This window comes from Arachis hypogaea, chromosome 5, assembly GCF_003086295.3.
Source record: "Arachis hypogaea cultivar Tifrunner chromosome 5, arahy.Tifrunner.gnm2.J5K5, whole genome shotgun sequence".
Classification (NCBI taxonomy): domain Eukaryota; kingdom Viridiplantae; phylum Streptophyta; class Magnoliopsida; order Fabales; family Fabaceae; genus Arachis; species Arachis hypogaea.
The window spans coordinates 35626811-35698899 of NC_092040.1; the positions used below are offsets into that span (position 1 = coordinate 35626811).

Consider the following 72089-nt stretch of genomic DNA (forward strand, 5'->3'; position numbering starts at 1 on the left):
ACTCGTGACAGTGGCGGCGACGGTTGGACAAAACTCCCATTCCTCGCGCAGCTCTCTCTCTCTACGTCACCTCCCTCTCGCGCGAACTCTCCTCTCGATGGAACTGACGGCGATGGCGACCCAATAGTGACGTTGACGGCTCGATGGCCCCAGTGGCGACGACGAGGCTCGGCGGCCCCAGTGGCAACGGCGACGAGGCTCGGCGGCGGTGACGCGTGATGGCGGTGTGGACAGCTCCTCCCCCAACGCTCTCTTCCTCTCTCTCGGATCCCCCTCTGCTCTCATCCCTTTGCTTATTTCCATTTCTCCTTTTTTTTCTATTTCAATGTGTGTGTGTGTGTGTGTGTGTGTGTGTGTGTGTGTGTGTGTGTTGTGCTGCTGAAGGGGAAATGTGAGGGTAGTGTTGAGGTGTGGGGGGAGGTTGCAAGGCGGTTAGCGTTAGGTTAAAGGGGTTAGGATTTGTTTGTTTAAAAATGATTTAGGAGTTTAGGTAAAATCAAATTGGGAATTAGGGTTAGGGTTAGTTTAATTATTTTTATAATATCATTTATTATTAATTTATACATTATTTTTAAATAAACACTAATTAAAATAAAATTAGAGATACTTCAATTAATTTTTTTCATAAAATTTAAAGTATTGAATTTAAAAATTTTAAATATTTAAATCAAATCATATAAATTTTTTATATTTTTTAACTACTAAAACTTTAAATTATAACTAAAAAAATATTTTGTTTAAATGACTTATTATTTAATTTTTAAAAGAATTTTAAACTCAAAATATCATTAATTTGACTTAAATATTTTTAGTAAAATAAATTTTTGAATATAAAATCTTAAATAATATAATAAATCATAAATAACTCATTATGTTAGTTTTCAAAAATTCAAAGTCTTACATTTAATATGTTAAAATAAAATTTTTTATTAGTCGCAAAAAAATCTTTGAATTTTGTGACAAATTAATAACTTGTTACAAAAATATTGTATTTTGTGACAAATTAATTTTTTGTTACAAAATATTTAGACCTTTTGAAATAAATAGATATTTTGTTACAAAATATTTTAAATTTTTGCAACAATATAATCTTTTGTTACAAAACATTATAATATTTTGCAACAAAATAACAGTTCGATACGAAAGCCAACATAATTTGTAACAAAAGAAATTACGTTGTTACAAAATATTGAAATGTTTTGTAACAAATTTTCTTGTTGTTACAAAATATTCTTATTTTGTAACAATAACTAATTATTGTTACCAAAAAATCATAATTTGTAACAATTTTAAATTTGATACAATTTTTTTGTTACAAATATTCCATTTTCTTGTAGTGCCGGAGAAGGGAAGCTGGCAGCAAACTGGAAAGGACCCTATCGAGTCATAGAAGCACTTGGGAAGGGCTACTACAGACTGTCCGAGCTTGAGGGACGAGAGCTTCCCCGATCGTGGCACGCCTGCAACCTAAGAAGGTACTACAGTTAGAAAAGGTCAAGGATCTCACTAAATGGATGCGCTCTTTTTTCTGAAAAGGTTTTTTAATGAGGCACCATGTTGAGATCTAGATCATGCCCGACTTAAAGGATAAGAAAATTTCCACATCTATATATTTGCATTTTTTCTTTGAATAAAGTTTATTTAGATATTCCACAAGAGTCCAAGACGCATTAATCTGAAGTATTCATCGTCCGATTATAAAGCAACAGGTCGGCAGAAAGTGAAAAACAAATTCACTGCCCGACCACGATAAAGATAATCGTCCGATAAAGGTGAAAACGCGATTCACCCAAAGGACGATCTAAAGATGGCAACCATTTTCTACAAATCGGCAAAGATGAACACAGAATAATGTAAGAAGTTATCGAAAGCAATCCAAAAAAGAACCTGACGAGGTCTTACGGATAGCTAATATAATAACTTAAAGACTGGCCGACGTGCGGAAGTCAGACCAAGTCAACCCAAGTTATAAGTAAACCCTGGAAAGAGGTCTGGCCAACCCTATTAAAGAGGATTACTTTAACTTAGAAGGGCCCGACATAATAAAGTCTGCCCAAAACAAAAAGTTATACAAGTAGTCCCTAAAAGAGATCTGACAAAGATCCAAGAAAGAGGACTACGAAAAATAACTTAAAGGAGACCGATATAACCAAGTCGGACTCCTATCACTAAAAAAGTTATACAAGTAGTCCCTGAAAGAGATCTGACAAAGATCCAAGAAAGAGGACTACGAAAAATAACTTAAAGGAGACCAACACAACCAAGTCGGACTCCTATCATTAAAAAAGTTATACAAGTAGTCCCTGAAAGAGATCTGACAAAGATCCAAGAAAGGAGACTACGAAAAATAACTTAAAGGAGACCAACACAACCAAGTCGGACTCCTATCACTAAACAAGTTGTAAAAGTAATCCCTGAAAGAGACCTAACAAAGGTCCAAGAAAGAGGATTACAAAAACAACTTAGAAGAGATCGACCTAACGAAGTCGGTCTCCTACAAAACAAGTTGTAAAAGTAATCCCTGAAAGAGACCTAACAAAGGTCCAAGAAAGAGGATTACAAAAACAACTTAGTAGAGATCAACCTAACGAAGTCGGTCCCCTACGGAACAAGTTGTAAAAGTAATCCCTGAAAGAGACCTAATAAAAGGTCCAAGAAAGAGGATTACAAAAACAACTCAGAAAAGATCGACCTAACGAAGTTGGTCTCCCACAAAAATAAGTTATGAAAGTAATCCCTGACAAAAGGTCCGGGAACGAGGATTACAAAAATAACTTAGAAGAGGACCAACATAAAGAAATCGGTTATGAGGTACTAAAAATACAAACAAGAGCAAGGAAACCGAGAAACAAGTCGGACCCCCCACAGGCACGGCCTCAAAAGGATCCAAGCTACAAACGATAAGCACGAAACCAACCTAAAGAGGCCAGACAGCAAAATTTCAACAGATATCATGAATAATACGATAAAGCTTCAAGAGGTCACCACAAACCAACCTCGGAAGCTACTTTTGTTTTTCAAAAAAAGTTGCAAGGCATACAACTAGAAGCGTCAAGAAGAACAAACAAAACAAAGTTCAAAAGCCCACAAACCGGGCTATTTACACAAAATATCCAGAAAAAGACCAGCTAAAGATCGGGAGCTTTCCCGGCAGCATCAGTATGGGGAGAAGGAGGACGAGTCTGAAGGGGCACAGCATCTACGGTCCCTTCCTCCCGGTTCAGAATCTGGCATTCCGGATCAGATGTAACAGGGGGAACAGAGGAGGTCGACACCTTAAGAGAAGGCACGGGGGGAGGATCAGTCTCATCATCATCCTGGTCATTAGGGACAATCTTACCATCTCTCACGACATTGTCCAGGCTGATAAGAGTCAAGTCGGCATCAGGAGCAACAACCCGGAACTGCTCCATCAGGTTCTCGGAGGCAGCAGTTACGCTACCCACAAGGTGACCCTGAAGCTCACCATAATTAACCCGAGCTGTTTCCAAATCCTCCCGAAGATGCATCAATTTTCTATAAGCCGAGACATAGCTATCCTTATGTTTCAATGCCATGTTTTCGGCCCGCTTCAAAGAAGCAGCAAGGGCAATAGAGCTGGCCTTCTCACCCTCCAGCTCCTTCTCCACCTTCGCCAACTTCACCTCCAACTCCTCCTTCAGACCCTTGATTCGATCAAATTCCGACTTGGCCTCTTCCATAAAGGATTTTGTGGCATGAATCGGAATCCCCTGAACTGTCCGAAATATAGCCGCACCCATATGAGCCATCTTCACACTATTTTTAGTGATAAAATCCAAATGCCGAAGAAGAGACACGTCGTCCATGGAAAGCTCACCATAGGGGGCAATTTGCTGGTCAACAAACTCAATGGCATCAAAGTCTGGGGCATCCAAGTTAAAAGGCTCGGATGTTTTTTGCTTTTTCAAAGGTGGGGCACCAGAAGCAGCAGCAGAAGTCTGAGGAGGATCGACCTGATAAAACTGGGGAGTAGGAATTACTTTCCTCGGCCGAAGGGAACTCGGCACAGGGGGCTTCACGGGGACCTGTGAAGATCCCTCGCCGGCCACCTTGGCCGAGATGTTCAGAGCAGCAGTTGCCTTCTTTGCCCTTTTGAAGGCCTTCATAGAGTCATTGGTATGAAGGAAGCTATGGTCACCTTGTAAATCTCAGTTAAGCGGATAATAAATGGTTATGGAGTTTTCGAATAATAATAATAAATAAACAGAAAATAAAGATAGAAATACTTATGTAAATCATTGGTGAGAATTTCAGATAAGTGTATGGAGATGCTTTGTCCCTGTTAGATCTCTGCTTTCCTACTGCCTTCCTTCAATCCTTCTTACTCCTTTTCCATGGCAAGCTGTATGTAGGGCATCACCGTTGTCAATGGCTACATCCCATCCTCTCAGTGAAAATATTCCAAATGCTCTGTCGTAGCACGGCTAATCATCTGTCGGTTTCGATCATGTCGGAATAGAATCCATTGATTCTTTTGCGCTTGTCATCATGCCCAACAATCGCGAGTTTAAAGCTCGTCACAGTCATTCAATTCCTGAATCCTACTCGGAATACCACAGACAAGGTTTAGACTTTCCGGATTCTCATGAATGCCACCATCAATTCTAGCTTATACCACGAAGATTCTGATTAAGGAATCCAAGAGATATGCGTTCGGTCTAAGGTAGAACGGAAGTGGTTGTCAGTCACGTGTTCATAGGTGAGAATGATGATGAATGTCACAGATCATCACATTCATCATGGTGAAGTGCAACGAATATATTTGAATAGGAATAAACTGAATTGAATAGAAAATAGTAGTAATTGCATTAAAACTCGAGGTACAGCAGAACTCCACACCCTTAATCTATGGTGTGTAGAAACTCCACCGTTGAAAATATATAAGTGATGGTCCAGGCATGGCTGAATGGCCAGCCCCCATGAACGTGATCAATAGTCTCCTAAGATGAATAAGAGATTAAAACTGAGACCAAAGATGTGGTCAAAAGACTATACTGTCAAAGACACCTAGTATAATAGTAAAAAGTTCTATTTATACTAAACTAGTTACTAGGGTTTACAGAAATAAGTAATTGATGCAGAAATCCACTTCCGGGGCCCACTTGGTGTGTGCTTGGGCTGAGCTTGAGCTTTACACGTGCAGAGGCTTCTCTTGGAGTTAAATGCCAAGTTGAAACGTATTTTTGGCGTTTAACTCTGGTTTATGACGTGTTTCTGGCGTTTGACTCGAGAATGCAGCATAGAACTGGCGTTGAGAGCCAGTTTGCATCCTCTAATCTCGAACAAAGTAAGGACTATTATATATTGCTGGAAAGCTCTGGATGTCTACTTTCCAACGCCATTGAGAGCGCACCATTTGGAGTTATATAGCTCCAGAAAACTCATCTCGAATGCAGGGAGGTCAGAATCCAATAGCATCAGCAGTCCTTTGTCAGCCTTTTATCAGAGTTTTGCTCAGGTCCCTCAATTTCAGCCAGAAAATACCTGAAATCACAGAAAAGCACACAAACTCTTAGTAAATTCCAGAAATGTGAATTTTACATAAAAATTAATGAAAACATCCCTAAAAGTAGCTAGATCCTTCTAAAAACTACCTAAAAATAATGCCAAAAAGCGTATAAATTATCCGCTCATCACAACACCAAACTTAAATTGTTGCTTGTCCCCAAGCAACTAAAAATAAAATAGGATAAAAAGAAGAGAATATACTATAAATCCCAAAATATCAATGAATATTAGTTCTAATTAGATGAGCGGGACTTATAGCTTTTTGCTTCTGAATAGTTTTGGCATCTCACTTTTTCCTTTGAAGTTCAGAATGATTGGCTTCTATTCACTGCTTTTTTTTGCTTCAAGAATCAGATTTTTGATTTTTTAGATTATTAGTAACATTTCTCTTTGTTCATAATTCTTTCAAGAGCCAACAATTTTAACATTCATAAACAACAAGATCAAAAATATGCACTGTTCAAGTATTCATTCAGAAAACAAAAAGTATTGTCCCCACATCAATATAATTAAAATAAATTCAAGGATGAATTCGAAACTCATGTACTTCTTGTTCTTTTGTATTAAAAACATTTTTCATTTAAGAGAGGTGAAGGATTCATGGAATTATTCATAGCCTTAAGACATAGTTACTAAATACTAATGATTATGTAGTAAAGACACAAAACATAGATAAACATATAGCATAAAAATCGAAAAACAGAGAAATAAGAACAAGGAATGAGTCCACCTTAGTGATGGTGGCGTCTTCTTCTTGAAGGACTAATGATGTCCTTGAGCTCTTCTATGTCTCTTCCTTGCCTCTGTTGCTTGATCCCTAGTGATTTTGGTGCTCCTGTCCTTAGTTGTTCTCAATAATTGTGGAGGAAAATGTATCCCCTGAGGTATCTCATGGATTTCTTGATGAGGGAATTCCTCATGCTCTTGTTGAGGTCCATGAGTGGGCTCTCTTGATGTGCAGTCAAATGCTCTACTATTGGGCTATGGACCCTTGAGATGAATTTCTCCATCTCCCATGACTCGGAAATGGAAGCGTTTGTCTTCCCTTTCCTCTTTTTAGAGGTTTCTCCGGCCTTAGGTGCCATAAATGGTCATGAAAAAACAAAAAAAAAGCTATGCTTTTACCACACCAAACTTAGAATGTTGCTCGCCCTCGAGCAAAAGAAGAAAGAATAAAAGAAGAAGAAGAAGATATGGAGGAGAGGGAGAGATGTTTGTGTTTCGGCCATGTAGGGTGGGTTTGGGTGGGAAGGATGGATGGATGTGAGTGGTGAAGAGGTGATGGGGAAGAGAGACTGAGGTGATTGGTGAAGAAGAGAGAAGATGAGTTGGGGTAGGTAGGGATCATGTGGGGTCCACAGATCCTGAGGTGTCAAGGATTTACATCCCTGCACCAATGAGGCGTGTAAAATGCCCTCCGCATGCAATCCTGGCGTTTAACGCCAGATTGATGCTTGTTTCTAGCGTTGAACGCCAGCTTCATGCTTGTTTTGGGCGTTCAACGCCCATTTGCAGCATGTTCCTGGCGTTGAACGCCAGTTCCATGCTTGTTTCTGGCGTTCAGTGCCAGCTCTCATCAGGGTGTATTCCTGGCATTTAAACGCCAGAATGCTTCTTGTTTCTGGCGTTCAACGCCAGATCCATGCTCTGTTCTGGCATTGAACACCAGCCAGATGCTCCTTACTGGCGTTTAAACGCCAGTAAGCTCTTCCTCCAGGGTGTGCTTTTTCTTCTGCTATTTTTTATTCTGTTTTTAATTTTAGTAATTATTTTGTGACTCCACATGATCATGAACCTAATAAAACATAAAAGAAAAATAAAATAAAAATAAAATTAGATAAATAAAAATTGGGTTGCCTCCCAATAAGCGCTCCTTTAATGTCACTAGCTTGACAGTGGGCTCTCATAGAGCCTCACAGGTGATCAGGTCAATGTTGTAGACTCCCAACACCAAACTTAGAGTTTGGATGTGGGGATTCAACACCAAACTTAGAGTTTGGTTGTGGCCTCCCAACACCAAACTTAGAGTTTGATTGTGGAGGCTCTGTTTGACTCTGTACTAAGAGAAGCTTTTCATTCTTCTTCTCCATGGTTGCAGAGGAACACCTTTGGGTTTTAACCACAAGGTAGTCCCCATTCAATTGAAGGACTAATTCTCCTCTGTTAACATCTATCACAGCTCCTGCTGTGGCTAGGAAAGGTCTTCCAAGGATGATGCATTCATCCTCATCCTTCCTAGTATCTAAGATCATGAAATCAGCAGGGATGTAAAGGCCTTCAACCTTTACTAACACGTCCTCTACTAATCCATAAACTTGTCTTATTGACTTGTCTGCCATCTGTAGTGAGAATATGGTAGGTTGTACCTCAATGATCCCCATTTTCTCCATTACAGAGAGTGGCATAAGATTTATGCCTGACCCCAGGTCACACAGAGCCTTTTCAAAGGTCATGGTGCCTATGGTACAGGGTATTAAGAATTTGCCAGGATCTTGTCTCTTTTGAGGTAAGGTTTGCTGAACCCATGTATCTAATTCACTAATGAGCAAGGGAGGTTCACCTTCCCAAGTCTCATTACTAAACAATTTGGCATTCAGCTTTATGATGACTCCTAGATTATTGAGCAACTTGCTCTCCAGTTACATTTTCATCCTCTTCAGAGGAAGAATAGTCTTCAGAGCTCATGAATAGTAGAAGGAGATTTAATGGGATCTCTATGGTCTCTATATGACCTTCAGATCCCTTTGGGTCCTCAATAGGGAGGCCTTCTTGCTTGAGAGACGTCTCATGAGGTCTTCCTCATTGGGATTCACATCCTCTCCTTCCTCCCTAGGTTCGGCCATGTTGATTATGTCTATGGCCTTGCACTCTCTTTTTGGATTCTCTTCAATATTGCTTGGGAGAGTACTAGGAGGAGTTTCAGTGACTTTCTTATTTAGCTGGCCCACTTGTGCCTCCAAATTTCTAATGGAGGACCTTGTTTCACTCATGAAACTTAAAGTGGCCTTAGACAGATCAGAGACTAAGTTTGCTAAATTAGAAGTGCTCTGCTCAGAATTCTCTGTCTATTGCTGAGAAGATGATGGATAAGGCTTGCTATTGCTGAGCCTATTTCTTCCACCATTATTAAAGCCTTGTTGAGGCTTTTGTTGATCCTTCCATGAGGTATTTGGATGATTTCTCTATGATGAATTATAGGTGTTTCCATAAGGTTCACCCATGTAATTTACCTCTGCTATTGCAGGGTTCTCAGGATCATAAGCTTCTTCTTCAGAAGATGCCTCTTTAGTACTGTTGGATGCATTTTGCCATCCATTCAGACTTTTAGAAATCATGTTGACTTGTTGAGTCAACATTTTGTTCTGAGCCAATGTGGCATTCAGAGCATCAATTTCAAGAACTCCCTTCTTTTGAGGCGTCCCATTATTCACGGAATTTCTCTCAGAAGTGTACATGAACTGGTTATTTGTAACCATGTCAATAAGTTCTTGAGCTTCTGCAGGTATTTTCTTTAGGTGAATGGATCCACCTGCAGAATGGTCCAATGACATCTTGGAGAACTTAGATAGACCATAATAGAATATATCCAAAATGGTCCACTCTGAAAGCATGTCAGAAGGACACCTTTTGGTCATTTGATTGTATCTTTCCTAAGCTTCATAGAGGGATTCACCATCTTTTTGTTTGAAAGTCTGAACATCCACTCTAAGCTTGCTCAGCTTTTGAGGAGGAAAGAACTTAGCCAAGAAGGCCGCGACCAGCTTATCCCAGGAGTCCAGGATATCTTTAGGTTGTGAATTCAACCATATTCTAGCTCTGTCTCTTACAGCAAATGGGAAAAGCATGAGCCTGTAGACTTCAGGATCTACTCCATTAGTCTTAACAGTCTCACAGATCTGCAAGAACTCAGTTAAAAACTGGTAGGGATCTTCTGATGGAAGTCCATAGAACTTGCAATTTTGTTGTAGTAGAGCAATTAGTTAAGGTTTCAGCTCAAAATTATTTGCTCCAATGGCAGGGATTGAGATGCTTCTTCCATCAAATTTGGAAGTAGGTGTAGTATAGTCACCAAGCATCCTCCTTGCATTATTATTTTCGGCTGCCATCTCCTCTTCCTTTTCGAAAATTTCTATAAGGTTGTCTCTGGATTGTTGTAATTTAGCTTCTCTTAGTTTCCTCTTCAGAGTCCTTTCAGGTTCAGGATCTGCTTCAACAAGAATATTCTTGTCCTTGCTCCTGCTCATATGAAAAAGAAGGAAACAGAAAATAATAATAGGGATCCTCTTTACCACAGTAGAAAGATTCCTTTATGTTAGTAGAAGAAGAAAGGAATAGAAGAAGGAAAATGTAAGAATCCAAACACAAGGATGAAGATAGGTTCAGATTCTTGAGATGAAGAGAAGTGTTAGTAAATAAATAAATAAATAGAAGAAGATGAGAGGGAGAGAATTCGAAAATTAATTTTGAAAAAGGGTTAGTGATTTTCGAAAATTAAAAGAAGAATTAAAATTAAAATTAAAATTTAAAACAAGTAGTTAACTAAAAGAATTTTGAAAAAGAGGGAGGTAATTTTCGAAAATTAGAGAGCTAAAATTAGTTAGGTGGTTTTGAAAAAGATAAAAAATAAACAAAAGTTAATTGGTTAGTTGAGAAAGATTTGAAAATCAATTTTGAAAAGATAAGAAGTTGGAAGATATTTTGAAATCAAATTTTTGAAAAAGATAAAATTTTGAAAAAGATATGATAGAAAAGATATTTTGAAAAAAATTGATTTTTAAAATTAAAATTTGATTACTTGACTAACAAGAAACTAAAAGATATGATTTTAGAATTTAAAGATTGAACATTTCTTAACAAGAAAGTAACAAACTTCAAATTTTTGAATCAATCGCATTAATTGTTAGTAAAGTTTTCGAAATTTTGAAATAAAGATAAGAAAAAGATTTTGAAAAAATATTTTTAAATATTTTCAAAAATTAATAAGAAAATGAAAAAGATTTGATTTTCGAAAAAGATTTTGAAAAGATAAGATTTTTAAATTTGAAAATTTGACTTGACTTGTAAGAAATAGCTAAGTTTTTAAAATTTTTGATTAAGTCAACTCAAATTTTCGAGATTTTGGGAAAAATAAGAAAAAGATATTTTTATTTTTGAATTTTTAATGATGAGAGAGAAAAACATAAAAATGACCAAAAACATGAAAATTTTTGGATCAAAACCTATGATGCATGCAAGAACACTATGAATGTCAAGATGAACACCAAGAACACTTTGAAGATCATGATGAACATCAAAAACATATTTTTGAAAAATTTTTGATGCAAAGAAAACATGCAAGACACCAAACTTAGAAATTTTCAATGCCTAGACCCTATGAATGCAAAAATGCATATGAAAAACAACAAAAAAAACACAAAACAAGAAATTTTAAAGATCAAACAAGAAGACTTGTCAAGAACAACTTGAAGATCCTGAAGAACACATGCATGAATTTTCGAAAAATGCAAAAAAAAATTTTAAAACATGCAATTGACACCAAACTTAAAAATTGACTCAAAACTCAAACAAGAAAAACAAAATATTTTTGAATTTTTTATGATTTTAATAAATTTTTTTGGATTTTTGTAATAAATTTTTTGAAAACATATTTTTGAAAAAGGAAGTAATGAATCCAAAGTCCTCAATCAGAATTCCAGGAATCATGTAATGTTAGTCAAAAGCTCTGGTTTAGGAATTAGCCATGGTTTTACAGCCAACCAAGCTTCAACATATTACATGAAACTCTAGAATTCATTTTTAAAAACTCTGAAAATTTTCGAAAACAGGTGATAAATTTTTGAAAGATTTTTGAAATTTTTTTTTGAAAATAAAACAAAAAGAAAATTACCTAATCTGAGCAACAAGATGAACCGTCAGTTGTCCAAACTCGAACAATCCCCGGCAACGGCGCCAAAAACTTGGTGCACGAAATTGTGATCTCTAACAATGGCGCTCAACTTGGTATGCGCGTTTATAACTCAGCACTTTCTTCACAACTTCGCATAACTAACCAGCAAGAGCACTGGGTCGTCCAAGTAATAAACCTTACGTGAGTAAGAGTCGATCCCACGGAGATTGTTGGTATGAAGCAAGCTATGGTCATCTTGTAAATCTCAGTTAGGCGGATAATAAATGGTTATGGAGTTTTCGAATAATAATAATAAATAAACAGAAAATAAAGATAGAAATACTTATGTAAATCATTGGTGAGAATTTCAAATAAGTGTATGGAGATGCTTTGTCCCTGTTGGATCTCTGCTTTCCTACTGCCTTCCTTCAATCCTTCTTACTCCTTTCCATGGCAAGCTGTATGTAGGGCATCACCGTTGTCAATGGCTACATCCCATCCTCTAAGTGAAAATGGTCCAAATGCTCTGTCACAGCATGGCTAATCATCTGTCGGTTCTCGATCATGTCGGAATAGAATCCATTGATTCTTTTGCGCTTGTCATCACACCCAACAATCGCGAGTTTGAAGCTCGTCACAGTCATTCAATCCCTGAATCCTACTCGAAATACCACAGACAAGGTTTAGACTTTCCGGATTCTCATGAATGCCGCCATCAATTCTAGCTTATACCACGAAGATTCTGATTAAGGAATCCAAGAGATATGCGTTCGGTCTAAGGTAGAACGGAAGTGGTTGTCAGTCACGCGTTCATAGGTGAGAATGATGATGAGTGTCACGGATCATCACATTCATCATGGTGAAGTGCAACGAATATCTTAGAATAGGAATAAACTGAATTGAATAGAAAATAGTAGTAATTGTATTAAAACTCGAGGTACAGCAGAGCTCCACACCCTTAATCTATGGTGTGTAGAAACTCCACCGTTGAAAATACATAAGTGATGGTCCAGGCATGGCCGAATGGCCAGCCCCCATGAATGTGATCAATAGTCTCCTAAGATGAATAAGAGATTAAAACTGAGACCAAAGATGTGGTCAAAAGACTATACTGTCAAAGACACCTAGTACAATAATAAAAAGTTCTATTTATACTAAACTAGTTACTAGGGTTTACAGAAATAAGTAATTGATGCAGAAATCCACTTTCGGGGCCCACTTGGTGTGTGCTTGGGCTGAGCTTGAGCTTTACACGTGCAGAGGCTTCTCTTGGAGTTAAACGCCAAGTTATAACGTGTTTTTGGCATTTTACTCTGGTTTATGACGTGTTTCTGGCTTTTGACTCTAGAATGCAGCATGGAACTGGCATTGAGTGCCAGTTTGCGTCGTCTAATCTCGAATAAAGTATGAACTATTATATATTGCTGGAAAGCTTGGATGTCTACTTTCCAACGCTGTTGAGAGCGGGCCATTTGGAGTTCAGTAGCTCCAGAAAATCCATTTCGAGTGCAGGGAGGTCAGAATCCAACAGGATCAGCAGTCCTTTGTCAGCCTTTTATCAGAGTTTTGCTCAGATCCCTTAATTTCAGCCAGAAAATACCTGAAATTACAGAAAAATACACAAACTCGTAGTAAAGTCCAGAAATGTGAATTTTACATAAAAACTAATGAAAACATCCCTAAAAGTAGATAGATCCTACTAAAAACTACCTAAAAACAATGCCAAAAAGCGTATAAATTATCCGCTCATCAAGCTACTTGCTTTATATGTTCCCTCTATTTATGTATTCTTTGTATTATTTTGTATGTGTTTGGACAATTGAGAAATCTATTATACTGGCGATGGTGATGTTGAGGGTTCTTCTAAATGATTTGTTAGTGATTGGATGATAGAAATGAGTTTGATTGATATTTGAGTTGCTTGGATAGATGCAAGAGTTGTGGCCTTGTCCTACTTACTTCGGGTTAAGAGTAAACATTGAGAATAAATTGATACTATTGGGACTGAGTTTTGATATAAAATTATAGAGAGAGATAATGACTTTATTGGGAAGAATTGAGATTTTGATATCACTAGTATGATTGAGACTTAGTCTGATTTTTCCAGTTTGAATTTAGAAAGGACTCTAGACTTGAATATGGTGCATTTTGGAGTTTAGGAGTGAACCATTCGGAAGCGCATTTAGAAATCTATATGTAATCCGCCCAATCTCCTTGGTACCTATTCCTCCCATATTACTCAGCATGACCATCTTTAGCGTATATAGGGTATCAACTCGGTTAGTGCGCAACATGACAATCTTATCCGACTCAAAAATTACTCCTTCATCATTGTGTTTGACTATCCCATTGGGATAAACCACAATAAAAAAGAATTAATTATTCTCCATCAGAACGAAATGGAAAGAAGAAAAAGAAAAGATTAGTTTGTGAATTGTGTAATGGGTTGTATTGAGATGAATTCTATAAATAGAGTTATTTTCCAACATATCTTGAGTGCAGAGACACCTAAATCATAATAAACATATCTCGAGTGTTGAGACCCAAATTACATCCTTGACTATATCTTAGATGCTGGGATTTGAATTAGGGAATTGTATTTATTTCGGGTACTAAGATCCCATTCTCAATTTTCGCATATCTTAGGTGCTCAGTATTCGATCTCTATTCTAATACATATCCAGGATGCACTCAGGATATGACTCAGCATCACCCAGTTACAGCTGGAGATCTCAAACGTCGAGATATGTTTATTTTTAGGTTAAACCCTCAATATCCTAAATGTATTTTATAGTAAATTTTTATAAATATATCACTATTTATGTATTTTTGGAATTTATATATTTATTTAATTTAAATAAAAAATTCCTAAAATCAACATCAAATAATGAAACTAAATACTGAAATGCTTCAAAAATAAATTTAACTAAAAACGGCGTATAAGTGAAAGATGAAGATGGTATAATTCAATCTTCATTTCCCTTGGAGGTTTGAAATTTTTTCTGGTCATAAGAGAAAGTAGACAACGGAAGTCTTATTTGAATTTAACCACAACATAAAAGAGAATAAATTTAATGAAAAAAGTTAAATAATTGAGGATAGATATCACTGCAAATACTATAAATACAGTACATTAGTATCATACTATTATTATATTAGGTTGTGTTTGGTTGTGAGAATATGATAAAATAAGACATTAAATTTATATTAAGAATAAGACATAAAGAATAAATATACAAAAATTTGTATTTTATTTCGTGATAAATTAAAATAAATTATAAAAATTTAATTTATTTTCATTTATTTTTACTCAAAAAATTTTAAAAAATATAATATTAAAAAATATAATTATAAAAAATTAATAAAAATAATAAAAAATAAAAAATAAATTGTATATTTTTTGTTAATATATTTTTTGTCAATATCTCATCTGTAAAACATAATTTTTTAGTACTATATTATGTGTACATCAAAATTGGCTATTAAAATCAGTGACAATATAAAATACATATTAGAATACAAAAACACATTAAAAATAAATTAAATAACATATATATTTATACACAAATATATTAATAATTAATCTTAGTATATGAATAATATTTTTAAATTTTTTATTTCTGTATTCCTATCTGTCATGTAACAAACTTACAAACCCACCCTATATATTTGACTTCAGTCACACCAATCTCGTGAGAACAATCAGAACATGTATGCAAGGGTAGGAATAGGATACCCTTTCAATGACAATGGGTTCCGGAGAAAACTGATAATTTTGGAAGTAACGAAAAGAATCGAACTTGCGATTGATGGAGAGCAACAACGAAAACGGAATCTGTAACGAGAAAAAGCCCATTCATGTTGTTTAATAGCCCTGTCCTAATTCATGGAGGAAAGGAAGGAGAAGGGGAAAAGAAAGTGTGATCAATAAGGCTTTGGTAAAACCGATCTATTCTTTTTCATTTGTGTTTCTTAGTGGATCATTTTTATTCTAGTGAACCAACAAATTTGGATGTGTTTATTTCACTTTACGGATGATATCATAAGTAGACTTGTTTATTTTCTTTTTTGTTTCCCTTATTTGGTTTTTGCCCTTCAGGTAAGTGCACAAAAGGATCGGAAGAAAAAAAAAAGAGACAGAGGATCTTCAAGCTAAGTATGCTGCTGATTTGAGCACGAACATGTGCATAACATTAACACCTTTTAAGATGAATAGTTAAATACATTTAACATATAGAATCTATTGTAAAAGAATAATGTTAGAGAGATAATAATTTAAAGTTATTTATTTAATTTAATATTTATAATTTTATATATACAATATTATAATGATATATTTATTATATTTAATATTATGTATTTATTCTGGTGATAATTAAAGAATACAAAAATTATGACTATTTTTTATTCTCAAACTTTTGTTACAACATTTTCGTTGTAAATGTTGAAATGCTATTTCAACAGACATTGCTTGATTGCCAAGGGGATTCTCATAGGTAGACTTTAATTTGGTAAGCATTAAGGTAATTATTAGTAAGTTGTGATATTTCATAACTGATATATATATATATATATAATTAAAAATGATTAAAATAAATTAGAGTAAAGTATCGTTTTTCTTTCTAATGTTTGGGATAAGTTTGAAAGTTATCCCTAACATTTTAAAATTGGTTCAATGTTGTCCCGCTATTAGAGATCCGTTAACAGAATTAACGGCAGGACAAAATTGAGACGATTTTGAAACATTAGAGATTTAAATAGAACGAAGACATTGGGGACAAAAACGATACATAGAAATAAATTTTAATTTTATCCTTTAATAATATCAATTTTTTACTATATATAATATTTAATTATTTTTTAATCACATCTCAATAAATTATACTTAATCAGACTACTTTTATTCTAAATAATTTTTTTTATATTTTTATATTAACTTATAACTTTAAGTGTAAAATTATAAAAAAAAATTATTTAGAATGACAGTAATGTGATTAAGTGTAATTTACTTAGATGATGTGATTAAAAAATAATCGAATACTATGTATAGTAAAAAAATTGATATTATTGAATGATAAAACTAAAATTTATTTCTATGTATCATTTTTGTCCCCAACGTTTTCATCCTATTTAAGTCCCTAACATTTCAAAATCGTCTCAATTTTGTCCCGCCGTCAATTCTATTAACGGATCCTTAACTGCAGGACAATAACATTGAGTCAATTTTAAAAGGTCAGAAACAACTTTAAAACTCACTCAAATATTGAGGACAAAAATAATAATTTACTTAATAAAATAAATATTTATGTATAATTATTTTCATATAAAATTAATAATTAAAAAATATTTAATAATAATTTAATCAAACATGTCAAATTATCTAACAAAATAAGCATTGCAAACGTGAATCCAAATTAAACACACTGAATGCATTCAAGTAGGATGAGTGTTAATATAAGGGAAGAACTCGAACTAAAAATAAAAGACAGTTACGTTTTAAGTTGAAGTAGGGAATTGATAGAAGTGCGTGTGCACGTGCAGACATGTGTTTGAATATGTGGAAGCCCGCATATGAATATTATGCACACGTGCTCACATGCTCTTGTGAATCCTAATCCAGATAGTAGAGTAAATTCTTGAAAAGGAGAGAAGGAAGAAGGTGATTGCATGTGGACACTCATTCATAAAATCCCAGTCAAGTCACAGTGCACTGCGCCCCAAAAAATTTTTTACAGTAGTAGTGTATGTCCATTATTATTGTTGTAATTCTGGCAAAAGCTAAGGCAATTGTGATTTGTATTTTAATTATTTCCCTATGCATGCATAGTTATAGAATCTCTTGGTGGTGGTTTGTATTAGATTCGGAGGATGAGACTACTGAGTACTGACAGAAAAAAACAAGCGGCACATTTTGAATGAATGGCAGTAGAAAACATAAAGGATGGAGAGGGATATGTTTGCAGTAGAGAAAGCATTAATTAAATATTGTTTAATGGTGACACATGATGGGCATAAGGGGAAGGACAACTGGGGTTCCTGGACAATATAATTCCTTTCCCCATTGGAACGACGACATTAAATCACGTACATTTACTACTCTCTCTTCTTGAAGAACAACCTCCCACATACACCCCACCACCCCGGGCCCCTTGCACATTGCAAATGAATGGAAACAAGACAGCAAGTAATGCTAATCTCCAAGTAGTAATGTAATAATATTAATGATAAGTTGTTTTAAGTTAATAGTAGCTACTAATGGCAATAATAGATGGTGCAGTGTGTGTAGTCGGTTTTGTTAAGAAGAGGGTACTACACTACACACTACACACTACACACTACATAGTACAGAGTGCCTGGCTGTCCAGCATGTGATGTGATGAAATAAAAGGGGATGCACTCACTCACTCAGAACATTGCTATATTTAAGTGTAACCCACCCCCAACTGGCACTCACTTAGCTTCATTCATTTCATTCTTCGAATGGGAGTGAGGACAAAAGCAGTTTTCTCTCTTGGTTTTGAGCTACACTAGTCTCTCCAACTTGCTGCTTCAGCTCTCTTAATCTTATGCTATATATATAAACATTACATAACATGCACCCTTTCACCACTTGTTTTGTCTTTCCATCATATATATAATATAGTACACATACACCACGCACCCCACTACGCTAGCTGAGATGATGAATGCACTGCCGTCAGAATGCAGCAGCGGTTGCGAATCCGGTTGGACTCTATACCTGGAGGAGCCCTCTTTCCTCAATGCTTCCACTTCCACTCCCTTTCTGCCTCAAGAGCACCACAAGATGAAACCCAAAACTAGTGTGCCACAAGAAGAAGATGACTTGTCCATGCTTTCTGATGCTTCCTCTGGGCCTCCACCTCCGGCGGCCCATCAGAGAACTATAAAGAGGCAGAAACTAGTTGTTAAAGAGAAGCGACACCACCTCCCTTCTTTTCTCGACGATGACGACGAAGACACTGCCAGCTCTCCTCTCTGTGACTTCTCCATCGTCAGTACTAGCTAGCTCATTCTCCCTTTTCATTCCTTTAACTGCAAAAATTAATACTCATTTTGTTTTCCAGAACAATGTTACTACTTTCACCAACCAACAAACTTCCCAAGACAGTGTGCTAGAGCTAGATTACTCACACGGTTTCTCCGCAACTTATTTTGAGGTACGTACTTGCCCGCTTCCCATCTCCTTAATTAACGAATTGTTTCTCTTCTTCACTAGCTGCTAATATGTTTTGTTCTTGCAATAATAATGCAGGGGAGAATAAGAATGACATCTTCCTTGCAAACAGTCTCTATCAGGAAATGAAGTCAGGCTAAATGAAAGCGCTATTCAACTGCATTCTCTCTGTATCTTGACCACATACATGGAGAGAATCATGCACGGATCAGATGGAGCTAGCGTGTACAAGGAATTATATTTCATCACAAAACATATCCTGTTATTTCCTTTTTATTTTTTATTTTTTAACAAGCCAAAGAGAATCAAAGGGAATTTTAGAAATAAACCTTTTTTTCTTACTTTTGTGGTCTTTGGTAATTTAATTCTCGTGAATGAATAGTGATTAGTGAATAGTGCGTGCGTGTGCACATACACAAGCTAAGATGACTAAGTATGGCAGGCTCATGTGCTGAAGCCTCGTACCAAATTTATATCACCAAATAAAATTAAATTAAAGCAAAGCAGCGGCACTTACCCAACAAAAAAGATATTTAATTCCTCAAAGAATTAACCTTACAGTGAAATAGAACTCTTTCCACATGAAGCGCTACAGCTGCAACTTGCAAACGCCTAGCTAGTTAGGTTTGAGTAAAGTGCTGTGTATCTTGTGTCCGTATTCAGAATTCATGTGAGCATAGATACCCGCTTTTACTCAATGCTTTGGAAATGTTAAATAAATTTCTATATATGCAACCTCGGCCTTTGCGACCTCTGAGGTGCTCCACTTCCACAGTTCCTATCTATAATTCTATACTGTGTCCTAAAGTATTGGCTCTGTAGGACACCACAGAATTGTGATCAAATGCACATCTAAAACTACTTAATGCAGTCGCTAATGCACAAAACCACATACATGGTGTAGCATTTGGTTTTTTTTCTAAGATTAAAGAAAAAATACATTCAAATAGTAGGAGGAGGCTATATGGCTTCGAAGAGAGACTTGAGATCAAATTAAATTTTTGTATTGTGTTTGACATAAAATGTAATGAAGTAAGTTATGTTTTAATATCATGTTCTGTTTAAAAAAATTTAGATAACTAGTACTTTTATTAAAATCTAGCTAGCACTTAACTAGTAAAAGAAAAATGAGTATTCTTACACTATTAAATGTAGTTTCACACCATTAAAAATATTAATGATAACTAATTGATGACTACAAATCACAAAACCTGCTAACTCCTAACACTCCTCTATTATTAAAGTTTCGATTTTCGTCTCTAAAATTTCCATGGCCTGAGTCCCCATTTTGTCATTTTATAGAAGTAAAAACTGATATTTTAGTTTTAATGTATCTGATCACTAAATACAATACTCAATCTTAAGTCTCAAAATACAAACGCAGCCTATCGAACAAGTAAAAGGCTTAACCGATATTAACCGCCATGCAGTCTTCTGAAAGTTAGAAAGAGAATGCGAATGCAGGTGTTGGCATTACTACCAAGTCTCTTCACAATGCCCCGTTTTGTTCAGCATGTCAACTTTTTCTCGTTTGGAAGGATCCCCCATTTGCTCGTTCCAACTCTGTCTGCTGTCATCCCACAATTGCGTATCCTGCTTTCATTCTTTTTTATATTCCCCTTCATTTCCTCCTCATATTAAAATATGCGTGTGGGAGCCTAGTATCATTAATGGGAAGAACATTTCTCGCCTTCAAACAGAGAAGAGGCAAGGGGCTTTGGTTGCTCCACAAAACACGCTTCGTGTTTGATCTCATCTTATATTTCTGTGGCAACACTCCCTGCATCTCTGCCGCTTCTAACTTGTCTTCCTATGCTATACTTTAATTTAAAAAAAAAAGTGAGAAACTATGCAAATCTAAAGCAACAATTCATGTTTTTCCTTATTCTGACGCATGGCATGGACCATGGAGACAACCTTCCATCCCAGGCTAAATACTGCTCAGTGCTCACCAAGTTAGTCGATTTCTCTCTCTGCACAATGAGTCTTTCTTCGTGTGGTCTTATGTAAGATTTTCACATTAATTAAAAAAATAGAACTCGTATGATATATAAAAATGTAGTATTTCATTTCCTTGTATTGAAATTAAGTGACATTATAAAACAATTTACAATAGAAATCCAATGAAGTTGAGTGACAAATTATCCACAATAACTAGTCGATAACAACTATCCACTATAATTTTTCACTTACCCGAATTTTTATTCCCTAAGATTATCAAATTACTTTACCCTATTGGCGTACAGAAATTATTTCCTAAAATGTAAACAATTACATATAAACTATATCATTAAGAATAAATTTAATTTTGATGCATAAATAACATAAAAACATTTATATTATCATACAATCAGATTTTAAATTATCATTTAAATAATAAAATATAAGTCTAAATTCTAAATAAAAACCGTTTCGAAGATTCAATTGTATCAATTACTTCTTTAAGATTGGTAAATTGTATCAATTACTTCTTTAAGATCGGTAAAAGTGTAAGATGTTAATCTCCGACTCGTCTTCTGATAATAGCGCATTGACATGACACGATGATGTAGATCTTTAGTGACATGTTAATGTGAATATTTATGTCACATGTCACAGTACTATTTAATCACGTATTGACTTGTACTACATGTCACAATATTATTTAATCACATATCATCTGTTATGTCATCATTGTAGATACATTAAATTAGTCCCATATTTAATAACTCATTTCAATCTCTGAAATTGAATGTAGTACACCAAATTAGTCTTTCATCAATTTTTCTCATTTTTTTATACATTCAAAACTCTTAATAAATTTAAATGCACTAATTTTAATTCTATTTTTTTATATTGTTTAAATACTAGTTCTTTAATAAATTTTCACATGTTTATTCGACTCATAATCATATCATTAAACGTTTGTCAAACTATAATATTAACACGTATTACTAAAGGTTCATGTCAGCCACATCAGTGTGCCGTTAACAAAAAATAGAATAGAGACTAACATAGTGTATTTTTATCAATCTTTAGAACATATTTGATACAATTGAAATTTCAAAGACGATTTTGGTATACCACATAAATCAATTTCAAATATCACTTTATAGATTTATCCGCACCAAACTTTTATATATAAAACTTCTTTACATTAATATGTTTTTATTATATAAAAATTGATGCCAAAGTCTTTTGTACATTAGATTTAAGCCATTTTTATTTTTCTAATGATGTCATGTAGTACATTTGCTTACTCGGTAAAATTTAGAAATCAACCAATTAAACGTTAGAAAATTAAAAATTAAAACCATAACTCCCACAGTTAATTAATTTATTATGTATTATTATTCAATAGAAATATAAAGTATTAATTAAATACAATAAATATTTATATTAAAAGTATCATAATAATATTATCATAACAAATTTTAAATTATAAACTATTCAATTTTCATACTATTTAACATACTTATATATCATACATAAGATTTTTACCGCACTTACTTCATTTTACATTTCGTAATTTGCCTACAAAACATATTTGGACCAACAAATGAATAGAGCCTATTTATTTAAAAATGATTCTATTAGATGATTAGGTACAAAATAAAAATATTTATTATATTTTTAAAACAAATTTATAAAAAAATACTGTTATTACTTTTATTATTTATACCTTTTTCATTATTTTGTAATACTTTACATATAATTATATTTTAAGATATTTATAATTGCGCTTATTTAAATATGTTATTTAAATCAAAGAATCAATTTTGATCATTTTTCAGCACTATTTTAAATTTGTATCACTTAAGACATTGTGTGACAGAGTGAGTTAGAAAAATACTAATAAATATTTTTACTTTATGTTATTTAAATTATTTTTATTAAAAATAACTTATTCAATATGCACAGTTGCACACACATAAAAATACATATTCTAAAATTTTGTAATCTTACTATTATAGATATTATTGAAAAACTGAATGCACTAAGGCAGTGTTTGGTTGTTGTCTCAAAAAAATAGAGACATAGACACAAAGATACAAATATACATGAACACAAAGATATACAAATTTTATAACATGTTTGGTGATAATACACAAGATGCATGTATTTAATTCAAAAGTCCATTTTATCTTCAAACTAAAACAACTCAAGTGTTAATGATAAAGGACAGTGATTGAAATTTTAAAGAATAATTAGAGATAGAATTGGAAAAATTTGTGTCTTATGGATTATGTCTTAGTGTCACAGTTTGAAAAAGATACACTAAATACATGTCTTTTATGTGCATTTGTATGTCACCATGTCTTTAAAATTTTATGTTTTAACAAACAAACGGTGTACACATACCACCGTGTCCATGTTTCTGATGGACATAGATATTAACCAAACGGAGCCTAAGAGAAGAAGAATAAGTAGATGTCAAAAGAAAATCCACAAAAAATAAAGTTTTTGTGCTACAATATAAAATATTATTAACAGGTATTTTTACCTTATACTATTTAAATTATTCTTACTAAAAATAATTTATTCAATATATTTTATATACACAAAATAAGTATTCTAAAAAATTTTATTTACTATTATAGATGTCATTAAAAAACAGTATATATTTTGAGAAGAGAAAAAAGTATATGTAAAAAAAATTCACAAAAAATACAAAAAATAAAATTTTTGTGTTACAACATAAAAAATATTACATATTCAAATTATAAAAAATTTTATCAAATTCTATCAAATTATACCTATCATAAAAAATTCCATCAAATTATAAATTGCTACCTCAATAATTATTATAAATTCAAAATTAAATTAAAAATTTTAGATCAAAGTATTACAAAAACTTTTGTGCTATTTGATAGAGAAGCAAAAAAATTATTGGACACAACTACCTTAAATCTAATTACACTCCAAGATAGCAATAGCACTCAAGCATCGTCCCAATTGAAAAATTTATATAACTTCACACTTATATTTGAAATCAAAGTAAATAATTTTTAACTATGCTCTCAATAATACATTATTACCAAAATATTTGTTCCAACAAAAATACCGAAACTCAACTCCTATTATAATGAACCAATTTCACCAACACTAATATCATCATACCTAAATGACATACAAACCAAGAGATTAAGAAAAAAGAAAAGTAAATAAATCTAAGATACATCAAATGAAAAATATATATACGAAGATGAAAAAAAAAAGATAATAGATGAAAAAATATATACAAATCAACGTTCAGAAAAAATATATCTCCACAAGATCATATGATAGGAAGAAGAAAAAAATAACTCCAACAACTGAAAATTAAAAAAGACAAACACCATATAAAAAAACTAAGTCCGTCGTTAAAACAAATTCGAAAATAAAAACAACAAATGAAAATATAACTCTGTATAACTTTAATAAAATAACTTTTATATTACAAAATATTTTAAATAAAAAATACATCAAATTTAATATTAATTTGTATATATCTATTTTAATTTCTAAATAATATAATACTTTTTAAAATATACTATATATTATCATTAATTTACCATTAATTTACCATCTGGACATCGGTAAGTCTCACTCTAGTTAATAGAAAGTGAATACACAAAATTTACTCTATTTCGACCTAGGGTAAGGCTGTCAACACAAATACACGAATAATGTTGAAAAAATTGGAAATAAAATGACCCTGCCGAGAGTGATTTCATATTATTGCGTCCACAGAATATTGCGCAAAACGAACAAAATAGTTGAAGATCACAGGTAAGTAGCAGCCGGTAATGTGGTAATGTAGCAATGTTGCATTGTATTATTAGAATTTCAGGTGAATAAAAAAGGAGGAATTTTTGTATTGCATAACATTTCTTCTAGATGTGCACATAAACAGGGCGTGCAGCTACTCGAGCAAGCGTTTGTACTTGCACCAGGAAACGGCAACCACATACAAGAAAATGGTTCCGGCAGTGCTGCCCCCAACAGTCCAGAAGAACTCTCGATTCCCGGCAACATTTGAATCAAATAGCTCAATATGAATATTCATGCCAAAAATACCAGCGACAACGACAAAGGAACTCACTACCAGAGTTGCTGTGGTCAACATGACTCCCATTTGGAGCAGATGATTCTGTTTGTCATCCAGCATTATGTTGATGTAGTCTTCTGTGTCGTCCACGTATTCCCTTAGCTTTACAGGATCACCACAACAAAACAACATCAAAACCAATTTTATCATTTAGGTAACATGTAAATCACAAGAAGCTCACCAGACCAGAGATGTTAGTTAAAATTCATTTTAAACATTTTCTTTGAAAAGACCATAGCCTAAAACTACCGAGGCACAATATTTGCCTCTATTACCCAAAAGAAGGAGAGGTTGTCACTAAGATTTTGAATCTCTAACATGTTTAGATCTTTTGCAAGCAATAACAAGCCAAATCCTCAATTAGAAACCAGAAGAGCCTCACAATAATTCTTAGAAACGAGAATTAGTTGGTTATGTTGTTGGTTATAATTATAAAACACAAGAAGATTAAAACTACAAATGGTAGTAATAGGCAAGGGAAAAGGGCATGACAAAGAAATGAAAAGGCATACCGTAGAGAGCTTGTTGAGTGTGCCATCGATTTGCACAAAATATGCTTCTAGGAGCATCTCAAGCTCCTCCACGTCAAGATGCTTAGTTGTGGTACTGTAGGTAGTGCTAGCACGGCTGTCCCGGCTAACTCCCACTAATAACCTGTCATCATCATGTTGATTATCGTCATCGCTTGCAGCAGCTCCACCCTCTTCCAGTGATATTTCAGGAGGAATGCTGCTAAATGGAGGATTAGAATCAGTAAAGCAATACTCACTAATAAGAATCAAGGCAACAGAAAAGATTTACATGTACACGTGCCTGTCATCGACATCAAACTGATTATGGTGGTCATTGTCTACAGCATCATCATTTATAGACGAGGCAGAAGAACTGCGGAGCTGTTGTAACTTGTCGGTGAGATACATCTCAGCCATATCGTCGTCGTCATCGAGCAAGTGTTCTAACTCATCCCTTACCTTCTGAACACGACCAGTGATGGCAACAAGGCGACTCTTAATTTGACGAACACGTTCCAAATTGAGAGTACTGATCTTGGAAGTGAGCTTGTCCAAGGCAGGGTGGGCCTCTTGTTCCAAGGTTTTTGCCTCGTTCTCTAACACACTGCACGCAGCCTCCAGGCAGGCCTCCAGTGCCACAAACTCGAACGGCAGGATCTTCATGCCATCGCCGTTCTGGATACCATTCTGCTTCGATTGGGCTTTCACTTGCTCACCAACGGGATCGGGATCTTCATCTTCATCCTGTCCCTCTCTTGATTGCCCTTCTTCCGAGTCATACATTTTGCTCGGCTTGGAATCATCCGAAGCCGCAGCGGCCACAGCAGCTCCCTGGGCTTGGTGGTGCCGGAGGATCCTCGAGTGGAGCTCCTCCACGAAAGGGGTCACGGAGGGGTCGCGGGAGTTGAGGAGGAGGACCTCGTGGGCGGTGATGATGGCCTTGATGTGCTCGAGGTTGATCACGATGGCCCTCTCACGGCCCAACACAGTCGAGGGGTAGGACAGGAGGGGGTCGAGGATACGAAGGTCACGGGCGGGGAGACCGGTGCGCCGCATGATGGCGTGCTTGCCGGCCTCCACAACCTGCTTCTGACCACTGGAATCGAGAAGCAGCCACGCCCTAACCCCGGTCCCCTTCTTCCTGCTTATCGGATTCGGAGCAACAGGAACCCCAATCCCATCCATCATCCCTGCCGCCGCTGCCGGACCCGGAGGCGGACCCTGACCCTGACCCCGAATATTCATCGCTTCGATTCCCTCCCGCGCTTAATCATTATTCAACTCTTGCCTTGTATTAATCGTATTCTATGCCTTTTAGATTTTGGCATCTATGTGTTCGCTCTTCGCATACACAGAACGCTTCCCTCACCCTTACCCTTACACCTCTTTCCACTTCCCTCTAACTTTCTTTATCTCTGTTTATTTTTTTTTTTTTTTAGTTTCTTAAATTGGAGAGTTTTAACCATAATAATTTAATTATTATTTGATCTTAATACAATTTTGTAACACAAAGTTAGAGCAATACTGCTCATGCAAAGGTTGCAAAAATATTTTTTTTCTTATTTATTTGATTACAGTTAAAAAAGTATTTTAACAATATAAATTAATAATAAAAGTATAAATTCAATTGAAGATTTAATAGAAGAAATAATTATATTAATGATTTTAATTGATATTTAATTTAAATGATATTGAATTTTTTAAATTAATATAAAATATTTTTAAAATTTTAATTTTACAATTATTAAAAAATAAAAAAAGAATTATTAGACTAAAAATAGAATAATTAGCCATAAAAATTAGTTAATTAAAATACAAATCTTCAAAATTCAGAAAAAAGAAAAAAATTGTTAAAAAATTATAAAAATTATAAATAAAAATTTAATTCGAAAAAAATTATTAAATTCGTAAAATAAAAAATATAAAAATGATAATGAAATGAAAGCAGAAAAATAATTTCATAACATTTATGAAAAATAAAAGTAAAATAAAAAATCTCTTAATAAAATTTTTGTTAAAAATTTAAAATTTAAACAAATTAAAAAATTAGTATCAGAATCAAATTAATAATTTCAAGAATATAAAGCAATATTTTTTATTAAAAGAACACTTTTAATCTATATTATTTAATGAACGAGATCAAACATGTTTATTTAAAGACATTTTAAATGTTTTTACTGAATATCCAATATCAACCTAATTTTAATTAAAAAATTTCATTATATGTATTAGTCATGTAGTCATCAGTCATCACTTTTAGGACTTTAATTTAAATTGATGTTACATTTTAAAAAAAAAACTTACGTGTTATTTTCACCAATTTTGAAATATAAAATTATTATAAAATTTGAGGTCTAGACATTTTATCTGACTACTATTTGTTTGGAATTGATAATGAAATTTTATATTAATAGTTATAAAGACTAAAATAAAACATAATGAGTAGTTTGATCATGATATTAAAAAAAAGCATGTAGTAGTGCCAGGCTTGGAAACCTTGTGAGAGTAGTTCATAATTGATCATGATATACATTAGTTGAGGTGGTTTTATTCATCCAGTGAGTTGGACTTATTAAATTGAAAAGTTGTCCTTCAAAGACTGACAAGGGGGCAATCCATCATGCTAGTGAAAAAGTAAACATCTGAATAGTATTAAGACAGCAGCTAAAGATAGTAATAAGAAAGCCACCTGCTAATCATGCTAAAGCTTTCCTTGGGCTTGTACTCTGCTGCTGTGTGACCTCCTCCCTACACAATTCAATCACACTTCACTCAAACCAAATACTATCGCAATATTTATTTACATGTATTAGGGACAGTGTGGTGGACTATTTTCTTGCCTTGACAGTAGCAAGTGTCATCACGTACTTATTCTTTGTGTATATCTCCGTGTAACTGCAAGGCAACACAAATATCACAATTGATGAATTGAATCCTATATATGTGTCCTTGAGAAATCAATTAAGGCGGAAGCATAATAAACAGCAGACCCTGCAACTTGTCCATCCTGAAACCATGGCCTCCACACATCATCGGAAGAAACAGTCAAATTCAGAGATTGTATCCATTCCTCAGTGCCCACATATGGAACAATCAGATCATGATCTCCGCTGTGCCATAATGCAATCATGTTTCACGTATGTCATACTGTTGCCGGAAATAAAAAATAAGCTAAATTACCAATATACAAGATAGAGAAGATAATGATACCTGTAAATGATGGCTCTAAGGTCTTCGCTGGTAAAGTTAAGGTGATATTCAACACTACTTGTTATGTCATGCACATAAGCTAAGTTTTTACTACACATCTCCCACGTTTTTATAGTTCCCTGATTAATTAAATTTCATTATATGTTAGATAAAAATATGTTGATTTTTATGGATGTTTCGTTTCAATTCATTTACTTACGTTTCTAACATGCAGAGCTTCTTGAACTTCTCCATCATTAGCCCAGATGTTTACTAACAAGTAGTCATAGTCCTACCGAAAACAAGTATGTAGTTGACGAAATTTAACAAAAGCAAAGGCATTTCAAATGTGTGGTAGGTAGCTGATTCGATGCTTGTTTTCTGTAAGAGTAATGCTACATGTACATCAAAATTAGCCACTAAAGTCAGCTATCAGTATAAAATACATGTTGAAATACAAATACATATTGAAAATAAATTAAACCACACATGTATTTATACACAAATATATTAGTGGCTGATTTTAATGGCTGATTTTGGTGTTCAAATAGTATTTTTGTTTCTGTAATTACTTACCCTGCAGCGTCGAAGTTCTAAAAGAAGTGTATCTGAAGATGGGGTTGTGGTTGAACCCCACTTAAGAATGTTGTTCGGCTTTGCTGATGAGAACGGGCTACACTTTCTCTCCAATATCATCGGAGTGAATATGTCTTTCAAGCACTACAAATAAATGTGAATATATCAATAATGCTCTACGTTTTTGTTTTCATTCTTATTTGTAATTTAATCAGAATCGTTTATCTCACCAGATCCATTATCTCAAGATTGCTGATGCATGCACCTTCACTTTTATTTGGGCGAACATACTCTCCTTTACAAGAAAGCTCCAGTGCCTTCAAAATATATACTTGTACTTACCATGAATGAAGAGCTAACGCACGTAAAACTTGGAAGCGAATTAACAAGGGTTCCTTATAAATAAAATAAAAAGAAAGAAAAGCTACCAGATAGAGTTCATCAGATAGAAGTCCAACTCTGTGGGAAAACTTAACCCTCGAGTTTATATCATATCCGATATCAGTTAATGGGTTTCCTAGAATGTAACCCTGAATGAGCATCAAAATTCACAAGCCATTTTACCATTTAATTTGCAGCAGAGTAAATAACACAAAAATACTAGAAGAAATTGGATAAGGAAGCAGTATATATAGTATACTCTGAGACTGATGGGTGACAATGTTCCAGCTTTGTTACCTATAACATCAGAGAAAAGAGGAGAAAAGAAAAGTTGAAATTCAAACAGCAAAGTGAGTGCATTAAGAATCAGAGATTTACCATCAGAGATTTCTTTAACAAGGACTGGAACCGTGATTCCGCTATAAGAATCACCAGCAATGTAGAGAGGATTTGCACGAAACCTAGGGTGAGCCACAAGCCACTGCATCATCATTACTAGTTAGATTGTAAGTAGGCTAAACATACATACATTAACTGATTATATGTATATCTGGCGGAAGCAAAGATTCGTAGATTCACCTTTCTCAGAAACATATAAATGTCTGCAGCTGACTTTGTGTCACTCGTGCTGTATCCAGATGAAGTTTTGGCATATGAAAATCCCGTGCCAACGGGCGCATCCAAGAAGATAATGTTGGCAACCTAATTAGAAAATACATCAGGAAAGATAAAATATTAAACTCATCCTTGCATATAGGAATCTTGTACCTTAGTCCATGAGTAATCGTTCAAAGTTAAAACTGGTTTGTTTCCCCCACTAGACCTTCCGTAATCGAAAGATAATGGACCTGTAAACAAAAACAGGGGGCTATATTGGTTGCATGCATATGGAAATGCAAGAGCAAATATGAGGATTCAGAGATGCAGAGTACATAGAGGAGCAAGCATATATACCAGTCTCATACATGAGACCATAGAGGGCTGAGCAACCAGGGCCTCCTGTGAGCCAAAGCACGAGTGGATCATCTTCTGGCTCCCCCTCTGACTCTATGAAGTAATAAAATAGCTCAACCTCATCTACTTCCCCTACGCCTATGTACCTGATCCGTAATTAAATTCAACTCAAATATTTATTGTTAGGGCTAATATTAAATAATTGATCAGTGGAGGGCCGCACTGAGTCACTGACCCTGTCTCGAGCAGGAAAGGTAGCTCCCCGGGGAAGCCTGGTAAGCTCTTGACGATGTTGGCATCTGATGCAGCTGACTGATTGGATAGAGTTAGTAGGAGGAGAATCGTCAAGCCCCAAAAGATCTTGATGCACTTGCTGTTCTGGTACTGGTGGTGTTGGTGGAATTGACAAGCTGCTATGGTTGCCTTTGCTAGTTCCATATCTCAGTTATTTAGCTTTTCAGTATAACACTCCCAAAATGGTTGTCATTTAATATACATGTATTGATTGTTGTTAACAGTCACAGGTAATGTAGCTTTAAGTCTTTAACTGTCACCTGTAATTTCTTCTTCCTTTTTTTCTTACTGTTTTATTTATCTTTCCTGATACGTAGAGGGAGACAAATAATAATTATTGGTTCATCATAAGTTGAACGAAAAGTTGATGTGCATGAAATTCCGGTGCACCTGTTGTGATAGAGCGGGAGATGGCATTAGAGGAGGTTGCAGCATGCAAGCTAATTTAAGGGTCATATATAGTTGCACTGAAAATTCTATTTTAAATAAAAATAAAATTGCATGTGTACAAACTTCTAAGTCATGAGTGAAGGATAGGAAACATTACATATTTGTACATATTTGTCCCCTAACAAAATTACAAAATCAAGCTGATCATAGTATCATACCGTCTATTCAATGAGCATAACATGCATATTTATTTCTTAGCCTTCATCACCCACCCACCTAACTTTCTCATACGCCAACAACAAGCAAGCAACTTAGCTCTCAGCTTATGCGTTTGGGTTGCACCACCGTGCCTTTCTTTCACGTTACTCGTTAGGTAGTTGCTTTTCAGACTAATTCAATCCAACTCGTAGTCTTAGAGGTCCCATGACAGTATATGATAGGACAAAGGATTCTCTTTTTCTCGCCAGTTTTTTTTTTTTTCATTAATCATTATTATTAAAATAATTTATTTAGGAATAATCTCTACATAAAACTGTTATAAACTTACAAACTTTACAAGTCTTGAAGACAACTAACCCCCTAAACACGCTCCTAATGTTACGTACGTTTCACGTGCTATATAACAGAATATTAAATCAAACATAATCAATTAACGCCTGAATATATAACTTCCAAATTTCAAAAGATTCCGATTTCTTTCTTCGAATCTCTTGCCAAATTTCTTCGTTCTCATTTTTGCGTTCCCTCTTTGCGTTTTCGATCGTTGTTTTACCTGCGTTTATCACTGGTTTGTTCTTCGTCATTGACGTGAGTTTCTCTCTCTGTAACTCTAACTTTGTTTTTTTTTTTCGATTTTCATGGTTTCTAAAATGGATGATTCAACCTCAGATTGTCAGCTGAACCAGGGTGAAGTGGATTTTGAATTTGAATCGAACGAAGTTCTTGATGTTTGAATTAGATTCAGTTAATTATGATTAATCTGAATTTGATGCAGTTATTCATCTATGATTGTCTAGCTAAATAATTCGTGAACATTGACTGTGAAAATAATGCGTGAACATAATCTATGGATTGAATCTAATGTATTACTTTTGATTAATTCTCTGCATTTTATAGCAGACACTTAGGTGTAGATCAAAAAATTTTGGGTGTATTTTAGAAAAGTTTGGGTGTATTTACAGTTTATGACTTTTCTTGTTATTTTAGTTGAGTTTGTGTTGTTCGGGTGTAGATCAGGAATCCTTGGGTATATTTTTTGGGACGTTTGGGTGTATTAACAGTTTATGACTTTTCTTCTTATTTTAGTTGAGTTGTTGTCGTTCGGGTGTAGATCAGGATTTATTGGGTGTATTTTACTTCAATTGTTATTTTTTTATGAGGTGCAGAAACTCTATAGTATATTTTTGTTTTTAACATGGTGTATTTTGCAGCCCCTCTGTGTTGTTGATGACCAGCTTGTTCCCAAGGTTGGAATGACTTTTAAAACTCTTGAAGATGCTGCAAGATTTTACAAGGACTATGCCAAGGCTGCAGGTTTTTCTACAAGAGTTTGGAGCACAAATAAGAAAGGAAACGAAATTAAGAATCAATTGATTACATGTAGCAGAGAGGGAAAATGGAAATCTAAAATATCTTCGACCAAGAAGACAAATCCCACAGCTGGTTTAAATTGTCCTGCAAGAATTTATATACACACATTGAAGGATGTTCGTGCTTGGATCATTTCGAAGGTCGTGCTGCATCATTCACACCCTTGCTGTTCAACTCAAGCAGAGATGCTAAAACAGCACAGGAAACTAAGCATGTCTATTCGTCGTACAATAGAGAATAATGAGAAGGCTGGTATCAGACCAAGCAAAACATTCCAATCATTTGTTGCGGCAGCTGGGGGTCACCGCGAGTTAAATTTTATTGAAAAGGATGTGAGGAATTACATCACGAGAGAAGTGCGGAATGTTTCGGAACAAGAAGATGCAAAGGAATTCAGAAAATATTTATTGAGAATGAAAGAGAAGAATCAAAATTTCTTTTTTGAGCTTGAACTCGAGGACGATCAATCAATTAAGCTTGCTTTTCGGGCCGATGCAAGGAGCAGAGTTGCCTTTGAGTATTTTGGAGATGTCATTTCATTTGACACCACCTAAAATACAAACAGGTAATATGCTCTTCTTGTTTATGATGCTAAATTAATTTTGTTTTATGAATCTGCTGCAAAGGTGTATATTGGATGTTCCTTGGGTGTATAAAATCATTATATGGGTGTACGTAATGATTTTCATTCTGCAATGTCGTAATTTGTTTCAGGTATAATTTGGTTTGTGGTTCTTTTGTCGGGGTGAATCACCACGGCCAGTCAACACTTCTTGGATGTGCTTTGATGAAAAATGAAGAAATTGAATCATTCAAATGGTTATTTCAATGTTGGCTTCGTTGCATGGGAGGAAATGCTCCTAAAGGGTTTCTCACCAATCAATGCACGTCAATGAAAAGGGCTATAGAGGCTTGTATGCCAACAACAATTCATCGTTGGTGTATTTGGCACATCACGAAGAAGATCCCAAGAAAATTAAATAGGTACAAGGGACATGCAGAAATTGAACAAGAAATGAGCCAAGTTGTTTGAAACTCTAATAGTAAAGATTCATTTGATAGGAATTGGAATGATTTTCTGCTGAAGTATGGTCTTGTGGACAACAAGTGGCTTTCAAGTAATGTTGTTTAAAATCTGCAGTAGAGGTGTAAATTACATTTTTTTGGGTGTAAAATAGCCTTATTTAGGTGTATTCTGTAGATCTTTACGAAGATCATCATATATGGGTTCCAATTTATTTGGATCACCACTTCTGGGCAGGAATGAGAAGCACACAAAAGAGCGAGAGCATGCATTCATTTTTTAACAAGTTTATTACCTGAAATAGCTCGCTTATTCAATTTGTCAAACAATACGATAATTGCCTCGGAAGCAGGGAGCAAGTAGAGAGAGAATCAGATGCTACAGATTTTTATACGGTCATACCGTGTGTAATAAAATCCTCCATTAAAGCTCAGTTTTAACATGTTTACACTCACCAAAAGTTTAGGGAAGTCCAAGCACAATTCAGAGAAAAGGCGAATTGCATAACAAGATTAACGAATTTCGCTCTAGGCTATTCAGTATACGAAGTTGGAGAACAAGTTTCCAACTCAATATTCAACAAGTTTGTGGTTACTTACGACTCAGTAGCAGCGGAGGTAAAATGTCAATGCTTATTATTCGAGTCAAGAGGGATATTGCGCCGTCACGCACTAAGCGTGTTAAGCTTTGAACGAGTAAGCCAAGTGTCATCGAGATATATATTGGAACGATGGAGCAAGAAGGTAAAGAGGCGATACACACACATCAAGAGCAACCATGATGAAACATTGTTGGAGCCAAGAAGCAAGAGGTTTGTCGAATTGATTTTTCATTCGCAAAATATTTGTGAATTTACATCAGAATCAGAGGAGCTGACTGCCATTCTGCACGGTGCATACGATAACGTCATGGTTGAGATGGAAGAATTGAAAGCCAAAAGGAAGGGGACATGTTTGTTATCTCACGAAGATGCCAACTTGGAATCCGTTAACGAGCTTCAAAGCCCTCCAAGGGTTCGAACAAGAGGACGTCCAAAAAATAGGCTAGGTTCAAAGTTGGACAAACAGATTACAAATGCCTCAAAGAAGAAGAAAACGAAAGCTTTAAACGAGGTAAAAGTAATGTTCTTTAAATATGTGGTGATTGAGTTTAATTTTCTTGTTAATAGTTTTGCTAATATGTGAGTTTATTATTTTCAGTTAAACCTCTTTGATGCTGCATCAGTGGTGCTTCCAAATTCCAGCCAATATCAAAGACATGTTATGAATTATCAGTTCAAGCAACCAGCAGCAAGGGATATTTTTTTGGGTGTATAGTTACAGACTATGGGTGTAAAGCACTTTTTTTGGGGTGTATCTCTGAATTTTATTGTGTTTTACATATATATATATATATATATATATATATATATATATATATATATATATATATATATATCGATTGCTGCTGTTTATGTTATAAATTATTATTTTTTTATTTGTTATGGTTTAGGGTTTAAGGTTTTAGGGGTTTAGGATTTTTAGGGTTTAGGGTTTAGGAATCTAGCATCAGGGGATAGAGGTTTAGGTGTATATTGAAGTTGTTGGGGTGTAAAATTCCATGTTTTGGGTGTATCGTAGGTTGGGTGGCTTAGGGTTTAGGGTTTAGGATTTTAGGGTTTAGGGTTTAGGGTTTAAGGGTTTTAGGGTTTAGTGTTTAAGATTTAGGGTTTAGGGTTTGATGGTTTCAGTGGCTAAGAGAGGGGGGTTGAATCTTAGCCCCCTTTTCGCTTGATAACACTTGTTGACCTTCAGAGAAGACTTTTCTATTTTTGCTCGTCACTGAACACGAGCAACTTTGTTTTGTCTCGTCCTTTGCCATGAGACTTTTTTTTTGTCTCGTCACTTGGCACGAGATAATATCAGTTTTTGCTCCTTAGTAGAAAGCAGAAATGGAGTAGAAAGAAGAAGAAGATTGCACCCAGATATATCCTGGTTCGGCTGCTAAGTGCAGTGCAGCCTACATCCAGTCTCCATCACAAACATGATGGAATTTCACTATAATCAATCTGATTACAACTTGTAAAGTGCTAACCCAACTTACAAGGGGATTCCCACAGAATCATGATACACAACATAGATGAACAAAGGATCTCTAAGACATCTATGGCTTTTTCTTTTAATTTTGCACTCTTTGCCTTTTTCCGCTCTATGGCTTTTTCATACAAACCTCACTTGTTTGCCTTTTTCTATGAGACTCAAGACATGACAAAATTAAACAGAAAAATACTAAACAGAATACATTGAAGGAGAAGAGAAAACTGTTAGCTCAGGTAGCTCTGAGAACTCTGTGCCTTGCACTCTCAAATTTTCTCCTTGCTTCAAACAGTGGTTGTTCCCCCTTTTTAAAGAAGAGGAAAGCCTCCACACTTGAAGCCAAAACCGAACCAACTTCTTCTTCCTTCAACAAACACAGAACCGGTTCGGCCACTTAGAGAGAGAAGAGATAACCATGTAAAACCCAACATGCAATTACCTCTAGTCCTTTCTTGATCATCACCCTTCATCAATCCGAGCTCTCCATCCTTGGCTTCCTCTCCAAGATGGATTTCTGGCCTTTGATGCTTCATGATGATGATGACTTCATCTGCTTCAATCTCTACCTTCAACCATCACTTCGCCACTCTAGCTACTCCCTGTGGTGGTTGAGCAGAATCAAAGACAAGCCATGCTTCAAGAATCTCTCCTATTGGCCGAATCTTCAACGTCCATTTTTGAGCATGAAAAGCTCAAGATAACCTCACCAAATCTAACCACATTTGGTAAGTATCTTAGCTACAGCTCATTTTTATTTTAATGTGATTTCTTGCCATCATTAGCTTGATGGTCTTGATGCATGCAGCTTCTTCCTTTTCTTGGTTGAAGAACATTTCTTCCATTGTTTCCTGGACAAGGACCAAAGAAAGAAGAAGAAAGAGATGAGAGAGAATGAAAGAATCTGAAGAAAAGCAATGTAGAGTGGTTAAACACATTAATTTGAGAATAGCTTGCTTTTACTTCCCTTAGCTTAGAGTGGCGTGTTTGTCATAATAGCCATTAATCAAATCAGCTGAATTTCTCTCTCATGTTCCCCATGCATTAATTAACAATGTAATAGATTTTGAAATCCATCACATGGTTAAAGACTTGGTTCCGTTGGAAGCACTTTGCTTTCATTTTTCTTTGGTTTCGGACCAAGATTGGAACCATTTATCAGTAATAGAATTTGGGCTTGTAACATTGAGATTAAAACTGCCCCATTTGGTTAACATTTGCTTTCCTGATAAAATTGATTTCGGATCAAGCATAGAGCACATAAGAAAGCATTTGTTTGGGCTTGCAACAATAATATTTATTCTGGCCCATTTAATAATTCAGCCTCATGTAGCAATGCTGATTTTTAATTTTGGGCTAGCAACATCTTTGTTTTCCGGCCCAAGGTAAAATCTGCACAACAAAATTATTAATTAAGCAAATATGAATTAAGATCAAATTAATAATTTTGTAATTTAATATTTTAATAATGTTTGTTCATCATCAAAATTTAATAAGAGTTTTCCAAACTCATCAGGGTTTTTAGGGTTTTGGAATTTTTTAGGGATTAGGGTTTCAGGCATTGGGGTTTTATGGTTTAGGATTTAGGGTTTAGGGGTTAGTGGTTTAGGGTTTAGGGATAAAGCATCAGGGGATAGAAGTTTCGGTGTATAGTCAACTTTCCTTAGGTGTATATTCAATTTTTCTTGGGTGTAAAAATTTATGTTTTGGGTGTATATCTGGTTTGATGTTTTTCGTCATATTTTAGCACCTATAATACAGATCTTTTGAATACAGTACAAACAGTTTAATTATAGAAAATTTTTTTATAATAAAACTATTTTATAATTGACAAATTTTTACAACATGTGTTCAATTTGTTGCAAGACTGCATAACAGTTACATTAATCAGTGTCAATATCATTAGAATCTATCTAACAATATGGACTCAATAACAATGAGGATGGCTTGGACAGTCTTATTGCATCACTCCCCCTAATGGCTTCAGCTTTGTGTTGATTCATTTCATTTAATAGAATTCGAGAAGCATATTATACTCTATAGTGGTCCACCTCGTCCTACAGTTTAAAAGAATATTCTATTTAATCAACCATGTTAATTGAGTAAAGTAATACAGAGTTATATAGTTTTAAACACATTTACCTGGGTCCAATTGTCCCACACATACTTCCCCCTTTTAATGTTTTCGGGCTGAATTATCTCAAACCACTTCATTACATAAATAGCACAGTCATAGCTGAAAACAACAAATAAATTAGCAAATTACATATAGGAAACTTTAATTTTTAGAGTGAAAGATTTATACCTTGTCTTTTGGCCTGAGATGTTAATGTATGGTGGTTCAATTTCCTTGTCCTTTCTCTTTAGAGGTGCCCCAGCATATACTCTCATTCTTGAAATTACATATCCCTTAAAACAAAACAAATCACTAATATATGAGTAAATTTAATAAAGGAATACACCCAAATCACTAATATATGTGCTATTATTGAACAGAAATACACCCAAATATTAAAATAGAAAACACAGAAAAACAACTTACAATGAATTTATTTAGGTTCATTCTATCATCGGATGGACATGTCTTGTGATATGGATCAAGTATATAAAATTTTTTCTTTCTTGCATCAACCACCCATAACCACCAATGGTTTGAATAGCATACAGGTGCAAAAATCTGAAGCATGTTCATATTGAACAATGTTTTAGTTTATTTGGCACATAAGTAAGGAATGGTAATAAGAAATTTTAGAAACAAAAACTATCCAAGAAGGGAATAAACATTGGGTAGTCTTCCACCGTGAAAGGCTTATTGGTTTTAGGCTATAAAAATTCCCCATTTGGATGATTTCCAATAGCCATGTTCTACAATAATTGTGAAACACCAAATGAAATACTGAAAATACACCCAAATGAATACAGAAAATACACCTAATTGAACACAGAAAATACATCCATTTGAACACCAAAAATACACACAAATTTAAACAGAAAATACACCCAAGATTCGTTGAAGTACACCTTACCACAATATCAGGGGGCAGACAGTATACTTCTTCTTGAAACCTTTTAATGTTTTGCTGGTTAAGGATGAGGCACATGGCAGAGACAATTTAGAAAAAAACCCAAATCAATTTACATCAATCAACATTGCAATTACATTTCTTGATAAAATCATTAATGTTATTCTAATATTACCTCAGCTTCTATATGTGTATCGGCTTTGAGAGATGAGAAGTGGACTTTTGACAAAATGTATCGATCTTAGGCATTGAGTGTGCAGACAGCGTCATACTCGTTAGTGCCTCCATTTGCGTATGTTTTAACACGTGTCGCCCAGATGTAGCATTTCTCTTTCATCTCAGCCAACATCTCGTTGGTCCTTGCAGGAGTTTCAAACTTTTTAAAACTTTGTTCACCACTCTGCTTTTGAATATGTGGACCCTTACATTCTGTTCTCACCACACTGCTTGCTATTTTTTCCACCAGGTCCTCTAATTGTTCTATTAGGTTTAGCGTTTCAGGAGTTTTTGCCCTCAGCCCCTCTTACGTTGCTGCTTCTTCTTGGCTTGAATCAGTCAAGTCAAGGCTAAATGATGACATTGGACCTTCTTTAGGAATGTAGGATGCTGTCTGTGCCATCATCATCAGTGTAGCAACATCTTCTGGGGCTGGATTACTGCGTGATGACATTTAATGTACTATAAGAATAAGAATAGACGATTGATATTGAAAACCAAATTTTACTCTGCTGAACTTACATTTTAGATGGAGCTGCTGGAAGTGTGGGTGTGCTTTCTTCAGGTTTTGGGGGTGGTTCTGGAGTGCTGCAGGGTTACATTAAACAAATCATGTTATAAAAAAATTAGTTACAGAACAATTGTGAAGATATACACCCCAACAACGATAATATACACCCTAACAAGGACAATATACACCCAAACAATAACCAAATACACCCTAAGATTATTTCTTACATTTTTGTAGTTTCTTCATTAATTTTTTCACTTGGAGACTTTGTAGGGGTTGGTTCATTTTCTGGACAAGGGTTGGTTCAATTTGCAGCACATGGGTTGTCTGGGACAGAGGTAGATAAACTTGAATTGGAACTCTAAACAAGACAAAAATAAAAGGTAAAGAAAGCCCGTGTAAATAAAATGGTTATAAGGTTGAAATTTAGTTGAAAAACTCACATTGAAAGCGCTTCAGTTTGTGACTGTGTCTCTTCTCGCACAACGATCATGTTCTCTTCAGCTGGGTCATTTACTGATTCTTCTACTAGACTCAACCTGAAATACACCCAAAGAAACTCAAAATATACCCCAAGCATTCAAAAGAAACACAGGCTTTGTCTGTTGAGAACTTGCGCACTTCCAGTTTTTGCTTTTTTTTCCTGCCTTTTTTTTCTTGAATAAAATAGTAAAGAACTTTTTTTCTAAAAAAATATATACAGAATTAGAAGCAGAAGGTAAAAAAAGATAATGGTATTAGAAAGAGAAATTACATGCTATCCTCTGGTTTGTTTATGCTGCTTTGATCTGTGTGTGCTTGAGACAAAGGATCATTACTTACTAAGTTTACCTCCGGTATTCTAAACATACAATAGATATCATTCAGTAATGATACCATACGGTTAAATCAGGATAACAACATTTATCAAATAAAGGTTCTTACGTTTCAGATGAGTCATAGTGACCTTCTGTCGATGGCAGGTTAGCTCCCTTCTCCTTTGAAACCAGAAAAGATTATTAGCAACCAAAACACCTTAAAATCGATAATATACACCCCAATCAAAACAAACCCTTGTACAGCAGATTTTTCATTGTTTTTCTTCTTCTTAGATTCCCTTAAGAATTCTTCTAATTCTTCAGTTCCAATTTCAGATCTGACAGTACATGCAGAAAAGAACATGTTAACAAATATAATTTTGTTGATAAACAGTAATATAGCTTTCAAAGTACCCTACCCATGATAGGATGGAGTTTGTTCAGGTGGTGAATCCTCAACAATGAGCTTTTTCTTTTTCTTTGTTTTTTGTTTTTCTACTGCTGATGATTCTTCGCTTCTGAAAGTTAATAAAAAATGCTTTGTTAATACATTAAATTTTGAGAATAAACAAAAAAGAAAGCAATGATAATTTGAGAACATTACTGATCATTCGACTCAGTTTCTGAATCGGAATCCTCTTGAATCTTCTTCCTTTTTTTGGATTCCATTTTGGAAGGCAAACAATTATTATTAAAAAACACCCGAAAAGTGACAAAATACACCCTAAAAGTGACGAAATACACCCAAGTACGTTACTTACTTTTTGGCTGTTCGGGTGGGTTGTTTTCTCTTTGGTTCTTCTGAGTCTTGTTGAGTCTCAAACTCAGAGGAAGAATAGACTTCAGCTTCAAATGTTTCACTTTTAGATGATGATGGACTTGCCTTCCCTTTTTTGTTTTTTTTTCTTCCTTTTCTTTTTTCTTCATTTGTTTCAATTTCTCTTTTGTTTCGACCATCTTTACAATTTTCTGAAATAGTAGAAATGTTAGTTAACAGCATCCACGTAAATAAAATACACCCAAGGTATTCCGTTCACTTACCATATGTCCATCCATTTCTGCTCTCATCCTTTCAACCAACTGCTCTTTATTCCAGTTGGCAATCCAGGGTTGTGCAGCTCTTTGTTCTCCTTTCTTTTCTTTGTTTTTTGATAGTTGGAAATAGACTATCATCAAGGCAAACAGGCAGCCGTCGATTGACTTTTTCTTTTTCAAAATGTAATTAGTTATGCCCTTGATGATGAAATTCAAAACATGGGCTCCCCAATTGCCCTTAATTATTCTGTCCATCTTGAAAATTGGAGCTAGGTGCACAGGAGAGATTTTGTTCATTGTGGTTGGCAATAGAAACGCCATCTGTATATAGAGGATGAAAATTCTCTTGAACATGAGGTGATCTTGTTCATTTCCAACCCCAATACTCATCATCTCATCCGTCAGACTTTTTAGAGTCTTGCCTTGGAATCTTTTAAAAATCTATTTGTTCTCTTCAGAAAGTTCTTTATAACTGACTTTCGCAGTAAATAGATCACCTACAAAAAAGAAAACAAGTTAAACTGAAAATCACCTGAAATACACCCAAACATCACTCATATACACCCCAACATCACTCACCCTAATACCACTCATATACACCCCAATACCACTCATATACACCCTAACATCAGTCATATACAACCCAATATCACTCATATACACCCCAACATCAGTCATATACACTCCAATATCACTCATATACACCCCAACATCACTCATATACACCCCAATATCAGAATAACTGGTGGACGAAATTGTGATTCATACTTAAATTGTTGTTCGAAATTGATTCCCCAATAATGGCCCCAAAAACATGGTGCTCAATACCATGGTCTAAACATAATTTCACAACTTCACTCAACTAACCAGCAAGTGTACTGGGTCGTCCAAGTAATAAACCTTACGTGAGTAAGGGTCGATCCCACAGAGATTGTTGGTATGAAGCAAGCTATGGTCATCTTGTAAATCTCAGTCAGGCGGATAATAAATGGTGATAGAGTTTTCGAATATTAATAATAAATAAACTGAAAATAAAGATAGAAATACTTATGTAGATCATCGATGGAAATTTCAGATAGGCGTATGAAGATGCTGTGCTCATTCTGAATCTCGAATTTCCTACTGCCTTCATCCAATCCTTCTTACTCCTTTTCATGGCAAGCTGTATGTAGGGCATCACCGTTGTCAATGGCTACATCCCATCCTCTCAGTGAAAAAGGTCCAAATGCTCTGTCACGACACGGCTAATCATCTGTCGGTTCTCGATCATGTTGGAATAGAATCCCTTGATTCTTTTGCGTTTGTCATCACGCCCAACAATCACGAGTTTGAAGCTCGTCATAGTCATTCAATCCCGAAATCCTACTCGGAATACCACAGACAAGGTTTAGACTTTCCGGATTCTCATGAATGCCGCCATCAATTCTAGCTTATACCACGAAGACTCTGATCTCACGGAATGGAAGGCTCGGTTGTTAGGCGAGAGCAACCATGCATCTGCATCAAGAATCCAAGAGATACACACTCTAGCTTTCGCTTGTAGAACGGAAGTGGTTGTCAGGCACGCGTTCATAGGGACGGATGATGATGAGTGTCACGGATCATCACATCCATCAGGTTGAAGTACGAATGGTATCTTAGAACAGGAATAAATTGAATTGAATAGAAAATAGTAGTAATTGCATTAAAACTTGAGGTACAGCAGAGCTTCACACCCTTAATCTATGGTGTGTAGAAACTCCACCGTTGAAAATACATAAGTAATGAAGGTTCAGGTATGGCCGAATGGCCAGCCCCCAAAACGTGATCACAGGATCAAAAATACAATTCAGGATCCAGGATCGGTCAAAAGACCTTGAATACAATAGTAAAATGTCCTATTTATACTAGACTAGCTACTAGGGTTTACAGAAGTAAGTAATTGATGCAGAAATCCACTTCCGGGGCCCACTTGGTGTTTGCTTGGGCTGAGCTTGAGCTTTACACGTGCAGAGGCTTCTTTTGGAGTTGAACTCCAAGTTGTAACGTATTTTTGGCGTTCAACTCTGGTTCGTGACGTGTTTCTGGCGTTTGACTCCAGAATGCAGCATGAAACTGGTGTTGAGCGCCAATTTACGTCGTCTAATCACGAATAAAGTATGAACTATTATATATTGCTGGAAAGCTCTGGATGTCTACTTTTTAACGCCGTTGAGAGCGCGCCATTTGGAGTTTTATAGCTCCAGAAAATCCATTTCGAGTGCAGGGAGGTCAGAATCCAACAACATCAGCAGTCCTTTGTCAGCCTCCTTATCAGAGTTTTGCTCAGGTCCCTCAATTTCAGCCAGAAATTACCTGAAATCACAAAAAAAATACACAAACTCATAGTAAAGTCCAGAAATGTGAATTTAGCATAAAAACTAATGAAAACATCCCTTAAAGTAGCTAGATTATACTAAAAACTATCTAAAAACAATGCCAAAAAGTGTATAAATTATCCACTCATCACAACACCAAACTTAAATTGTTGCTTGTCCCCAAGCAACTAAAAATCAGTTAGGATAAAAAAGAAGAGAATATACTATAAATTCCGGAATATCAATGAATATTAGTCCTAATTAGATGAGCGGGACTTGTAGCTTTTTGCCTCTGAACAGTTTTGGCATCTCACTTTTTCCTTTGAACTTCAGAATGATTGGCTTCTATAGGAGCTTAGAATTTTAGATAGTGTTATTGATTCTTCTAGTTAAGTATGTTGATTCTTGAACACAGCTACTTTCATGAGTCTTGGCCGTGGCCCTAAACACTTTGTTTTCCAGTATTACCACCAGATATATAAATGTCACAGACACATAACTGGGTGAACCTTTTCAGATTGTGACTCAGCTTTGCTAAAGTCCCCAGTTAGAGGTGTCCAGAGTTCTTAAGCACACTCTTTTTGCTTTGGATCACGACTTTAACCACTCAGTCTCAAGCTTTTCACTTGGACCTGCATGCCACAAGCACATGGTTAGGGACAGCTTGATTTAGCCGCTTAGGCCTGGATTTTATTTCCTTGGGCCCTCCTATCCATTGATGCTCAAAGCCTTGGATCCTTTTTACCCTTGCCTTTTGGTTTTAAGGGCTATTGGCTTTTTCTTTCTAATTTTTTTCTCCTCCTTTTTTTCTGCAAGCTTTTGCTTTTTCACTGCTTTTTCTTGCTTCAAGAATCAATTTTCATGATTTTTCAGATTGTCAATAACATTCTCTTTGTTCATCATTCTTTCAAGAGCCAACAATTTTAACATTCATAAGCAACAAGATCAAAATTATGCACTATTCAAACATTCATTCAGAAAACAAAAAGTATTGTCACCACATCAATATAATTAAACTAAATTCAAGGATAATTTTGAAATTCATGTACTTCTTGTTCTTTTGAATTAGAAACATTTTTCATTTAAGAGAGGTGAAGGATTTATGGAATTTATTCATAGCCTTAAGACATAGTTACTCAATACTAATGATCATGAGGTAGAGACACAAAACATAAACACACATATAGCATAAAAACCGAAAAAATAGAAAAAATAAGAATAAGGAATGAGTCCACCTTAGTGATGGTGGCACTTTCTTCTTGAAGAACCAATGATGTCCTTGAGTTCTTCTATGTCTCTTCCTTGCCTTTGTTGCTCCTCCCTCATTGCTTTTTGATCTTCTCTAATTTCATGGAGAATGATGGAGTGCTCTTGATGTTCCACCCTTAATTAATCCATATTGTAACTCAAATCTTCTAGAGGGGTGTTGAGTTATTCCCAATAGTTGTTGGGAGGAAAGTGCATCCCTTGAGGCATCTCCGAGATTTCTTGGTGATGAGCTTCCTCATGCGTCTCTTGGATTCCATGAGTGGGCTCTCTTGTTTGCTCCATCTTTTTCTTAGTGATGGGCTTATCCTCCTCAATGGGGATGTCTCCTTCTATGATAACTTCAGCTGAGTAACATAGATGGCAAATAAGATGAGAAAAAACTAGCCTTACCAAGGTAGAGGGCTTTTCAGCTATTTTGTAGAATTCAAGGGAAATGAATTCATGAACTTCTACTTCCTCTCCAATCATGATGCTATGAATCATGATGGCCTGATCCACAGTAACTTCAGATCGGTTGCTAGTGGGGATGATGGAGCATTGGATGAACTCCAACCATCCTCTAGCCACAGGCTTAAGGTCCAGTCTTCTTAATTGAACCGGCTTGCCTTTAGAGTCTCTTTTCCATTGAGCTCCTTCCACACATATGTCCATAAGGACTAGGTCCAATCTTTGATTAAAGTTGACCCTTCTAGTGTAGGGGCGTGCATCTCCTTGCATTGTAGGCAAGTTGAATGCCAACCTCACATTTTCTGGACTAAAATCTAAGTATTTCCCCTGAACCATTGTAAAATAGTTCTTTGGATTTGGGTTCATACTTTGATCATGGTTCCTAGTGATCCATGCATTGGCATAGAACTCTTGAACCATTAAGATTCTGACTTGTTGAATGGGGTTGGTCAGAACTTCCCAACCTCTTCTGTGAATCTCATGTCGGATCTCCGGATACTCATTTTTCTTGAGCTTGAAAGGGACCTCAGGGATCACCTTCTTCTTGGCCACAACATCATATAAGTGGTCTTGATGGGCTTTGGAGATGAATCTCTCCATCTCCCATGACTCGGAGGTGGAAGCTTTTGTCTTCCCATTCTCTTTTCTAGAGGTTTTTCCGGCCTTAGGTGCCATTAATGGTTATGAAAAAATAAAAAGCTATGCTTTTACCACACCAAACTTAAAATATTACTCACCCTCGAGCAAGAGAAGAAAGAATAGATGAAGAAGAAGAAGATATGGAGGAGAGGGAGAGAAGGTTGTGTTTCGGCCAAGGAGGAGTAGAGAGGGTTGTGTTGTGTGAAAATGAAGAAGAATGGAGGGGTATTTATAGTGGAGGGAGAGGGGTTAAGGTTCGGCCATATTGGGTGGTGATGAGCGGATAATTTATACACTTTTTGGCATTGTTTTTAGTATGTTTTTGATATGATATAGTTAGTTTTTAGTATATTTTTATTAGTTTTTAGTTAAAATTCACTTTTCTGGACTTTACTATGAGTTTGTGTGTTTTTCTGTGATTTCAGGTATTTTCTGGCTGAAATTGAGGGACCTGAGCAAAAATCTGATTCAGAGGCTAAAAAGGACTGCAGATGCTGTTGGATTCTGACCTCCCTGCACTCGAAGTGGATTTTCTGGAGTTACAGAAGCCCAATTGGCGCGCTCTCAACGGCGTTAGAAAGTAGACATCCTGGGCTTTCCAGCAATATATGATAGTCTATACTTTGCCCAAGATTTGATGGCCCAAACCGGCGTTCAAAGTCACCCTCAGAAATCCCAGCGTTAAACGCTGGAACTGGCACCCAAATGGGAGTTAAACGCCCAAACTGGCATAAAAGCTGGCGTTTAACTCCAAGAGGAGTCTCTACACGAAAATGCATCATTGCTCAGCCCAAGCACACACCAAGTGGGCCCGGAAGTGGATTTTTATGTCATTTACTCATCTCTGTAAACCTTAGGCTACTAGTTTTCTATAAGTAGGACCTTTTACTATTGTATTTTCATCTTTGGACATCTAGTTCTTAGATCATGATAGAGAGCTTTTGATCATGTTTTTATGATTAAACCCTCATTGGGAGGCTGGCCATTCGGCCATGCCTAGACCTTGTTCTTATGTATTTTCAACGGTGGAGTTTCTACACACCATAGATTAAGGTGTGGAGCTCTGCTGTACCTCGAGTATTAATGCAATTACTATTGTTCTTCCATTCAATTCCGCTTGTTCTTGTTCTAAGATATCACTTGTTCTTCAACTTGATGAATGTGATGATCCATGACACTCATCATCATTCTCACCTATGAACGTGTGACTGACAACCACCTCCGTTCTACCTTCGATTGGGTGAATATCTCTTGGATTCCTGATTGCACGATGCATGGTTGATCGCCTGACAACCGAGTGCTCGCCTGACAAACGAGCCAACCATTCCGTGAGATCAGAGTCTTCGTGGTATAGGCAAGAACTGATGGCGGCATTCAAGAGAATCCGGAAGGTCTAACCTTGTCTGTGGTATTCTGAGTAGGATTCAATGATTGAATGACTGTGACGTGCTTCAAACTCCTAGCAGGCGGGGCGTTAGTGACAGACGCAAAAGAATCGATGGATTCTATTCCGGCCTGACCGAGAACCGACAGCTGATTACCCATGCTGTGACAGAGCATAGGCAACGTTTTCACTGAGAGGATGGGAGGTAGCCACTGACAATGGTGAAACCCTACACAAGCTTGCCATGGAAAGGAATAAGAAGGATTGGATGAAGACAGTAGGAAAGCAGAGAGACGGAAGGGAAGGCATCTTCATGCGCTTATCTGAAGTTCCTACCAATGAATTACATAAGTATCTCTATCTTTATCTTCATGTCTTATGCGTTCATCACCATATCTATTTGAGTTTGCCTGACTAAGATTTACAAGATGACCATAGCTTGCTTCATACTAACAATCTCCGTGGGATCGACCCTTACTCGCGTAAGGTTTATTACTTGGACGACCCAGTGCACTTGCTGGTTAGTTGTGCGAAGTTGTGTAATGCCATGGTATTGAGCTACCAAGTTTTTTGGGGCTCATGACCGGGGATTATGAGAGTTGTGAAAAAGTATTGTTCACAATTTCGCGCACCAAGTTTTTGGCGCCGTTGCCGGGGATTGTTCACGTTTTGAGCAAGCTTTTGGTAACATCAGTGCCAAGATCCGGCAACAACACCAAGTTTTTGGCGCCGTTGCCGGGGATTGTTCAAGTTTGGACAACTGACGGTTCATCTTGTTGCTTAGATTAGGTATTTTTTTTTTCGAAATTCTTGAAGATGAGTTCTAGAGTTTCATGATGATTTATTGAAGTCTGGCTGGCTGAGAAGCCATGTCTAATCTCATTGGACCGAGGTTTCAACTTATCATCACAAGAGCTTGTTGATTTTCATCAATCTTGCTTTTGGAGCAGTGATTTGCTAAGGCTTGGCTGGCCTTTGGCCATGTCTAGTGTTTTGGACCGAAGCTTTCTTTGAAAGCTTGGCTGGCTGTGAAGCCATGTCTAATTCCTGGACCGGAGTCTTAGACTAGCATTGCACTGATTCCTGGAATTCTCATTAAGAATTTTGATATCTTTTTCCACTTAATTTTCGAAAAACCCAAAAAAATTACAAAATCATAAAAATCCAAAAATATTTCTTGTTTAAGTCTAGTGTCTCATGTTAAGTTTGGTGTCAATTGCATGTTTCTGTTCTTATTGCATTCATGCATATGTCTTAAGGATCTTCAAGTAATTCTTGATGATTCTCGTGCTCTGATCTTTGAATTCTCTTGACTTGAGTGTTTTGTGTGTCTCATTGGTGGACGAAATTGTGATCACTGTTCTTTAAGTTGTATGAAATCATTATTGTGGCACCAGTTGTTATCACAACTCCGTTCAACTAACCAGCAAGTGTACTGGGTCGTCCAAGTAATAAACCTTACGTGAATAAGGGTCGATCCCACAGAGATTGTTGGTATGAAGCCAGCTATGGTCACCTTGTAAATCTCAGTCAGGCAGATTAAAATGGTTTATGGGTTTTTGAAAATAGAAATAAGAGAATAGATTATAAAAAGGATAGAAGACTTATGCAGATTCATTGGTGGGAATTTCAGATAAGCGAATGGAGATGTTGTATGGCTCAAGGACGCCTGCTCTCCTACTGCTTTTACTCAATCCTTCTTACTCCTTTCCATGGCAAGCTTTGTATAGGGGTTCACCATCAGCGGTGGCTACTTTCAATCCTCTCGGGAAAATGATCCTATGCGGCTGTCACTCGCACGGCTAATCGTCTGGAGGCATCACCCATGGTTGATGGCTACATCCCATCCTCGCAGTGAAAACTAATGCTCACGCACTCTGTCACAGTACGGCTAATCACTGGTTGGTTCCCACTCCTACTGGAATAGAATTCCTTGATTCTTTTGCGTCTGTCACTAACGCCCAGCACTTGCAAGTTTGAAGCACGTCACAGTCATTCATTACCGAAATCCTACTCGGAATACCACAGACAAGGTTAGACTTTCCGGATTCCCAGGATCCTACTCGGAATACCACAGACAAGGTGAGACTTTCCGGATCCTCATAAATGCCGCCATCTATCTAGCTTATACCACGAAGATTCTGTTGGGGAATCTCAGAGATACGCATTCAAGCTCTGTTGCATGTAGAACGGAAGTGGTTGTCAATCACGCGCGTTCATAAGTGAGAATGATAATGATCGTCACTTTCATCATTACATTCATCATGTTCTTGGGTACGAATGAATATCTTGGAATAAGAATAAGAGAGATTTGAATAAAAGAAAATAGAATTGCATTAATACTTGAGGTACAGCAGAGCTCCACACCCTTAATCTATGGTGTGCAGAAACTCCACCGTTGAAAATACATAAGTAAAAGAGGTTCAGGCATGGCCGAATGGCCAGCCCCCCCCTAACGTGATCAATAGTCTCCTAAGATGAAGAATAATATAAAACTGAGACCAAAGATGTCTAATACAATAGATAAATGTCCTATTTATACTAGACTAGCTACTAGGGTTTACATGAGTAAGTAAATGATGCATAAATTCACTTCCGGGGCCCACTTGGTGTATGCTTGGGCTGAGCTTGATCAATCCACGAGCTGAGGCTTTACTTGGAGTTGAACTCTGAGTTATGACGTGTTTTGGGCGTTCAACTCCGGATCATGACGTTTTTCTGGCGTTTAACTCCAGACAACAGCATGAACTTGGCGTTCAACGCCACGTTACGTCGTCATTCTTCGAATAAAGTATGGACTATTATATATTGCTGGAAAGCCCTGGATGTCTACTTTCCAACGCCGTTGAGAGCGCGCCAATTGGAGTTCTGTAGCTCCAGAAAATCTATTTCGAGTGCAGGGAGGTCAGATTCCAACAACATCAGCAGTCCTTTTGTCAGCCTTCTTCAGAGTTTTGCTCAAATCCCTCAATTTCAGCCAGAATTTACCTGAAATCACAGAAAAACACACAAACTCATAGTAAAGTCCAGAAATGTGAATTTAACATAAAAACTAATGAAAACATCCCTAAAAGTATCTCAAACTTACTAAAAACTACCTAAAAACAATGCCAAAAAGCGTATAAATTATCCGCTCATCACAACACCAAACTTAAATTGTTGCTTGTCCCCAAGCAACTGAAAATCAAATAGGATAAAAGAAGAGAATATACTATAAATCTCAGAATATCAATGAATATTAATTTAATTAGATGAGCGGGACTTGTAGCTTTTTGCTTCTGAACAGTTTTGGCATCTCACTTTTTCCTTTGAAGTTTAGAGTGATTGGCTTCTCTGGGAACTTAGAATTTCGGATAGTGTTATTGACTTTCCTAGTTAAGCATGTTGATTCTTGAACACAGCTACTTATGAGTCTTGGCCGTGGCCCTAAGCACTTTGTCTTCCAGTATTACCACCGGATACATCAATGCCACAGACACATAACTGGGTGAACCTTTTCAGATTGTGACTCAGCTTTGCTAGAGTCCCCAGTTAGTGGTGTCCAGAGCTCTTAAGCACACTCTTTTGCCTTGGATCACGACTTTAACCACTTAGTCTCAAGCTTTTCACTTGGACCTTCATGACACAAGCACATGGTTAGGGACAGCTTGATTTAGCCGCTTAGGCCTGGATTTTATTTCCTTGGGCCCTCCTATCCATTGATGCTCAAAGCCTTGGATCCTTTTTACCCTTGCCTTTTGGTTTTAAGGGCTATTGGCTTTTTCTACTGCTCCTTCTTTTTCTTTCTATTTTTTTTCGCCACTTTTTTTTTTCGCAAAAGCTTTTGCTTTTCACTGCTTTTTCTTGCTTCAAGAATCAATTTCATGAATTTTTTCAGATCCTCAATAACATTTCTCTTTGTTCATCATTCTTTCAAGAGCCAACAATTTTAACACTCATAAACAACAAGATCAAAAATATGCACTGTTTAAGCATTCATTCAGAAAACAAATAGTATTGCCACCACATCAATATAATTAAATTAAATTCAATGATAAATTCGAAATTCATGTACTTCTTGTTCTTTTGAATTAAAATATTTTTCATTTAAGAGAGGTGAAGAATTAATGGATTTTATTCATAGCTTTAAGGCATGGTTACATACTAATGATCATGAATTTAGAGACACAAAACATAGATAAATACAATATTAAAAACCGAAAAGCAGAAAGAAATAAAGAACAAGGAATGAATCCACCTGAGTGAGGGTGGCGCCTTCTTGAAGGTCCAATGGTGCTTTTTGAGCTCCTCTATGTCTCTTCCTTGCTTCTGTTGAATGATTCCTAGTAATTTTGGTGTTTCTACCCTTAGTTGCTTCCAATGTTTGTGTGGAGGACAATTTATCCCCTGAGGTATCTCAGGGATCTCTTGATTTGCAGCCACATGTTCTACCACTGAGCTATGACGGCTTATATTAGTCTTTCCATCTCCCAAGACTCAGAGGTGGAAGCTTTTGTCTTCCCTTTGAGGTTTCTCTGGCCTTAAGTGCCATTAATGGTAATGGAAAAGCAAAAAAGCTATGCTTTTACCACACCAAACTTAAAATATTGCTCGCCCTCGAGCAAGAGAAGAAAGAAGAGAGGAAGAAGAAGAAGAAGAAAATGGAGGTGAGTGAGGGGAGATGGATTCGGCTATATGGGTGGGATTGGGTGGGAAAGAGAAGGTGAATTGTAAAGGTAGGTGGGGTGTATGGGGAAGAGTGGGTAGATGTAGGTGGTGAATGAAAAACAGAAAGGATGACCATGAATGGAAAAAAAAGAGGGCGAGGTAGGTGGGGATCCTGTGAAGTCCACAGATCCCGAGGTGATCCTGTGGGGTCCACAGATCCTGAGGTGTCAAGAAATACCATTCCTGCACCAAATAAGCATGTAAAATGCCTTCGTGCATCATTCTGGCGTTTAAACGCCCATTGGTGCACGTTCTGGGCGTTCAACGCCCATGTAAAGCATGTTTCTGGCGTTGAACGCCAGTTTCATGCTTGTTACTGGCGTTCAGCGCCAGCTTTTCCTCTCTGGGCACATTCCTGGCGTTCAGCGCCAGGATGTTGCTTGTTTCTGGCGTTCAGCGCCAGAATGGTGCTCTGTTCTGGCGTTGAACGCCGGCCAGATGCACCTTACTGGCGTTGAACGCCAGCCCGTGCGTCCTCCAGGGTGAAAATTTTTTTCTTCTGTTTTTGACTCTGTTTTTAATTTTTTTGATTTTTTTCGTGACTCCTCATGATCATGTACCTAATAAAACACAAAATAACAATAAAATAAAAATTAGATAAATAAAATTGGGTTGCCTCCCAACAAGCGCTTCTTTAATGTCAATAGCTTGACAGTGGCTCTCATGGAGCCACAAGGTGATCAGGTCAATGTTAGTGTAGTCCCAACACCAAACTTAGAGTTTGGATATGGGGTCTTAACACCAAACTTAGAGTTTGGTTGTGGCCTCACAACACCAAACTTAGAGTTTGACTGTGTGGGTTCTTCTTGACTCTGAACTGAGAGAAGCTCTTCATGCTTACTCTCTTCTGTCACAGAGGGATGGCCATGTGCCTTAAACACAAGGTAGTCCTCATTCAATTGAAGGACTAACTCACCTCTATTGACATCTATCACAGCTCTTGCTGTGGCTAGGAAAGGTCTTCCAAGGATGATGCATTCATCCTCTTCCTTCCTAGTGTCTAGGATTATGAAATCAGCAGGGATGTAAAGGCCTTCAACCTTTACTAGCACGTCCTCTACTATTCCATAAGCTTGTCTCAATGACTTATCTGCCAATTGCAATGAGAACAAGGCAGGTTGTACCTCAATGATCCCCAGCTTCTCCATTACAGAGAGTGGCATAAGATTTATCCCTGACCCTAGATCACATAGAGCTTTTTCAAAACTCATGGTGCCAATGGTACAAGGTATTAAGAACTTGCCAGGATCTTGTTTCTTTTGAGGTAGAGTTTTCTGAATCCAAGTATCTAGTTCACTAATAAGCAAGGGAGGTTCACTTTCCCAAGTCTCATTACCAAACAACTTGGCATTCAACTTCATGATAGCTCCTAAATATTGAGCAACTTGCTCTCCAGTCACATCTTCATCCTCTTCAGAGGAAGAATAGTCTTCAGAGCTCATGAATGGCAGAAGGAGATTTAATGGAATCTCTATGGTCTCTAGATGAGCCTCAGATTCCTTTGGATCCTTAATAGGAAACTCCTTCTTGCTTGAAGGACATCCCAGGAGGTCTTCCTCACTGGGATTTTCGTCCTCCTCCTCCCTAGTGCATTCGGCCACTTTGATCAAATCAATGGCCTTGCACTCTCCTTTTGGATTCTCTTCTGTATTGCTTGGGAGAATACTGGGAGGAGTTTCAATAACTTTCTTACTCAGCTGGCCCACTTGTGCCTCCAGATTTCTGATGGAGGATCTTGTTTCATTCATGAAACTGAAAATGGCCTTTGACAGATCAGAGACTATATTGGCTAAATTAGAAGTGTTTTGTTCAGAATTCTCTGTCTGTTGCTGAGAAGATGATGGATATGGCTTACTATTGCTCAGCCTATTGCGTCCACCATTATTAAAGCCTTGTTGAGGCTTCTGTTGATCCTTCCAGGAGAAATTTGGATGATTTCTCCATGATGAGTTATAGGTGTTTCCATATGGTTCACCCATGTAATTAACCTCTGCCATGGCAAGGTTCTCAGGATCATAAGCTTCTTCAGAAGCTGCCTCTCTAGTGCTGTTGGATGCATGTTGCAATCCATTCAGATTTTGAGAGATAATGTTAACCTGTTGAGTCAACATTTTGTTCTGAGCCAGTATGGCATTCAGAGCTTCAATTTCAAGAACTCCTTTCTTCTGAGGTATCCCATTATTCACGGAGTTCCTCTCAGAGGTGTACATGAACTGGTTGTTTGCAACCATGTCAATGAGTTCTTGAGCCTCTTCAGGCGTTTTCTTCAGGTGAATAGATCCACCTGCAGAATGGTCCAATGACATTTTCGAGAATTCAGAGAGACCATAATAGAATATATCTAATAGGGTCCATTCTGAAAACATGTCAGATGGACATCTTTTGGTCAGCTGCTTGTATCTTTCCCAAGCTTCATAGAGGGATTCACCATCTTTTTGTTTGAAGGTTTGAACATCCACTCTCAGCTTGCTCAGCTTTTGAGGAGGAAAGAATTTATCCAAGAAGGCAGTGACCAGCTTATCCCAGGAGTCCAGGCTATCCTTAGGTTGTGAATCCAACCATATTCTAGCTCTGTCTCTTACAGCAAAAGGGAAAAGCATGAGTCTGTAGGCTTCAGGATCAACTCCATTCGTCTTTACAGTCTCACAGATCTGCAAGAACTCAGTTAAAAACTGATAAGGATCTTCAGATGGAAGTCCATAAAACTTGCAGTTTTGTTACATCAAAGCAACTAGTTGAGGCTTAAGCTCAAAGTTATTGGCTCCAATGGCAGGAATGGAGATGCTTCTTCCATCAAACTTGGACGTTGGCTTTGTGAAGTCACCAAGCATTCTCCTTGCATTATTATTATTATTTTCGGCTGCCATGTCCTTCTCCTGTTCGAAAATTTCTGAAAGGTTGTTTCTGGATTGTTGTAATTTAGCTTCTCTTAATTTTCTCTTCAGAGTCCTTTCAGGTTCTGGATCAACTTCAACAAGAGTGCCTTTTTCCCTGTTCCTGCTCATATGAAAGAGAAGAAACAAGAAAAGGAAGAGGAATCCTCTATGTCACAGTATAGAGATTCCTTTATGTTAGTAGAAAAAGAAAGGGGTATAAGAAAGAAGAAGGATGGATTCGGATTTTTGGATGAAGAGGGGTGAAGAGAAGTGTTAGTAATTAAATAATTAAATAGAAGAAGAGAAGAGAGGGAGAATTTTCGAAAATATTTTTGAAAAAGAGGTTAGTAATTTTCGAAAATCAAAGATAAGATAAGATTAAAATTAAAATTTAAAACAAAAAGAATTTTTGAAAAAGAGATGAAATGTTTTTCGAAAATTAGAGAGGGAAAGGAAGTTAGTTGGTTTTGAAAAAGATAAGAAACAAATAAAAAGTTAGTTAGTTGATTGAAAAAGATTTGAAATCAAATTTTTAAGAAGATAAGAAGATAAGAAGTTAGATAAGATATTTTGAAATCAAATTTTGAAAAAGATCAATTTTTTTTTTTTGAAAAAGATAAGATAAAAGATAGAAAGATTTTAATTTTAAAAATTTGAAATTATTTACTTCACTAACAAGAAACTACAAGATAAGATTCTAGAACTTAAAGATTGAACCTTTCTTAACAAGAAAGTAACAAACTTCAAATTTTTGAACCAATCATATTAATTATTAGTGAATTTTTGAAAATATCAAATAAAGATAAGAAAAAGGATTTTGAAAATATTTTGAAAAAGATTTTTGAAATTTTCGAAAAATAGAAAAAAATGAAAAAGATATGATTTTTGAAAAAGATTTTGAAAAGATAAGATTTTTAAAATTGAAATTTTGACTTGACTTGTAAGAAACAACTAATTTTTAAAATTTTTTGACCAAGTCAAACCAAAATTTCGAAAATTTGGAGGGAAATAAGGAAAAGATATTTTTTTTTATTTTTGAATTTTTAAGGAAAAACACAAAAATGACCCAAAACATGAAAATTTTGGATCAAGACACAAGATGCATGCAAGAATACTATGAATGTCAAGATGAACACCAAGAACACTTTGAAGATCATGATGAACATCAAGAACATAATTTTGAAAAATTTTTGATGCAAAGAAAACATGTAAGACACCAAACTTAGAAATCTTTAATGCATGGAAAATATGAATGCAAAGATGCACATGAAAAACAACAAACAACACAAAACAAGAATTCATCAAGATCAAACAAGAAGACTTGTCAAGAACAACTTGAAGATCATGAAGAACACTATGAATGCATGAGATTTTCGAAAAAAATGCAAGAAAAATTTTAAAAGCATGCAATTGACACCAAACTTAAAAATTAACACAAGATTCAAACAAGAAACACAAAATATTTTTGATTTTTATGATTTTCTAATTTTTTTTTGTATTTTTATTTAATTTTTTTCGAAAATAAAGTTTGCAAAAACGAAAAAAAAAGGAAAAATTTTTGAAAAAGATTTTTGAAAAGAAAATTACCTAATCTGAGCAACAAGATGAACCGTCAGTTGTCCATACTCGAACAATCCCCGGCAACGGCGCCAAAAACTTGGTGGACGAAATTGTGATCACTGTTCTTTAAGTTGTATGAAATCATTATTGTGGCACCAGTTGTTATCACAACTCCGTTCAACTAACCAGCAAGTGTACTGGGTCGTCCAAGTAATAAACCTTACGTGAATAAGGGTCGATCCCACAGAGATTGTTGGTATGAAGCCAGCTATGGTCACCTTGTAAATCTCAGTCAGGCAGATTAAAATGGTTTATGGGTTTTTGAAAATAGAAATAAGAGAATAGATTATAAAAAGGATAGAAGACTTATGCAGATTCATTGGTGGGAATTTCAGATAAGCGAATGGAGATGCTGTATGGCTCAAGGACGCCTGCTCTCCTACTGCTTCTACTCAATCCTTCTTACTCCTTTCCATGGCAAGCTTTGTATAGGGGTTCACCATCAGCGGTGGCTACTTTCAATCCTCTCGGGAAAATGATCCTATGCGGCTGTCACTCGCACGGCTAATCGTCTGGAGGCATCACCCATGGTTGATGGCTACATCCCATCCTCGCAGTGAAAACTAATGCTCACGCACTCTGTCACAGTACGGCTAATCACTGGTTGGTTCCCGCTCCTACTGGAATAGAATCCCTTGATTCTTTTGCGTCTGTCACTAACGCCCAGCACTTGCAAGTTTGAAGCACGTCACAGTCATTCATTACCGGAATCCTACTCGGAATACCACAGACAAGGTTAGACTTTCCGGATTCCCAGGATCCTACTCGAAATACCACAGACAAGGTGAGACTTTCCGGATCCTCATAAATGCCGCCATCTATCTAGCTTATACCACGAAGATTCTGTTGGGGAATCTCAGAGATACGCATTCAAGCTCTGTTGCATGTAGAACGGAAGTGGTTGTCAATCACGCGCGTTCATAAGTGAGAATGATAATGATCGTCACTTTCATCATTACATTCATCATGTTCTTGGGTACGAATGAATATCTTGGAATAAGAATAAGAGAGATTTGAATAAAAGAAAATAGAATTGCATTAATACTTGAGGTACAGCAGAGCTCCACACCCTTAATCTATGGTGTGCAGAAACTCCACCGTTGAAAATACATAAGTAAAAGAGGTTCAGGCATGGCCGAATGGCCAGCCCCCCCTAACGTGATCAATAGTCTCCTAAGATGAAGAATAATATAAAACTGAGACCAAAGATGTCTAATACAATAGATAAATGTCCTATTTATACTAGACTAGCTACTAGGGTTTACATGAGTAAGTAAATGATGCATAAATTCACTTCCGGGGCCCACTTGGTGTATGCTTGGGCTGAGCTTGATCAATCCACGAGCTGAGGCTTTACTTGGAGTTGAACTCTGAGTTATGACGTGTTTTGGGCGTTCAACTCCGGATCATGACGTTTTTCTGGCGTTTAACTCCAGACAGCAGCATGAACTTGGCGTTCAACGCCAAGTTACGTCGTCATTCTTCGAATAAAGTATGGACTATTATATATTGCTGGAAAGCCCTGGATGTCTACTTTCCAACGCCGTTGAGAGCGCGCCAATTGAAGTTCTGTAGTTCCAGAAAATCCATTTCGAGTGCAGGGAGGTCAGATTCTAACAGCATCAGCAGTCCTTTTGTCAGCCTTCTTCAGAGTTTTGCTCAAATCCCTCAATTTCAGCCAGAATTTACCTGAAATCACAGAAAAACACACAAACTCATAGTAAAGTCCAGAAATATGAATTTAACATAAAAACTAATGAAAACATCCCTAAAAGTAGCTCAAACTTACTAAAAACTACCTAAAAACAATGCCAAAAAGCGTATAAATTATCCGCTCATCACTCATATGCATTCTCATGTTGTTAGTGTCAGTAGTATACAAACTGCTAAGTTTGGTGTCTTGCATGCATTGTTATTTGATTTTAGTTGCATTTTGATTATTCCTTATTATTAAAAATCCAAAAATATTTTTAATTTGTGTCTTTTCAAGTCAATAATACAGAGAATTAAAGATTCAGAACATACAGCAGAGGAACTGCACAGAAAAAGCTGGGCGTTCAAAACGCCCAGTGAAGAAGGACAGACTGGCGTTTAAACGCCAGCCAGGGTACCTGGTTGGGCGTTTAACGCCCAAAAGGGTATAGTTTTGGGCGTTAAACGCCAGAATGTGCACCATTCTGGGCGTTTAACGCCAGGATGGCACAAGAGGGAAGATTTTGTTTTTAATGAAATTTTTTTCAAGTTTTCAAAGTTTTTCAAAATCAAATCTTTTTCAAACCATATCTTTTCAATCAAATCTTTTTCAAAATCAATTTCTTTCTATTTTCAAAAATATTTGCTATCAATTAATGATTTGATTCAACATTTCAAGTATGTTGCCTTTTCTGTTGAGAAAGGTTTAATGTTTGAATCATATCTTTTCTTGTTAGCCAAGTTTTTAATTTTCAAATCAAATCTTTTTAAAATGTTTTTCAAATCATATCTTCTCAATCACATTATTTTTTTTTTAAAAAAAACCAATCATAACTTCTCAACCACTTCTTTTTCAAAACAGTTCTTAATCAAACCTTTTTGATTTCTAATTTCAAAATCTTTTTCAAAATTCACTTGACTTCTTTCCCACTTTTATTTTCGAAAATCAAGTAGTGTTTTTCAAAAATATTTTCAAAATCTTCTACTTAGTTTTCGAAAATCACTTCCCTTCTTCTCACATCCTTCTATTTATGGACTAACACTATTCCTTAATGCAAAATTCGAACTCCATCTTCTTTGATAAGTTCGAATTTTCTACTTCTGTCTTCTACTCTTCTTTTCCTCTGACACTTCAAGGAATCTCTATACTGTGACATAGAGGATTCTACATTTTCTTGTTCCCTTCTCTTTCTTATGAGCAGGAGCAAAGACAAAGGCATTCTTATTGAGGCTGATCCTAAACCTGAAAGGACCTTGAAGAGAAAGCTAAGAGAAGCCAAAGCACAACTCTCTTTAGAGGACTTGACCGAATTCTTCAAGGAAGAAGAACACATGGCAGCCGAAAACAACAACAATGCCAACAATGCAAGGAAGGTGCTTGGTGACTTTACTGCACCTACTCCCGACTTCTATGGGAGAAGCATCTCTATCCCTGCCATTGGAGCAAACAACTTTGAGCTTAAGCCTCAATTAGTTTCTCTAATGCAACAGAATTGCAAGTTCCATGGACTTCCATTGGAAGATCCTCATCAGTTTTTAGCTGAATTCTTGCAAATCTGTGATACTGTTAAGACTAATGGGGTTGACCCTGAGGTCTACAGACTAATGCTATTCCCTTTTGCTGTAAGCGACAGAGCTAGAACATGGTTGGACTCTCAACCTAAAGAAAGCATGGACTCTTGGGAAAAGCTAGTCAATGCCTTCTTGGCAACGTTCTTTCCACCTCAAAAATTGAGTAAGCTTAGAGTGGAAGTCCAAACCTTCAGACAGAAGGAAGGAGAATCCCTCTATGAAGCTTGGGAAAGATACAAACAATTAATCAGAAAGTGTCCTTCTGATATGCTTTCTGAATGGAGCATCATAGGTATTTTCTATGATGGTCTCTCTGAACTATCCAAGATGTCTTTGGATAGCTCTGCTGGAGGATCTCTTCATCTGAAGAAGACGCCTACTGAAGCTCAAGAACTGATTGAAATGGTTGCAAATAACCAATTCATGTACACTTCTGAAAGAAATCCTGTGAACAATGGGACTAGTCAGAAGAAAGGAGTTCTTGAGATTGACACTCTGAATGCCATATTGGCTCAGAACAAAATATTGACTCAACAAGTCAATATGATTTCTCAAAGTCTGTCTGGGATGCAAAATGCACCAAACAGTACTAAGGAAGCTTCATCTGAGGAAGAAGCTTATGATCCTGAGAACCCTTCAATAGAAGAGGTGAATTACATGGGAGAACCCTATGGAAACACCTACAATCCTTCATGGAGGAATCATCCAAATCTTTCATGGAAGGATCAACAGAGACCTCAACAAGGTTTCAACAATAATAATGGTGGAAGAAACAGGTTTAGCAATAGCAAGCCTTTTCCATCATCTTCTCAGCAACAGACAGAGAGCTCTAAGCAGAATACCTCTGACTTAGCAACCATGGTCTCTGATCTAATCAAAACCACTCAATGTTTCATGACTGAAACAAGGTCCTCCATTAGAAATTTGGAAGGACAAGTGGGTCAGCTGAGCAAGAAAATTACTGAACTCCCTCCTAGCACTCTTCCAAGCAATACAGAAGAAAATCCAAAAGGAGAGTGCAAGGCCATCAACATGGCCGAATTCTGGGAGGGAGAAGAGGCAGTGAACGCCACTGAGGAAGGCCTCACTGGACATCCACTGGCCTCCAATGAGTTCCCCAATGAGGAACCATGGGAATCTGAGGCTCAAAATGAGACCATAGAGATTCCATTGGACTTACTTCTGCCATTCATGAGCTCTGATGAGTATTCCTCCTCTGAAGAGGATGAGTATGTCACTGAAGAGCAAGTTGCTAAATACCTTGGAGCAATCATGAAGCTGAATGACAAGTTATTTAGAAATGAGACTTGGGAGGATGAACCCCATTTGCTCACCAAAGAACTGGATGACTTGTCTAGGCAGAAATTACCTCAAAAGAGACAAGACCCTGGGAAGTTTTCAATACCTTGTACCATAGGCATCATGACCTTCAAGAAGGCCTTGTGTGACCTAGGGTCAAGTGTAAACCTCATGCCCCTCTCTGTAATGGAGAAATTAGGGATCTTTGAGGTGCAAGCTGCAAAAATCTCACTAGAGATGGCAGACAACTCAAGAAAACAAGCCTATGGACTTGTAGATGATGTTCTGGTTAAAGTTGAAGACCATTACATCCCTACTGATTTCATAGTCCTAGAGACTGGGAAATGCATGGATGAATCCATCATCCTTGGCAGACCCTTCCTAGCCACAACAAAGGCTGTGATTGATGTTGATAGAGGAGAGTTGATCATTCAAGTGAATGAAGAATCCTTGGTGTTTAAGGCTCAAGGATATCCCTCTGTCATCATGGAGAGGAAGCATGAAGAGCTTCTCTCAAAACAGAGCCAAACAGAGCCCCCACAGTCAAACTCTAAGTTTGGTGTTGGGAGGCCACAACCAAACTCTAAGTTTGGTGTTGAACCCCCACATTCAAACTCTAGGTTTGGTGTTGGGAGGTCCCAACATGGCTCTAAGTATCTGTGAGGCTCCATGAGAGTCCTCTGTCAAGCTAATGACATTAAAGAAGCGCTTGTTGGGAGGCAACCCAATGTTTTATAATTAACTATTTTCTTTTGTTATTTTATGTCTTTTGTAGGTTGATGATCATAAGAAGTCACAAAATTAATGAAAAAAGCAAAAACAGAATGAAAAACAGGAAGAAAAACAGCACACCCTGGAGGACGCACCTACTGGCGTTTAAACGCCAGTAAGGTTAGCTGTTGGGCGTTTAACGCCCAGTCTGGCACCATTCTAGGCGTTTAACGCCAGAAAGGGGCACCAGACTGGCGTTAAACGCCAGAAAGGGGCAAGAAGCTGGCGTTAAACGCCAGAAATGGGCACCAGCCCGGCGTTTAACGCCAGAAATGGCACAAAACGTGATTTTGCATGCCATTTGGTGCAGGGATGACCTTTCCTTGACACCTCAAGATCTGTGGACCCCACAGGATCCCCACCTACCCTACCACTCTCTCTCTTCTTCACCAATCACCTCAACACCTCTTCCCCAAAAACCCCTCACCTATCAAATCCCATCTTTCTCTTCACCACTCACATCCATCCTTCATAAAACCCCACCTACCCCACCATTCAAATTCAAACTACTTTCCCACCCAAACCCACCCTCAAATGGCCGAACATCCCTCTCCCCCTCTCCTATATAAACCCTCCTTCACTCCTTCATTTTCACACACCTTAAACACCATCTCTCTCCCCTTTGGCCGAATACAAAGCCATTCCCTTTCTCCTCATTTCTTCTTCTTCTACTCTCTTCTTTTGCTCGAGGACGAGCAAACATTTTAAGTTTAGTGTGGTAAAAGCATTGCTTTTTATTTTTCCATAACCATTTATGGCATCCAAGGCCGGAGAAACCTCTAGAAAGAGGAAAGGGAAGGCAAAAGCTTCCACCTCCGAGTCATGGGAGATGGAGAGATTCATCTCAAGGGTGCATCAAGACCATTTCTATGAAGTTGTGGCCTTGAAGAAGGTGATCCCCGAGGTCCCTTTTTCACTCAAAAAGGTTGAATATCCGGAGATCCGACATGAGATCCGAAAAAGAGGTTGGGAAGTTCTTACCAACCCCATTCAACAAGTCGAAATCTTGATGGTTCAAGAGTTCTATGCTAATGCATGGATCACCAAGAACCATGACCAAAGTGTGAACCCGAATCCAAAGAATTATCTTACTATGGTTCGGGGGAAATACTTGGATTTTAGTCCGGAAAGTGTGAGGTTGGCGTTCAACTTGCCTATGATGCAAGGAGATGAACATCCTTACACTAGAAGGGTCAACTTTGATCAAAGGTTGGACCAAGTTCTCACAGTCATATGTGAAGAGGGCGCCCAATGGAAGAGAGATTCAAGAGGAAAGCCGGTTCAATTGAGAAGGCATGACCTCAAACCCGTGGCTAGAGGATGGTTGGAGTTTATCCAACGCTCAATCATTCCCACTAGCAACCGGTCCGAAGTTACCATAGACCGGGCTATCATGATCCATAGCATCATGATTGGAGAAGAAATAGAAGTTCATGAGGTCATAGCCCAAGAACTCTATAAGGTGGCGGACAAGTCCTCTACCTTGGCAAGGTTAGCCTTTCCTCATCTCATTTGTCACCTCTGTTATTCAGTTGGAGTTGACATAGAGGGAGACACCCCCATTGATGAGGACAAGCCCATCACTAAGAAGAGGATGGAGCACACAAGAGATCCCACTCATCATGAGATCCCTGAGATTCCTCAAGGGATGCACTTTCCTCCATGAGACAACTAAACACCTCCCTAGGAGAGTTGAGTTCCAACATGGGACAACTAAGGATGGAGCATCAAGAACACTCCATCATCCTCCATGAGATTAGAGAAGATCAAAGAATCATGAGGGAGGAGCAACAAAGACAAGGAGAGACATTGAGGAGCTCAAGCACTCCATAGGATCTTCAAGAGGAAGAAAGAGCCGCCATCACTAAGGTGGACCCGTTCTTTGATTTCCTTGTTCTTTATTCTTCTGTTTTTCGAATTTTATTGCTTATGCTTATCCATGTTTGTGTCTTGTGATCATTAGTGTCTTAGTGTCTATGCCTTAAAGTTATGAATGTCCTATGAATCCATCACCTTTCTTAAATAAAAACGTGCTTAATTGAAAAAGAGAAGAATTGCATGAATTTTGAATTTTATAACAGTTTAATTATTTTGATGTGGTGGCAATATTTTTGTTCTCTGAATGTATGCTTAAACAGTGCATATGTATCTTGAATTTGTGGTTCATGAATGTTGGCCCTTGAAAGAATGATGAAAAAGGAGACATGTTACTGAGGATCTGAAAAATCATTAAAATGATTCTTGAAGCAAGAAAAAGCATTTCTATTCAAAAAAAAAAAGAGAAAAAAAAAGAGAAAAAAAAACGAAAAAAAAGAGAGAAATAAGAGTTGTGATCCAAGGCAAATAAGAGTGTGCTTAAGAACCCTGGACACCTCTAATTGGGGACTTTAGCAAAGCTGAGTCACAATCTGAAAAGGTTCACCCAATTATGTGTCTGTGGCATGTATGTATCCGGTGGTAATACTGGAAGACAGAGTGCTTTGGGCCACAGCCAAGACTCAATAAGTAGCTTTGTTCAAGAATCATCATACTTTACTAGGAGAATCATTAACACTATCTGGACTCTGAGTTCCTAAAGAAGCCAACCATTCTGAATTTCAAAGGATAGAGTGAGATGCCAAAACTATTCAGAGGCAAAAAGCTAAAAGCCCCGCTCATCTAATTAATACTGATCTTCATAGATGTTTTTGGAATTCATTGCATATTCTCTTCTTTTTATCTTAATTGATTTTCAGTTGCTTGAGGACAAGCAACAATTTAAGTTTGGTGTTGTGATGAGCGGATAATTTATACACTTTTTGGCATTGTTTTTAGTATGTTTTTGATATGATATAGTTAGTTTTTAGTATATTTTTATTAGTTTTTAGTTAAAATTCACTTTTCTGGACTTTACTATGAGTTTGTGTGTTTTTCTGTGATTTTAGGTATTTTCTGGCTGAAATTGAGGGACCTGAGCAAAAATCTGATTCAGAGGCTAAAAAGGACTGCAGATGCTGTTGGATTCTGACCTCCCTACACTCGAAGTGGATTTTCTGGAGTTACAGAAGCCCAATTGGCGCGCTCTCAACGGCGTTGGAAAGTAGACATCCTGGGCTTTCCAGCAATATATGATAGTCCATACTTTTTCCAAGATTTGATGGCCCAAACCGGCGTTCAAAGTCACCCTCAGAAATCCCAGCGTTAAACGCTGGAACTGGCACCCAAATGGGAGTTAAACGCCCAAACTGGCATAAAAGCTGGCGTTTAACTCCAAGAGGAGTCTCTATACGAAAATGCATCATTGCTCAGCCCAAGCACACACCAAGTGGGCCCGGAAGTGGATTTTTATGTCATTTACTCATCTCTGTAAACCTTAGGCTACTAGTTTTCTATAAGTAGGACCTTTTACTATTGTATTTTCATCTTTGGACATCTAGTTCTTAGATCATGATAGAGAGCTTTTGATCATGTTTTTATGATTAAACCCTCATTGGGAGGCTGGCCATTCGGCCATGCCTAGACCTTGTTCTTATGTATTTTCAACGGTGGAGTTTCTACACACCATAGATTAAGGTGTGGAGCTCTGCTGTACCTCGAGTATTAATGCAATTACTATTGTTCTTCCATTCAATTCCGCTTGTTCTTGTTCTAAGATATCACTTGTTCTTCAACTTGATGAATGTGATGATCCGTGACACTCATCATCATTCTCACCTATGAACGTGTGACTGACAACCACCTCCGTTCTACCTTCGATTGGGTGAATATCTCTTGGATTCCTGATTGCACGATGCATGGTTGATCGCCTGACAACCGAGTGCTCGCCTGACAAACGAGCCAACCATTCCGTGAGATTAGAGTCTTCGTGGTATAGGCAAGAACTGATGGCGGCATTCAAGAGAATCCGGAAGGTCTAACCTTGTCTGTGGTATTCTGAGTAGGATTCAATGATTGAATGACTGTGACGTGCTTCAAACTCCTAGCAGGCGGGGCGTTAGTGACAGACGCAAAAGAATCGATGGATTCTATTCCGGCCTGACCGAGAACCGACAGCTGATTACCCATGCTGTGACAGAGCATAGGCAACGTTTTCACTGAGAGGATGGGAGGTAGCCACTGACAATGGTGAAACCCTACACAAGCTTGCCATGGAAAGGAATAAGAAGGATTGGATGAAGACAGTAGGAAAGTAGAGAGACGGAAGGGAAGGCATCTTCATGCGCTTATCTGAAGTTCCTACCAATGAATTACATAAGTATCTCTATCTTTATCTTCATGTCTTATGCGTTCATCACCATATCTATTTGAGTTTGCCTGACTAAGATTTACAAGATGACCATAGCTTGCTTCATACTAACAATCTCCGTGGGATCGACCCTTACTCGCGTAAGGTTTATTACTTGGACGACCCAGTGCACTTGCTGGTTAGTTGTGCGAAGTTGTGTAATGCCATGGTATTGAGCTACCAAGTTTTTTGGGGCTCATGACCGGGGATTATGAGAGTTGTGAAAAAGTATTGTTCACAATTTCGCGCACCAGGTGGGTTGGGTGGGAAAGTGATCTTGAATTTTGAAGGTAGGTGGGGTTTATGGGGAAGAGTGGAAGGATGTGAGTGGTGAAGGGGGGTAATTGGAAAGAGAGATTGAGGTGATTGGTGAAGGGTTTTTTTGGGGAAGAGTGTTTATGGGGAACAGAGGATGAATGTGAAGAAGAGGAGAGAAGGTGAGTTGAGGTAGGTGGGGATCCTGTGGGGTCCACAGATCCTGAGATGATCCTGTGGGGTCCACAGATCCTGAGATGATCCTGTGGGATCCACAGATCCTGAGGTGTCAAGGATTTACATCCCTGCACCAATTAGGCATGTAAAATGCCTTTGCATATAATTCTGGCGTTTAAACGCCAAAGTGATGCTTATGTTGGGCGTTCAACGCCCAATTGCAGCATGTTTCTGGCGTTGAACGCCAATTCCATGCTTGTTTCTAGCGTTCAGCGCCAGCTCTCCTCAGGGTATATTCCTGGCGTTCAAACGCCAGGATGTTGCTTGTTTCTTGCGTTCAACGCCAGATCCATGCTCTGTTATGGCATTGAACGCCAGTAAGTCCTTCCTCCAGGGTGTGATTTTTCTTCCGCTGTTTTTGATTCTATTTTTAATTTTAGTATTTTTTTTCGTGACTCCACATGATCATGAACCTAATAAAACATTAAAGAACAATAAAAGAAAAATAAAATTAGATAAATAAAAATTAGGTTGCCTCCTAATAAGCGCTTCTTTAATGCCAATAGCTTGACAGTGAGCTCTCATGGAGCCACACAGGTGATCAGGTCAATGTTGTAGACTCCCAACACCAAACTTAGAGTTTGGATGTGGGAATTCAACACCAAACTTAGTGTTTGGCTGTGGCCTCTCAACACCAAACTTAGAGTTTGATTGTGGGGACGTTGTTTGACTCTGTACTGAGAGAAGCTTTTCATGCTTCCTCTCCATTGTTAAAGAAGAAGATCCTTGAGCCTTAAACACAAGGTAGTCCCCATTCAATTAAAGGACTAATTCTCCTTTGTTAACATCTATCACAGCTCCTGCTGTGGCTAGGAAAGGTCTTCCAAGGATGATGCATTCATCCTCTTCCTTCCTAGTGTCTAAGATTATGAAATCAGCAGGGATGTAAAGGCCTTCAACCTTTACCAACACGTCCTCTACCAATCCATAAGCTTGTCTTACTGACTTGTCTGCCATTTGTAATGAAAATATGACAGGCTATACCTAAATGATCCCCAGCTTCTCTATTATAGAGAGTGGCATAAGATTTATGCCTGACCCCAGGTCACACAAAGCTTTTTCAAAGATCTTGGTGCCTATGATGCATGGTATTATGAATTTACCAGGATCTTGTTTCTTTTGAGGTAAAGTTTGCTGAACTCATATATCTAGTTCACCAATGAGCAAGGGAGGTTCACCTTCCCAAGTCTCATTATCAAACAACTTAGCATTCAGCTTCATGATAGCTCCTAGATATTGAGCAACTTGCTTTCCAGTTACATCTTCATCCTCTTCAGAGGAAGAATAGTCTTCAGAGCTCATGAATGGCAGAAGGAGGTTTAATGGAATCTCTATGGTCTCTATATGAGCCTCAGCTTCCTTTAGGTCCTCAATAGGGGACTCCTTCTTGCCTGAGAGACGTCCCATGAGTTCTTCCTCATTGGGATTCACGTCCTCTCCTTCCTCCCTAGGTTCGGCCATTTTGATTATGTCAATGGCCTTGCACTCTCTTTTTAGATTCTCTTCAGTATTGCTTGGGAGAGTACTAGGAGGAGTTTCAGTTACTTTCTTACTTAGTTGGCCCACTTGTGCCTCCAAATTTCTGATGGAGGACCTTGTCTCACTCATGAAACTTAAAGTGGACTTAGACAGATCAGAGACTAAATTTGCTAAGTTAGAGGTACTCTGCTCAGAATTCTCTGTCTGTTGCTGAGAAGATGATGGATAAGGCTTGATATTGCTGAGCCTATTTCTTCCACCATTATTAAAGCCTTGTTGAAGCTTTTGTTGATCCTTCCCTGAGAAATTTGGATGATTTCTCCATGATGAACTATAGGTGTTTCTATAAGGTTCACCCATATAATTTACCTCTGCTATTGCAGGGTTTTCAGGATCATAAGCTTCTTCTTCAGAAGATGCCTCTTTAGTACTGTTGGATGCATTTTGCCATCCATTCAGACTTTGAAAAATCATGTTGACTTGCTGAGTCAACATTTTGTTCTGAGCCAATATGGCATTCAGAGCATCAATATCAAGAACTCCCTTCATTTGAGGTGTCCCATTATTCACAGAATTCCTCTCAGAAGTGTACATAAACTGGTTATTTGTAACCATGTCAATAAGTTCTTGAGCTTCTACAGGCGTTTTCTTTAGGTGAATGGATCCACCTACAGAATGGTCCAGTGACATCTTAGAGAACTCAGATAAAGCATAATAGAATATATCTATCATGGTCCATTCTGAAAACATGTCAGAAGAACATCTTTTGGTCATTTGCTTGTATCTTTCCCAAGCTTCATAGAGGGATTCACCATCTTTTTGTTTGAAGGTCTGAACATCCACTCTAAGCTTGCTCAGCTTTTGAGGAGGAAAGAACTTAGCCAAGAAGGCCGTGACCAGCTTATCCCAGGAGTCCAGGCTATCTTTAGGTTGAGAGTCCAACCATGTTCTAGCTCTATCTCTTACAGCAAAAGAAAAAAGCATGAGTCTGTAGACTTCAGGATCTACTCTATTAGTCTTAATAGTCTCACAGATTTGCAAGAACTCAGTCAAGAACTGGTAGGGATCTTCTTATAGAAGTCCATGAAACTTGCAGTTCTGTTGCATCAGAGCAACTAATTGAGGTTTCAGCTCAAAATTATTTGCTCCAATGGCAGGAATTGAGATGCTTCTTCCATCAAACTTGGAAGTAGGTGCAGTATAATCACCAAGCATCCTTCTTGCATTATTGTTGTTGGGTTCGGCTGCCATATCCTTTTCTTGTTCGAAAATTTCAGCAAGGTTGTCTCTGGATTGTTGTAATTTAGCTTCTCTTAGTTTCCTCTTCAGAGTCCTTTCAGGTTCTGGATCAGCTTCAACAAGAATGCCTTTTTCCTTATTTCTGCTCATATGAGAAAGAAGAGAACAGAAAAGGAAGAGGAATCCTCTATGTCACAGTAAAGAGGTCCCTTATTGTTAGTAGAAGAAGAAAGGGAATAAGAGTGAAGAAGAATGAATAATCCAAACACAAGGGTGAGGATAGGGGCAGTGATTTGAGATGAAGAGAAGTGTTAGTAAATGAATAAATAAATAGAATAAGGTGAGAGACAGAAGTTTTCAAAAATAATTTTGAAAAGGAGTTAATGATTTTCGAAAATTAAGATAAGAAATAAAATTAAAATTAAAATTTAAAACAATTAGTTAATTAAAAAGAATTTTTTGAAAAAGAGGGAGGTATTTTCGAAAATTAGAGAGAGAAAAGTTGTTAGGTGGTTTTGAAAAAGATAAGAAATAAACAAAAAGTCAAATAGTTAGTTGAAAAGGATTTGAAAGTCAAATTTGAAAAGATAAGAAGATAAGAAGATATTTTGAAATCAAATTTTTGAAAAAGATGAAATTTTGAAAAGGATATGATAAAAAGATATGATTAAAAAGATATGGTTGGAAAAAATTTAATTTTTAAAATTAAAATTAATTACTTGACTAACAAGAAACTAAAAAATATGATTCTAGAATTTAAAGATTGAACCTTTTTTAACAATAAAGTAACAAACTTCAAATTTTTGAATCAATCACATTAATTGTTAGTATAATTTTCGAAAATAAAAATAAAATTAAGAAAAAGATTTTTGAAAAATATTTTAAAGAATTTTCAAAAATTAATAAGAAAAATGAAAAAGATTTGATTTTTGAAAAAGTTTTGAAAATATAAGATTTTTAAAATTTGAAAATTTGACTTGACTTACAAGAAACAACTAATTTTAAAATTTTTTGACTAAGTCAACCCAAATTTTCGAAATTTTGAGAGAAAAAAGGAAAAGATATTTTTTATTTTTGAATTTTTAATGATGAGAGAGAAAAACACAAATATGACCCAAAACATGAGAATTTTGGATCAAAACCAATGATGCATGCAAGAACACTATGAATGTCAAGATGAACACTAAGAACACTTTGAAGATCATGATGAACATCAAGAACATATTTTTGAAAAATTTTTGATGCAAGGAGAACATGCTAGACACCAAACTTAGAAATCTTTCATGTTTAGACACTATGAATGCAAAAATGCACATGAAAACATCATACAACACAAAACAAGAAAATTTAAAGATCAAACAAGAAGACTTACCAAGAACAACATGAAGATCATAAAGAACACTATGAATGCATGAATTTTCGAAAAATGCAAGAACAAGATGAATATGCAATTGACACCAAACTTAAAACATGACACTAAACTCAAACAAGAAACACAAAATATTTTTGGTTTTTTATGATTTTATGAATTTTTTGTATTTTATTTTATATTTTTCGAAAAACATATAGGAAAAAGGAAGTAATGAATTCAAAGTCCTCAATCAAAATCCCAGGAATCATACCAGGTTAGTCTAAAACTTGATGGCCAGCCAAGCTTCAGCATACCATTTTGAAACTCTAGAATTCATTCTTAAAAACTCTGAAGGATTTTTCAAAAATAAAGGGAAAATTTTGAAAAATATTTTTGAAAACTTTTTGAAAAGAAAAAAAATAAATAAATAAAGGAAATTACCTAATCTGAGCAACAAGATGAACCGTCAGTTGTCCAAACTCGAACAATCCCCGGCAACGGCGCCAAAAACTTGGTGGACGAAATTGTGATTCATACTTAAATTGTTGTTCGAAATTGATTCCCCAATAATGGCCCCAAAAACTTGGTGCGCAATACCATGGTCTAAACATAATTTCACAACTTTGCTCAACTAACCAGCAAGTGTACTGGGTTCTCCAAGTAATAAACCTTACGTGAGTAAGGGTCGATCCCACAGAGATTGTTGGTATGAAGCAAGCTATGGTCATCTTGTAAATTTCAGTCAGGCGGATAATAAATGGTGATAGAATTTTCGAATATTAATAATAAATAAACTGAAAATAAAGATAGAAATACTTATGTAGATCATCGATGGGAATTTCAGATAGGCGTATGAAGATGCTGTGCTCCTTCTGAATCTCTGCTTTCCTACTGCCTTCATCCAATCCTTCTTACTCCTTTCCATGGCAAGCTGTATGTAGGGCATCACCGTTGTCAATGGCTACATCCCATCCTCTCAGTTAAAAGGTCCAAATGCTCTGTCACGGCACAGCTAATCATCCGTCGGTTCTCGATCATGTTGGAATAGAATCCCTTGATTCTTTTGCGTTTGTCATCACGCCCAACAATCACGAGTTTGAAGCTCGTCACAGTCATTCAATCCCGGAATCTTACTCGGAATACCACAGACAAGGTTTAGACTTTACGGATTCTCATAAAGGCCGCCATCAATTCTAGCTTATACCACGAAGACTCTGATCTCACGGAATGGAAGGCTCGATTGTTAGGCGAGAGCAACCATGCATCTGCATCAAGAATCCAAGAGATACACACTCTAGCTTTCGCTTGTAGAACGGAAGTGGTTGTCAGACACGCGTTCATAGGGACGGATGATGATGAGTGTCACGGATCATCACATCCATCAGGTTGAAGTACGAATGGTATCTT

The 72089-nt window shown here is 36.7% G+C and overlaps 3 protein-coding genes and 1 non-coding gene across 5 annotated transcripts; 1 reads left to right on the top strand and 3 right to left on the bottom strand.

Annotated features, from left to right (window-relative positions):
- Positions 1 to 17824: 17824 nt before the first annotated feature.
- On the top strand, positions 17825 to 19006 carry LOC112801203 (uncharacterized). Its single transcript, XM_025843804.3, has 3 exons — positions 17825 to 18428; positions 18502 to 18594; positions 18690 to 19006. The coding sequence occupies exons 1-3, from the start codon at positions 18096 to 18098 to the stop codon at positions 18738 to 18740; spliced, it is 477 nt and encodes a 158-aa protein (XP_025699589.1). The 5' UTR covers positions 17825 to 18095; the 3' UTR covers positions 18741 to 19006.
- A 5265-nt stretch (positions 19007 to 24271) lies between these two features.
- Positions 24272 to 26736, bottom strand: LOC112801204 (magnesium transporter MRS2-3). Its single transcript, XM_025843806.3, has 3 exons — positions 25495 to 26736; positions 25194 to 25410; positions 24272 to 24783 (listed from the first exon to the last, which is right to left on the bottom strand). Exons 1-3 carry the CDS (start codon positions 26436 to 26438, stop codon positions 24496 to 24498), a joined length of 1449 nt encoding a protein of 482 aa, XP_025699591.1. The 5' UTR covers positions 26439 to 26736; the 3' UTR covers positions 24272 to 24495.
- Positions 26737 to 27622: 886 nt separating this feature from the next.
- Positions 27623 to 31032, bottom strand: LOC112799651 (serine carboxypeptidase-like 18). 2 transcript variants are annotated; one of them, XM_025841719.3, is made up of 14 exons: positions 30529 to 31032; positions 30294 to 30439; positions 30108 to 30187; positions 29919 to 30041; positions 29718 to 29820; positions 29599 to 29636; positions 29387 to 29488; positions 29189 to 29275; positions 28959 to 29102; positions 28603 to 28674; positions 28404 to 28522; positions 28184 to 28303; positions 28034 to 28088; positions 27623 to 27941 (listed from the first exon to the last, which is right to left on the bottom strand). In XM_025841719.3, exons 1-14 carry the CDS (start codon positions 30729 to 30731, stop codon positions 27858 to 27860), a joined length of 1476 nt encoding a protein of 491 aa, XP_025697504.1. In that variant the 5' UTR covers positions 30732 to 31032; the 3' UTR covers positions 27623 to 27857. The 2 variants fall into 2 exon arrangements, with proteins under 2 accessions (XP_025697504.1, XP_025697505.1); XM_025841720.3 differs by lacking the exon at positions 28603 to 28674.
- Positions 31033 to 59952: 28920 nt separating this feature from the next.
- Positions 59953 to 60060, bottom strand: LOC112804843 (small nucleolar RNA R71). Its single transcript, XR_003203462.1, has one exon. It is a non-coding gene; the product is annotated as a small nucleolar RNA R71 (small nucleolar RNA).
- Between the last annotated feature and the right edge of the window lie 12029 nt (positions 60061 to 72089).

Excerpts from the sequence above, each read along its gene's own strand:
- LOC112801203 (XM_025843804.3), top strand. The coding sequence starts at position 18,096 with ATGATGAATGCACTGCCGTCAGAATGCAGCAGCGGTTGCGAATCCGGT. Across the intron at positions 18,429-18,501 it reads CTCTCTGTGACTTCTCCATC|AACAATGTTACTACTTTCAC; the intron begins GTCAGTACTAGC and ends TTTGTTTTCCAG. Across the intron at positions 18,595-18,689 it reads TCTCCGCAACTTATTTTGAG|GGGAGAATAAGAATGACATC; the intron begins GTACGTACTTGC and ends ATAATAATGCAG.
- LOC112799651 (XM_025841719.3), bottom strand. The coding sequence starts at position 30,731 with ATGGAACTAGCAAAGGCAACCATAGCAGCTTGTCAATTCCACCAACAC. Across the intron at positions 29,276-29,386 it reads TATCTGATGAACTCTATCTG|GCACTGGAGCTTTCTTGTAA; the intron begins GTAGCTTTTCTT and ends TATATTTTGAAG. Across the intron at positions 28,304-28,403 it reads CTTAGAGCCATCATTTACAG|CGGAGATCATGATCTGATTG; the intron begins GTATCATTATCT and ends ATTATGGCACAG.
- LOC112801204 (XM_025843806.3), bottom strand. The coding sequence starts at position 26,438 with ATGAATATTCGGGGTCAGGGTCAGGGTCCGCCTCCGGGTCCGGCAGCG. Across the intron at positions 25,411-25,494 it reads CAGTTTGATGTCGATGACAG|CATTCCTCCTGAAATATCAC; the intron begins GCACGTGTACAT and ends TCCATTTAGCAG. Across the intron at positions 24,784-25,193 it reads CACTCAACAAGCTCTCTACG|CTAAGGGAATACGTGGACGA; the intron begins GTATGCCTTTTC and ends GATCCTGTAAAG.